The sequence below is a fragment of the Chlorocebus sabaeus genome, chromosome 11 (assembly GCF_047675955.1).
Source record: "Chlorocebus sabaeus isolate Y175 chromosome 11, mChlSab1.0.hap1, whole genome shotgun sequence".
In the NCBI taxonomy this organism is placed as follows: domain Eukaryota; kingdom Metazoa; phylum Chordata; class Mammalia; order Primates; family Cercopithecidae; genus Chlorocebus; species Chlorocebus sabaeus.
In genome coordinates, this window is record NC_132914.1 from 124,022,308 (window position 1) to 124,094,396 (window position 72,089).

The following is a 72,089-nucleotide window of genomic DNA, read 5'->3' on the forward strand; positions in this document are numbered from 1 at the left end:
TCATCCCTAAAATGGGATGAGGAAGGTTGTTGTTGTTAAATAAGAATGAGAGGTTGTGGTAGTTTAAAAAGATGATGAAAGTACGACTCTTAAAGCAGCGCTGAGCACAGAGTTGGTGCTTAGTCAGTTGAGCCAATATGGATGTCTCTCTCTTAAAAGTCTGCCCTGTAAACCATTATCGAGCACTTTTGACCCTGTGAACATTTTGCAGGGAGATAGAGGAAAGAAGAAAAGGGAGGGGAAGGGAGGGGAAAGGAGGGAAGGGAGGGGAGTGGAGGGGAGGGAAGGGAAGGGAAGAGAGGAAGAAGGAAGGAAAATTTCTTTAGAACACTTTGCAAACTCTATAGAGGATTAGAAAGCTAGATCATAACCTTTCAAAGAGAAAATTGATGCAAATCCTAGAAACATCCTGTCATGTGTGAACCCAATACTATTCCCCACTGGGAGCACAGTCATTGCTCTGATCTGGCTGGCTTTAGAATGAGAACCTCCTCTCTGCTATATGAAGAGGGAACAACTTGTGCGAACTCTAACAGAGGAAAGGAAGCCCATTTGCGACCACAAATCAGAAGCCACGTCTATTGCCTGGTCCTCCTTGATGCCAAGCTCTGCACACAAAGCCAGGTGTCTTCTGTTCTATCCTCTCCCTCATTTAGAGAATGATTTAGTCAGTAAGGCAGGACCCATTTAGGGAAAACAACAATAACAGCAACAAATCATTCAGAATGTAAAAAAATAATAATAAATTTCTTCATAGAGGGAATTCATTTCTGTTCCATCAACCTGCCTGTTTCTGTACTAAGACAATAACTATGTTTTTGCTACTTTAACTCTAGTTTTTATTTTGGCATCTCAGGAACAAATCTCCTCAACTCCTACTTCTGTGCTTCTTCCTGAAAATCATGTTGGCTATTCTGGTAGTTTTTCCTCTTCTATTTCAGAGAATCAGACAAAATCAATGAATCACCACTATCTTCCCCTAAGTTCTATCTCACTTATGGCCAAAGTTAGATTGTAGAGTTCAAACTCTCCTGTCCTTGACAAACTGCATAGGTGTGCAGTATGTAGCAGCCTCTCTCCTCGAAATGAGCTGGCCGCCTTGGGTGCATGCTTGCATGTTTGCGCGTGCGCGCGTGTGTGTGTGCGCGCGCTAGAAGATGGATAAGGAAGAGTTTTAATAAAGGGAAACTAAGGAAACTTGAGAAACAAGTTAAGTCAGAAAGTGGCAGTACCTAGACCAAAACCCACTTTTTCTTAATACAAGTTGTCTGTTTTTCTGTATTCACTGATCTGCAATAGACATTAGGAAACTTTCATAGGTTTTGAAGAAGATAACAAAAATGTGTACAATGATGAGTATATTGAGGTTGCTATGATTCTATTCTTGCCTATAAATTTTCTCTATTCTGCTATTTTGTATTTCATATCTTTCATGAGAAAAAAATGTCCTCTGTCACATGAAATTCTGATGACAGTACATAATATTGGATAAATATTTTTGTGTCTATAATTCACAAAATAAAATACAGGTAATATTTTCCAGCACCCTTATTAAGATCAGTAGACAACAGATAGCAAGAGAGAGAGAGAGGATTCCTTTTGTTCAGTTGGCATTAAATATTTTTCTCTTAAAGAAAGAGGATTTTGAATTGGGAATTTATCCCCCAAGAACAGAGAACCCTCATAAAATACAAAGATGGAGTAGTTTCTGGTCCCCATCGTGATAGAATAAATGGGAGAATGTTGTATTGACCTGACTTCTGACTCTAGTGTTAGCCTTATCTGAAACCCCTGAAAACGTTCAGCTATTGTGTGTTCTCTTTTTTTGGGGGGGGGACAGAGTTTCACTCTTGTTATCAAGGCTGGAGTGCAGTGGCATGATCTCGGCTCACTATAACCTCTGCCTCCTGGGTTCAAGAGATTCTCCTGCCTTAGCCTTCTGAGTAGCTGGGATTACAGGTGCCCACCACCATACCCAGCTAATTTTTTGTATTTTCAGTAGAGATGTGGTTTCACTATGTTGGCCAGGCTGGTCTCGATCTTCTGACCTCGTGATACACCCACCTTGGTCTCCTAAAGCGCTGGGATTACAGGTGTGAGCCACTGCACCTGGCCTTCTTTTTTGTAAAATCTCTTTTCTACTATCAGTGCTGATTATTTTTAGTGACTGTGTTAGTCCATTCTCACATTGCTATAAAGATATACCTGAAACTGAGTAATTTACAAAGAAAAGAGGTTTAATCAGCTCATAGTTCTGGGGGTTGTACAGGCTTCTGCTTCTGGGGAGGCCCCAGGAAACTAACAATTGTGGCAGAAGGCCAAGGGGAAGCAAGCACGTCTTCACATGGCCAGCAGGAGAGAGAGAGCAAAGAGAGAGGTGCTACACACTTTCAAACAACCGAATCTTATGAGAACTCTATCATAAGATAGCACTAGGGGGATGGTGATAAACTGTTAGAAACAATCATTATGATCCAATTACCTTCCACCAGGCCCCACCTCCAACACTCGGGCTCACAATTCAACCTGAGATTTGGGTGGGGTGGGGAGGCAGAGTCAAACCATATCAGTGACTAATTTCTGTGGTCTGCAAGCAGATGTCTTATGAGGGTCCCTGGGCTCTTCTCTTGAGAGCAACAGACACAGAGCCCTGTTAATCACTGCCCTCCAGGTATTTGAAGATGCTCAGCTGCTCATTCCAGTGACATTCGTCATGCTGTGATATGAATTAATATTTTTTGCTTCCTTTTTAACCTGTGGTGGTTCCTTGGCCTTCAATAGATCATTTAGAAAGTCAAAATAAATATTTAAATTGGTGTTACAATAATATGTTTTATCTTATTGGCCTTGCCTTTATTGGGTGATAATGATGGTAATGATAATGGTGATGATGATGGTGGTAATGATGATGGTGATGGTGATGATGATGATGGTGATGATGTGATGATGACGATAGTAACAAAGATGGCAATGATGCTGGTGATGATGATCGTGATAATGGTTATGATGGTAGTGATAATGATGATGGTGGTGATGATGATGATGGTGATGATGATCATGATCATGATGATGATATTGATGATGGTCATGATGATGATAGCTAATATTTTTGACCACTTACTATATTCTAGCCATTATGCTAAGCATTGTATATACATGATCTACTGAATCCCCACAATCATTTTGTGAGATATGCATTTTTAATATTTCCATTTTAAAGATGAGAAAGGGAAGGATTAGAGGGACTAAATCCTTATAGAAGAAAATAAATCAATATGCAAAGAGAAACAAAATTTGTAGATGGGGGAAGAGAACAACCAAGACAGAGAAGTGATCATTTGATTTGACTCCTAGATGAAACAATACCTGAAGCTATCATCATCCCCAAACCTCAGTTTTATGAGCCAATAAATTCTTTTTTCCTTAGAATATTTAAGAGTCTTAATAGTATAACTACAACTATCCTTGATGGTTTTTACATGATAGCTCAGCAGATACACCCATTACAAGCTAAATAGAGGTATTCACTTAAAAAGCTATATGTTCCCCCACTGCCCAGTGTCAATACACAGGAGTAATGCCAATCACTTTTTCTCCCCCAGGTCTCAACACACAGCAGTAGCAGCAGAATCAATTCCCTGTGCCTCCTGTAATTGCCTGTGTCTCCCTTTCTCAAAAGGCCAGCTTTCTCACAAGGATAGCCTGAAACATACAGAAGTGGGAGTGATGTTCCGTTCTCAGGTGAAGTGTTTGTGCACATGTATGTGTCAGGGGGAGAGGGAGGTAAGCAAAACTGGTTGTTCTCAGATGACTTGAAGCACCTGAGCATGTCCTTTATTTTATCTTTTTTTTAAAAAAAATTACTTAATAGTATTTTCACTTCCTCGTTTCTCCATCATGTTGAAGTTGAATAGTCTTTGGTAGGTTCTGTCTTGCTTTTCAAGAACATTATTTGAATTCCGCAAAAAGATAGCTACATGAAAAGCTATCATTTTATTGTTACAAAAATATGTGACACACTTACCTTAGGTTATTAAAGGGTGAATGCTATCCTCCATATATCCTTTAAACAGGCTTCACAAGAAGAGGATGGTCCCATTTCTGAACATTGCCTTGTCAATGGAAGAAGAGCTTTGCACTCAGTCAACCTGGTTAAGCTGGAATCATATTTCCCTGAATCTCTTATCCTGTTTGTTTCCTGGTGATGACTGGCCAACCAAATAAATTTAGATGTGATTTGGATAGTAAAAATGAAAGCACAGTCACTGATCACTGAAGTTCATTGTGGGTACAGGTGGCAGCTAAGAGCTAGCAAGGTACCAGTGGGTTTTACAAGTCTTTTCTTTAATCTTTATCCTGCTCTTCTTGTCCATTGCCAGATTTCTTGACCAACAAAGGGCCAATCCGACTGCCACAAGTCTGACTGCAGACCTGCAGAAGCAGCAGCAACTCGAAAGGACAGCGTTCTACAGGCTTTCCCTGCACTGCCCTTCACAGCCCACTCTGAAGCTAGACCTGCCTACTCCCCATACACCCTGAAAGCTCCTACTCATCCACTCAACCTCAGCTTGCTCCAGTGTTCCAGGAAGACTGAGTTGGTTTTCCTCGGGCCTTCCAACACTTGCCCTTCTCCCCCAAATATTACAAGCACTCATTCTAAATATATCCCTGATTTCATAATGTGAATAGAAGTGCTGCTTCTCTGATTAAACCCTGACTGACACATGGGGTGTTTTATTACCATTTAATAAACATCATGTCAAACCTAGTGATTTATGGTCAACATGAATTACAGAGGGAAGGTGAGCAAAAGAATCTCTTTCCTTTTTCCCTCTATGCTGTTCTAGTTTCAGCTGGCCTGAGCTTGCCTCTCTTGGACTCTTCAGTCTAACAGCTAACCCATTTGTGCCACAAAGATCAAAGATCAGATTCTTGAGCTACATTAAGGCTGCTACTTTAAATGACAGCACTATTTATGGACTGTTTATTGAAGACAGATCACCCTTGGAGGCCGCCACAACCTTTACTCATAAATCAGACATCCAGTGCCTCTTGGAGGCTAAATACTGCCTCTCCTGTTGAAGACATGAAGGGGTGTAACATATACTCAATTTGCTGCCACTCCAGGATTTAGAATGTGCTTACTACCTTAACGCAGAACTCAAGGTCCAGACAAGGAAATTTGGTATTTTTTTCTTCCTTTTTCTTTCTCTGCCAGCCACACACACCAGCTGGTGTTCCCAGGACACTGGTAACTGTGTGTAGGCTGAGCTTTAGCTTGGAAGAAATAAATAATCTATAGAAAAAAATACGCCAGAATATTTTCTAATAAAAATCAAGGAATGACCATTGCATCATTCCACGTGCCAACAGAATACACTAATTGAAAATTTTCCTCTGAATCTCAATGTTTTCTAACAAAGATTATTCGTAGAATGTAGAACAGTGTGGTAGGTCTAACTTAGTTGTTTTCAACAGGGGCAATTTTGGCAACGTCTTGGGACTTAATTGTAGGTAATTTGTTTAAATCCTCTATGTCTCAATTTCCTTACCTTTAAAGAAAATAGAAAACATAATAATGCCATAAGGTTGTTGCAAATAATAAATGAGTTGGCCAGGAACAGTGGCTCATGCCTGAAATCCCAGCACTTTGGGAGGCCGAGGCAGGTGGATCACTTGAGGTCAGGAGTCTGAGACCAGCCTGGCCAACATGGTGAAACCCCATCTCTACTAAAAAAACAAAAACTAATTGGACATGGTGGTGCATGCCTGTAATCCCAGCTACCCCGGGAGGCTGAGACCGGAAAATTGCTTGAACCCAGGAGACAGACATTGTAGTAGGCCAAGATTGCACCACTGCACTCCAGCCTGGGCGACAGAGTGAGACTCTGTCTCAAAAATAGACAAATAAAAATGATAACAATAATAAATGAGTTAATACTTGTAAAAAACCACTTGAAACAGTGTCCATTGTTTATAAGTACTTATACGTGCTAGCTCTTATGGTAGGCATACAAATTGAATAAAGAGACTCTCAGGGTGGTGAATGAATTCCCTTTGTAACATAATTTGAGTTCATTCTACTTGTAATCTAACACAAATCTTATTAAGCCATATTAAGCCACAATGCATCTAAATGGACAATTTGCTGACCTTGAAACTGAGAGAATGGGCTAAGAAATTATATTGATGATGATTGCATGATGGTTCATCAAGAGACCAGGACGGAGCCAGGATAAGTGATAAGAATGGGCATTTGGGCATCCATCGTCAAGTTGATCTCACAAGGTAAGAGGCATCTGCATCTCACCTGGGGAGGCTGGGCTCCTGCTACCCTTCCTGGAAGATCGATTTCCACAGAGGCTGGTTTCCTGCAAAGCACTGACCCCAGAACAGCACAGGGGTCTGGGGGCTTTTCTGTCTTGTTAAGTAAAATTTACAAAACATAATTTATCTTAGTTTAAGTAGAAAATTGAAGCGAGTGAAACTTGACTCAAATGTACTAACAAGTGGGAGTCAACAGAGACCAGTGGTGTGTCCTGCAGTCCAGGTAGGAGCCAACTTCCAGAAATACCTGAGCGCCAAGCTGCCTATTGGGGCAGAGGTCACAGGGGATGTGGGTTGAAGGGTAAAAGTCTCCGTTAGGATGAATAGACTCTGGAGCTCTGTTAGACATCATGGTGACTCTAGTTAACCATCGTGGACTGTGTAGGTAAAATTTGCTAAGACAGTAGATCTTAAACGCTACCAAAGGCCTCCCCAATGGTAACTAGGCTAGGAGATGGATATGTTAATTGGCTTGTGTTAATCATTTCACAATGTATACCTCTAGCAAAACATCCTGCTGTATACCATAAATATATATAATTTTTATTTTTCAATTTTACCTCAATAAAGCTGAGGGGGAAAAAATTGTCCAGCCTGGACAACATAGTGAGACCTCATCTCTGCTAAAAATAAAAAATAAAACAGTAGCTAGGCAAGGTGGTGCCCACCCGTAGTTCCAGCTACTTAGAGGGTGGGGTGGGAGGATCGCTTGAGCCCAGGAGATCAGGGCTTCAGTGAGCTATGACTGTGCCACTGCACTCCAGTCTGGGCAATGGAGTGAGGCCTCATCTCAAATAAGTAAGTAAATTAAATAAATAAATAAATCATCTAGTAAATGAGTTCTGAAGCTGGACCATCTGACTTGGAGTCTCGGCTCCATCACCTACCAGCCGTGTGACCTTGAGCAAGTAAGTAACTGGACTTCTTTAAGCATTTGCTTTAAGCATTTGTTTTCTTGTGTGTAAAATTGGTATTATGAGAGTACATCGTTTTAGGGTTTCCATAAAGATTAAATAAGTTACTTCAAGTATTATGCCTAGAAGAGCATCTGCAGGTCTAAAGATACTTCAAATATTGCAAGGTAGATGACTTTAATTTGACATGTCTGCCTCTCGGTGTCTCCATCGTTAAAATGAGGCTAACACCGTATGGCTTCACAGGAGTCATTCAGGCAACAAACGGTCCTGTGATGCACACTGTGCCCGGCCCCGCTGGAGAGACTGTGAAAGCACTGCTCCCTCCAGGAAACTCACACGGGGGCCGGGCCGGGGGACCTGAGAGATAGATAATCGGCAAATATCGCTTCTCGGCCTTTCGGCTAAGATCAAGTGATAATCAGCAAGTAAATGCAGACGAGTGAGAGCTGGGGAACTCTGGGCACAACTTTACAGCTTCGTGGTTCATATTCTAGAAGGAAGGAAGGTTGGATGAGGCCCCAGTGCATCGGTTGGAAATAATGGACTATGTTTTATTTCTCAGTGGACTGAGGAGGAGAGCAATATTTAAGTGTGTGTGTGTGTTTGTGTGTGTGTGTCAGAGAAAGGGAGGGAAGGAGAGAGACAGAATAACATATTTCTGCTGCTTTAGGAAGATCAGACAGTCTCCAGTCTCCATCTGCTTTATAACTGCAACTGCTTCCCAAGGTCATGTGTAGGCTACGCAAATCAAAGGAGTCTTGGGAAATTCTCAGCAGTGTGTGTGTGTGTGTGTGTGTGTGTGTGTGTGTGTGTGTGTTTTCTACGCAGAGCTATTGAAAGCCACATTTTGCAATTGCCCTTTTGTTGCCAAAGGGTTCAGGAGAGTTTCTGGATGCTAGTGGGACCCTAGCCCCAGCAGTGTCCAGGTTCTTGACACCATGGAGAGAAAGAATTTGATGACAAATCAGAATAAAGCAAAAGACAAGAAGCTTTTACTGTAAAGTAAAAGTACACATGTAAGAGAGAAGTGCAGGCGTGCTCGGGAGAGTGAGAAGTACGCAGCAGAATTTGTATGTTTAATTTTACAGGCTCTTCTAATTAGGCAGTGGAATAATCATGATATTTTCTAGGAAAAAAAAGGTAGGGATTCTTAGAATTGGAGTGCCACCCATTTTTATATTAAATATATCATGGTGCTCGTGGTTCTGTGATTTTGTATGGTAACGAGTGTACAATTAGGTCTGGGGTAGGGCATAAGTCAAGTCCATCACCATGTCAGATCCAGCTGGTCTTAACCAGCTTGGCCCCCCACCTTGTTTGTTGGGGTCTTATCAGCCCAGGCTTGTCTTTGTCCTTGTCACTAATTCTAACAGCTCCTTTCCTGCAGTTATGTGAAATTGCTGCTTCATATTTTCCGGGTTCTCCTTACCGTATGATGGTTCTCCACCCAGCATTCCCATTTAATTGGTGTTTCTTTAATTAGGAGGTTGAACAATCATTAGGTGTTCCAGAAAAAGAGAATGATATGGTTTGGCCGTGTCCCCACCCAAATCTCACCTTGAATGGTAACAATCCCCGCATGTCAAGGGCGGGGTCAGGTGGACATAATTGAATCATGGAGGTGGTTTAAATGGTAGTGAATAAGTCTCATGAGATCTGATGGTTTTATAAGGGGAGTCCCCTGTACACGCTCTCTTGCCTGCCACCATGTAAGACATGGCTTTGCTCCTCCTTGCCTTTCGCCATGATTGTGAGGCCTCCCCAGCCATGTGGAACTGTGAGTCCATTAAACATCTTTCCTTTATAAATTTCCCAGCTTCAGGAATGTCTTTATTAGCAGTATGAGATCAGACTAATACAGAGGGGATGTCAGGGACTCCCCAAGAATGCCTCGTTTCTCCCTTAACTGGGTTTGCCTGGAAGAGTCGTGAGCCCGTCACCCTGACTGGGTTTTGGCTGGTTTTGTTCCATATTTTGGGTTTTCAGTTATCCTGGGTTTCTTTGTGTAGTTCTTGTTTCAGCTGTTGTTTTGGTTTTTCCACCCTGTGACTCCCCAATGCTATTCCTATCCCACCCTGGCCTGGCTGAGATGTTACCACAGCTGCCTTCTCCCCACTGCAGGCAAATGGAACTAACTTAGAAAACCAGTGAGCTGGCTTCAAGCTCATCCTGGGATGAGAACTTTCCAATATGCTGTATCAGGGGCATACTCCCAGGATGAGTGGGTTGTCCAAGCCCAATCCTCCTCTCTCAGCCCTGTTGAGGGTTATCTTCATGTGCCCAATTTTGGAGACAAAAATTGATTCTTCATTGCTAGCATCTATCTCTTTCATTGTTATTTAATCACAGGAGTTTTTCTTTATTCTATTTTCTTTTGAAATGCCTTCCTGGCTCAGGACTCCCTGCGGTGCTCCACTGATGGAGACTGCTGTGACACTGTGGGCAAGCACACTTCCTTTCCAATGTTGCACTGGGCCAGCCCTAGGTGTGTGTGGGGGGACTGGGCCTTGCCTCCAGGGTCTGCAGACAAAGAGGGTGCTGCCCTGGGGATTGGGGAGGGGACGAGGCTGGTGTCTGAAAGCTGTTCATTCACTAGAGGCAGGGTCAGGAGAGGGGTCAGACTCCGACTCACACCCCCTGCAGATCAAGCCAGAACAGAAATCATCTGGTTGCGCCGCGGCAGAGGCAACTTCCATGAAAGAAGAGATAGCGCACTGCGTGCAAATCGGCGGGAAAGGCTGGGGGAAGACCGAAAGTTTGGATTTCTCCTGCCCCATGGTGCAAAGCCCAAACCAAACCAACTAAAAACCTGCTGTTGCAGGGACAATGCTGTGGGAAAAGGGAGGAACTTTCACCTAAATAGTTAGCACAGGCTTACTGTGTTAAAAACTCAATGAGTCAATAAGGGTGAAGAGTGAGCGATTACCCTTTCTCTGGTGTGTTTCCGCATGTTTGAGTGTTTTCCCCTACACATTTATAAATGCAGGTACACGTCCATTTATACAAACACGTGTACATCCCTTGTTCACACGGTCGTGCACGCTGCTCTTTTTCCTCTCAGTGTATCTGGAAGATGGTTCCGAATCAACTGGATGGGATTTTTAATTTCGAAGGCACGAGCTCTCCTGGCATCCGCCAATGTGACCCGCAATTTTGAGAGGAAGAGGAGCGCAGACCTCCTGCCCGGAGTGACGGTCAGGAGGGAGGTGGGGGAGGGCTGGGCCCCTCTTGGTGTCCCGGGTTCCCGGCAGAAGTCTCCAGGACTGCGGGAGTCTGCAGACGCGGAGTTTCCGCGCCAAAGGAGCGGGTCGACGCGGACAGGCAGTTCCAGCCCCGGGTAAGAGCGGCCCCATCTCCTCCCCGTCCCCGGCGCCGCCAGCAGCAGCCCTGGAGCGATTTCCCCTCCCCGCCGCCCGCGCTCTCTCCTCCTGCGCCCAGGCCGGTCTCTGGCTCCGGATCCGGGCAGCGACGGTGTAGATGGGGGCGCACAGGGGACGGTCCTGGAGCCCAGGAAGGGTGCGAGCTGGAGGCGGCGGTTCAGAAAAGTTGTCAGGTCTCCAGTGCGGGCAGCGGCGGGAGCTGGAGCCGCGGTCAAGAGGACCCCAGGGGACGTAGCCCGCCTGGCACAAACGGCCACGGGTGCGAGGGACTCGACGAGCTGGGAGGACGCGGTCACCGCTGGTGCGGCGCACTGGGCCCGGTGATTGGCGCCTTCCCCTGCACAGGTGAGGCTGGGCAGAGAGGGCATCCGTGGCGTGGCCTCTCTGGGTGCGGGATGAGGGGACACACTGAACGTGGGGTTAATCTTGGGGATCGGGCTGGGGCGCTGGATAGGTAGACACTGTGGGGCTCCGCGGACCCTATCGCCTACCTGGACCTCCCGCGGATCACTTGCAGATCCAGCGCCAGGAGGCGTGTGGCGGACGGGTCCTGTCCCTTGCTTTCCCCCTCCCCAGGACTTGGCGGGACTATGAGGATGGAGAGCCCGGGTCTTTGCGTTCCTTTTTCCCCAACCACGGAGCTCCATGCCTCCTTCACTTCAGTTAAATTCAGACGGGGAGGGTCCCAGGGACGAGCCAGTCTCCCTTCACCTGTTTCCCTTCCATCCTGTGGTCCTGAGAGCCAGGCTGTGCCCCCCGAGGAGCAGGCGTTCACAGCGAAGCTCGCAGGGGGTCCCAGGTTGGCAGACATGCGGGATCATCTCGACAGACACCCGAGATCCGGTCCGATGTGGTTTGAGGATTGCTAGGAGGGGCTGGGGGTCTCTGGTGGATGGCTACAAGAATGTAGAACAGAACTGGGCTCTCCAGAAGGCCTTTCACCCCACTCCTCCATCTCTGCAGCGCGGATTACCTCATCTCAGAGGGAATTTAGTGGGTACGTTAGGCACACAGCACAGCGCCTGAAGCGCATTAAAAGCTTAGCAGCTGCTAACCACTGCCGTTATTATCATGCACACGTTGGGCCCAGGTAGAATCAAGCCGACCCACATGAGTAGCGGAGGGGGAGGCTTCCAGGTCCGGGAGAGCCACCTACGCGCCTTTCTGCGCCGGTTACCTGCACGCATGGTTGCGTGGATGGCGAGCAAAGTCTCACCTCGGGCTGGGAAGGTGGCTGCGCCTCTGTCCAGGGTTCCCGGGCTCCTGAGAGCAGGAGCGCTAGGAGAATGTCGTTTGCCTGCTTCCCGCGCGCCCGAGCTGTGTCCACAGGGCTGGGCTCTGAGCGCAGCAGCGAGACCACCTGTTGGTTAAACTTACCGTGCAGTGTGTGGTCTTCTTAGGTCTCTGCTCTCAATGCGGAGAGCTCTACCTTAGCCTGCTTGCAGACAGATCTTCTAAGCACTTTTTCTACAGCTGCCTCCTGCCTAAAGCTCTTTCAGCTCAGCTGGAAAATCAATAGGAAGGACATACTGCCAATTTCAGTGAGGAAAAAAAAATGTTTTTGCTTTTCAGAAGCCATGTGCAGCCTGAAATTCTGGGATATCCACTCTTCTTGAGCCTGCAGGTTTCCTCGGGAGCTAGACTGAACTTTTAAATTATGTTTTTAAAATATTGCCATTTTCCTTCAAGGCTTCCAGTTAAGCAGAGATGAGGGTGGGGTAGCAGATACCTTCTCTTTTTTCCTTTTATTTAAATTGCAAAACAGATCTCCAGTATCAGGGTGCAGAATAAAACTAGGTGAGGAGACAGAGTGAGAGGGTGCAGAATAAAACTAGGTGAGGAGACAGACCACTATTGGCGGTGGAGTGGGCAGAGAAATTTCCCCAAGGAGGTTTACTGGGGAGCAAATATTTGAGTGAAGTGAGGGAAGAGGCCAGAGAACATCTGGGGAGGAACTGTCCAGACAAGGGAACAGCTAGTGCAAAAGCCCAGAGGCTGGAATTAGCTGGGTGCGTGGAAGGAAGAACAAGGGCGAGATGGCCATGTGCCTGGGGGAGAGTGAGGATGGGAAAGGGGTCCTGAAGGGAGGTGGGCAGAGTCCTGAAGCTCATCATGTGGTCCAGGCAAGCTACGTGTGTCTCAGATTAGAGCTGGGTCCGGTATCCACTCTCCTTTCTCTTCCTCAGGAGCAAACTCCTGATGTTTTCCTGGGCACTTGATTACCCAGAATAAGGACTGCCTTTGCCAGCCTCTTCTGCAGCAGGGTGTGGCTCTGTGCCTGGGTCCTAAGATTTTTTTTTTTTTTTTTTTTTTGAGACGGAGTCTTGCTCTGTCGCCCAGGCTGGAGTTCAGTGGCGCCATCTTGCTTCACTCAAGCTCCACCTCCCGGGTTCCCACCATTCTCCTGCCTCAGCCTCCAGAGTAGCTGGGACTACAGGTGCCGCCACAGCGCCCGGCTAATTTTTTTTTTTTTTTTTTGTATTTTTATTAGAAACGATATTTCACCGTGTTAGCCAGGATGGTCTCGATCTCCTGACCTCATGATCCACCCACCTCATCCTCCTAAAGTGCTGAGATTACAGGTGCGCACCACCATGCCCAGCTAGGTTCTAAGATTTAGTATATAAAAGGGGGTGGCACCTGTAAACTCCAGGAAGTGAACTTCAGGGGAGGAAGTCGCCTTTCTTTGTCCCTATGTCATGGCTGGAAAACGAACCATTAGTAACGACAGGAGCTCTAGCAGCCGTTTTAGACCATGAGGTGTTCTTTGGAAACGGAAACTGTACAGTGGAACAGTAAGAGAAGTGAAGCCTGGATCTCCACTGCAGCTACACTACCCCTCAGCCTTGGCTGATGGCTTCTGGACTTTATGAACACAAGAGAAAAATTAACTTGTATTTTGTTTAACATATATGTGTGTGTGTGTGATATATATATATATATATGTATGTATATGATTTTTTTTTCCTGTGACTTACAGGTGAACCTAAATTTACATGGAACCCCATGGTAAGAACCTACATTTTATTCTAACCCATCAGGAAACTATTGGAGACTTTTGGGCCAGGAAGTGACAGAAATTGTTTCACTTTTTAGTAGACTCATTCTGCTGCTGTGAGGGAGGAGACTGGGCCCAAAGGAACAAGAATGGACACACGAAAGGTCTGCTGAGGTTACGGCAAGTATCCAGGTGCATGAAGATGGCAGTTTGGACCAGGTGGCCATGGTGGAGGGAACAGGAAATGATCATCTTTAATATGAACTAGGATGAGTGTGATTAATACAGGTGATGAGAAAAGCCACAAACACATATATTATACATTTGACTTAGAGACATAGATCTGATTTTCCCATATAATATTTTCTTAAAACAGGTCATTTCATAGTTCCCATCTCCTTAGTTCATCTCCCCATGTTTCTAGTAGTTTACTAAACAGCACCACAACTGTTTGTATAGAATCCATCAGAAAGCAAGAATTAGGAAGACTTTTTAAAATTCTCATATTTATAATGAGAATAAATGAGGCAGAAGAAAGTGGTGCAACTTTCTATAATTCATCCCAGCGAATAAGTTTGATACCTGGTATTAAAAGATCTGAAAATATTGAAGCTTCAGTGAAAAGCAGATTGCTCCCAAGCAATTGTTAGACTTCTTAAGGAAAGAAAAAGTCAGCATTGCATTTACATGTGTTATTTTATATAAGTATATCCCTCTGTTTCTCTAATTCCAACATATGCTTTAGCTCATGGTTGGCATCTGAAATAGCATTTGATAATACCCATGGAGACATAGAGAAATAGATGTAAGAAATGTAAAATAAGGCCAAAACAATTGAAAGGAGATCAAATCCAGGGGAAATGTTGGACTGGGGTATACAGATTATGACTCTTTGATGGTTCCTGAGAGGGAAGTAAAGCTTTAACTCAGGATTTCCTAGCAAAAAGGAAACACAATTTATTACATGTTTCTCATTGTCCATGAGAAGAAAACATACCAGCCATAAAGAGGCCATGAAGGTGTTCCTGCCATTGAGATCTGAAAGAAAACTATCATGAACAGTTTTAGAGCAGAAATAATTACCCTGTAGGCTGAGACTTCTGCAGTTCACTGATAAGCATTATGGAGTCCATTTTCTCTTATTTTTTTTCTGAAATGTTGTGGTTGTTTGCATTTTTTCCTCTGAATGGGCTCCATAGTTTTAATTATATTTCCAAAAGGGTGAAAAGCTCTGAAACTGTTAAGCATCATTTATATAGAAAATAATGCAGTAGGCAGCATTCTCCAGGCCATAAAAGTTGCAATAAATGTGGCAGCAGGCTTCCTAAAGCTTTCCATGTATACAGGTTTCTTAGCAAAGTTGAGGGTCTGACAATTTTATTTTTATTCCTTACTCTATTTACTTTCCTCCTTTGTTGTCTTTATTATCAGCATGTGCTTCCTTCAAATGATGTCATTATCACGATGTTTGTTTCAGTATAGTTATTAAAAGCATGGGCCCTAGGGCCAGAAAGACCACCTGTAAATTCTGCCTTCACCACTCCCTCACTGTGTGCTGTGGGATGGGTAGCTTCAGGCTTCTGTGTCTCATTTTTCTTGCCTGTAAAATGGGGCTAGTAATAGATAACGCGACAGCATTGTGGTGAGATTCACATGAAGTAAGAAACGGAAAGCACATGTGTCCACGTCGGGCATATCGCACATGCTCAGGAAGTTGAGTCCTTTATCATTCTTGATGTTGCCTTCACAATCGTTGTTATCATGGACTTTCCTTTTGACATGCCAGAAGGCATCTCCCACATCAGGTTACTTAAAATGTCGGGCATTCTAATATTTTTGTTCAAATATTTATAGCGAACAAATAGAGAAATTTACAATTATCCTCACCTCCACATAACTGATCTTGATTTAGGACTGTGCACATTTAGCATTCACAGTCAGTGTGTATGTGTCCATCCCAGAACAGGAGACACGATAGTGTACAATGGGGAAAACACAGATGCCTCAACCCATCTGTCCACTCAATGTGTCCCTGCCCAGCAAGAGGCCATGTGAGTCTCAGAGCCCCTCTGTTGATTCCTTTCTTTGAGATTCTTGTCATTCTTGTCTTTAGAGACAGGATTCTCTGTGTGTGCTGTGTGTGTGTGTGTGTGTGTGTGTGTGTGTGTGTGTGTGTGTATAGTTGCTTAACTGTTTTACAACTTAGTGCTTTGCTGTGTGTGTGTGTGTGTGTGTAGTTGCTTAACTGTTTTACAACTTGGTGTTTTAAACTCTAGATCTTCGACTGGGGCTCAGCAGAAACAGCAGCACTCTGTCGTAATGCTGAACGAAAAGCCATCTGTGCTAAATATATTGCAATACAGAACTTTGCCGTCTTTATGGCAGGTTTTGGTTTAAAGAGACTTTTTAGGAATAATCTGATGCTATGTGCATTCTGCTTCCATGTAGACTTTAGAGATTGAGCCCTTTTTATATGCCGCTTCACTGAACACTCAAACTGAAGTCAGAGATTCCCTGAGGGGAATGGCAATGGCTGAGTTTCAAGTAAGAGGCAACTCTGTGTGACTGGGTAGTTTAGCCAGTTCTACCTCTGCCCATCCTCACCCCAAACATACCTTTTTCCCAGAGAGATCAGAACCATAATCACCAAAGTCAGATGAAAATACACCTTCAATCTGCAGCTCTGGCGAGTCATTCCGTTCCACAATCTCTCTCTGAAAAAAAATGTCAGAGTAAAAAATATTCTGAATTGTGTTAATTTCTCTCTCTCAAAATTATAGTTCTAATTCTCCTTGTCAATCTATCTGCACACACACACATACACACTCACACGTGTGTGTGTATATATTTCATACATACAATTTCTATTATTCATAGCAGTTTTATTCCAATGAATTAATACCTACTGAACCATTGCTCCTAGGGAAACTGCAGAGATAGGTTTCTCTTAGTCTTTGTTTACACAACTGATCAATAGATAATTTTATGTGTACTTCTGTATAAAGACACCTTATTTAATATAGATGATTGATTCATTTTCATTGAATTCACAGCTGACAGCACTACATACCTCATGCCTGAGCAAAGTTTATCTAACACACATATTTTCTCCACGAGGCACACGACAACTTCCTCGTGCTTAGGAACTAACTACATGGCACTTCAACCCTACAGTTGGGGACTGTTTTAAACAGCAAAGTTCCTCTCAAAATGAACCAAAATAGGAAGAGCATGGAACTGAGTAGACCACAGAAGGACCGTTGCTCACAGAGCTGGGCAGGAAGGGAGGGCACTGCCTGTTTGACCTCAGGTTGGATGATTCACATTTTTTGCTGCTCCGCCCATGTACAAAAATGACTTCAGATGTTCCACAAGTATTGATATGGGGGTTAAAAATAAGGGCTAGTGAGGAGGCAAATTTGCAAATACAGAATGTCAATAATGAAAATTGACTTTGTGTGTGTGTGTGTGCGCGCGGGTGCGCATGTGTGTGTGTGCGTGTGTGTGCAGGTGCGTGTGTGTGTGCACGTGTGTGTGTGCATGTGTGTGTGTGTGTGTACATGCATATATAGGAGTGACAAGTGGCTGGCCCAATTCAAATTTATATTGATTAGATTGGAGTTACTTGTAGCCTTTATATGGTCCCGTAAGATGCATTCTTATTATAGCTGAGGAAGTGTAACTATTTTCTGCCGTAAAGCTTGTTGTAGTCATCTGCAATAAGGAAGTGGAATAATGTAATAAGGATTGTCCCTGTCCTTGAAAGAGACAGCTCTTATTAGTTTTGTCTTAGCTTTTGGGGTAGGAGAGCGTGTAGGACAGATTCTGTTGAGGATTTTCATGGAAAACTCAGCTAGGAAAAGGAACAGGTTTGGTTACTGTTTCAAATTAATGAGCCAGGTTCTTTCATTTCCGTCTTTGAGGTACAGGAAGGAATTCAGAGTGGTGTTACTGAGTGGATTCAGGATCTCTGACAAAATTGGAGAAGTTATCATTTATGTTTCAAAATATTTATCCATATAAAAAGTATGAACTGAATGGAAAGACTACTGGTGTAACCCCTTTTGTCACTGGAAAGTTATTGATTAGATATTTCAGTCTTTATAGAAGAATTCCAGAAAGATAGATGCCTTCATTATCTTGTCTGTAGTTGGACAATTTTTATAAAATAAGAATGTGTTCGTCACTTTTCTTCTTCCCTTTTTCTCTTGTTTATAAGGATTTGATATTCTATGGTTTATCCTTCCCTCTCTTAAGGTAGAAGCTTCTTTTTTAAAAACCTAAGACATGAGACTTCATGGGCCTCCATGGACTGTTTTTCCACATGCCCCATGTAATGGGAGCTGTGTAGGTACAGGAATGTCCTTTCACAGTGGTTCCCAGGGTGCTGCTTTCCTCTCCCAGCTTCAGAAAAGGACACCTGGGACCTCTGAGTTCCTCACTGGTGGTGGCAGCAGGGCTTCAACGTCCCCAGTTCTTATATCCTCACATAATCCTGTGAGTGTAAGAAATAATCTTCTGGTAGCTCCTGCACACGTTCTGAAGGCCACGCTTTCTTGCATCGTCCTGTAACACTTGGCGATAAACTGTGTGGCAGAGTCCCCAAAACTACCCCCAGATTCACTTATTCTCTGTAAGAACTCAAGGGATTCAGCACACAGGCTTACCTGCCGCTGTGAATTATCACAACAAAAGATGTAAAGCAGAATCGGCAAAGACAAAAGGCTCACAGAGCAAAGTCTATAGGTCGCCGGCACAAGCTTCCAGGAATCCCCTCCCACTGCAGTCGTCCAGGGGGTGCCAGCTTTTGCATCCTATGGTAACAGCATTGTGAAATGTGGATCAGGGAAGCTCATGAGAAACGCAGCACCCAAGGTCTTTGCTGAGTCCTGGTTGCCTGGGTACTTTCTGCCTATCATGTACCTGAATCCAAAACTCTAAGGAAGAAAGCAGGTGTTCAGTATAGACTGTCCTTTGTGTGAAGAGTTTTATCACAATGCACCACTCTTCTTAGTTAGTGAAAGCTGGAAACTCTCACAAAATCCAAGTTTCCAGAGAGCAGTCAAAGGACAACCTTATAAGCAGATCTTTCTAAGGACAGCAGTCTCAGGCCTTCTACATCCTTTTCTGCACATGTAACCACCCTCAGCCTAGTCAAAGATTAAGTCCAAAGGGCAATACAGAGAACGTTAATTTCCTTAAGCAAATCAGGATTCACTAAGATGTTTCCTTGTGTTTTGGACTTTGGTTCGGCAAATCCCATTTAAGATTCTGCAGAAGAGACCCCCTGCCCTCCTTATTGACCTGTTAACAACAAAAGGCTGAAAACAGAGCACAGGCTGACATACCGTTGCCATGACTACCTGTGTGGCAAACATCTTAATGGCATTTCACTGAGATGCTTCAGGTATTGGGCTTTGGAAAGGGATGACTGAATAGAACTAAAGACCTCGTGGCCCTCAGCTCCCAGTGGTACAGGAAATATCCAGTTAATGCCCTCAGTGGTAGTCATTCCCTTTTTACCAAGGGTAGTAGAAGATGAAATGGGTTCATGCTACCATGAGTTGGTTTGGATACTCATGGAAAGAATGGTCTCTTCAGGCATTATTCAACTTCCACAGCTCCTGCTCACTCTCAGTCATGGTGCTGTGTCTCTTGGCTTGTGGTATAACAAATCTTCTATTTTTTTTGTTGTTGAGTTCTTTTTTTTCTTGAGTTCTTCTTTATAGGTTTTATTCCACAGACATTTCCTTAAACATGGTTAATTAAAACAATGATGAGGCCTGCTTTGGGTACTTAACAGGACTGCCTACTGGGGGACACAAGCACCATGACACGGAACGGCTCTCACTAAGTAAGTCAAGTCCATTGCTAAATTCGATGGTTGCTTCTGACTGGTTAGTTCCCTTGAGGCCTCAGTAACGTTTGACATTAATACTGATGTCCTTTATTAAGCTCTCTATGGCTGTGCTTCTCACACTTTGATCACAGGATCTGTTTATCCTTACATTGTTGAGAACCACCCCACCAAAAAAGCCATTTTGCTTGTAAACATTGCTATTTATTAGAAATTAAAATGGAGAAAGTTCATGATGTTGTTTCTCCAGTTGGTTGCAATATCACCTTTCCAGTAGCCTCTGGAAACCTCCATTCTGCATTCATGTGCTCATGAGAACAAACCAACAAATAACACCTTAGTATCCATATAGAGATATTTTGGCTTGTGTGGACCTCCTACAAGGGTCGTGGGAGCCCCGAGAGTTCCTGGACCTCACTTTGAGAATCACTGTTCTACACAATTCCTTTGACTGTTTTTAACACCATGGGCTTCTGTCTTCCTCCTACCTTCCTGGCTCCTCCTCCTTGTTAGGTTTCCAAGGCAAAGTGAGGGTTAAAGACACACATAGAACAAGAGAGCGGCTCAACAGCAAATGCAGGCATTTAGGTCCAGCTTAAACCGGCTGAGGTGGAGCACCAGTTTAATGCCAGTGCCCACCACTGCTTACAGGCTGGGATACTTACAGGTATGGGTGGGAGGGGTCTGGGCAGTATGGCTTGCTGCCAGGGAATATGTTAATAAGATGTACCCGTGATGAAGCAGTTGGGGCCTTGTTTCCCGCAGAATGTGATAGTGATGTGCCTTGGACTGTTTCTCAGCAGAATGTGATAAAGTCAGGCGGTTGGGCAGGCAGGTTCTCATGGCCCGAACCCTCGTGGAATGTTTCACTTTGACCAAGGTCTGCATAATGGCAGGGAGTTTACAAAATAGTGTATTTTGGATTAACAGGTCTCAGTCTTGGGCTCCTTGTTGTCTGACAGATCCTAAATGTTGGCCCCTGCTGTTCCAGGTTCTCTGCTCATTATGCATGTTCTCTGGGTAATTTCATCCACTCCTAAGGCTTAAATCATCATCCCTCTGCTGAAGGCTTCTAAATCTCTTTCCCTAGCTCAGAGCCCTTTTCTGAGATGCAGATTCTTGTGTAGTTTGATCTAGTGGGCACTGGTACTTTTGTATTCCACAGGTATTTTTGGCAACTATCTACTTCTTTCTATCTTCAGGGCTATTCTTGCAGGGTCACTCTAGCAGTCCCTAGCAGGGTTTACTGTGCTTGTCCCCGCCTGCTTTTGGTCCATTCTCCATCATTGTAGAGAGATATATTTAATCAAATCTTCTCATTTGTGCTTAGGTCATATCAGTGCCTTTCCATTACTCTTTGGATAAAGGCTAAGCATTTTAAAATGCTTAATGGATTTTTGTGATATGACTCTTACCTAAACCTCTCCAGCTTGTGTTTTGCAGTTTGTTCCTTCTATTGAACTTCATCTTTCAGTGACACCTAACTTTCAGGTTCTTCGAATGGCTACATGTTCTCATCCTCTGGGCATTTACCTCTGTTGTTCCAGGAAATGGTCTTCAACATCTTCAGATACCTAGAAGCTTTGCCCCTCAGTGGGAAGAAAGCTTTCAACTCACAGCAGTTCCAGCGGAAGTTCTGGAGCTGGAGAGCTGATCCTGAGTTACCTGTGATCACGTGCCACACCTGAAGGCATCACTCTATCCAGGCTCCAGGTGCATAGAACGTTGTGAGGTCATGACTGCCGGCATTATGACCAGTCTTGGAACTAGGGTTGGGGTGGGGTTCATCCCAACCAGACCACAGGGACCGAAAATGAGAAAGGATGTTTTTCAGAGAGAAGTGTTTGTGCTGGACAGGAAGAACCACAGATGCCAGATACGGATACTGTTGTCACTCTGTTCTCCATAAAACGTAATTTGCTTTTGCTTGATGCTAATCTTTTCGCCCTCATAGTCTTGCACATGGAGTTTATCTATCCACCTCCAACAGACACTCATGCGCCTCCCAGTCACTTCTTCTTATCCCTCAAAACCAGCTCCAGAGAAAGGATTGAATTTCTTCCCTCCTAGGCTGACTTTCATATGCAAAGTTCACATGTATACACTGCAATGCATTACACACAGCATTTGATTTGTGGGTTTGTCTTCTCCACTACATGAACTGAACAGAAGTCATGCCTTGGACGTTTCCACATCCTCAACAAGTAGTTAAGACATGGCACAGAGTAAGTAGCGCTTAATTAGGTTTGGGGAATAAGGGATACAGGTTTTTTTTGTTGTTGTTTGTTTGTTTTTTGAGATGGTGTTTTGCTCTTGTTTCCCAGGCTGGAGTGCAATGGAGCGATCTTGGCTCACTGCAACCTCTGCCTCCTGGGTTCAAGCGATTCTCCTGTTTTTGTCTCCCAGTTTCCTCCAAGGCTCTTGTTCAAACTATTCTTATTGTGACTTTGGGTTGGAGATTTCTAAGGCTTGTGGTATAAAAAATCTTCTATTTTTTTTTTCTTGAGTTCTTCTTCATAGGTTTTATTCCACAGACATTTCCTTAAACATTGTTACTTCAAACAATGATGAGGCCTGCTTTGGGTACTTAACAGGACTGCCTACTGGGGGACACAAGAGAAGGACATGACAGAGCCTGTGACTTTTACCAGCCATCAGTTCAAAGGGAAACTTGCACACAACCTGCAGCTGGTTAAAGGATCAGGAAGGAAATAGTTCCTCTAAGCACAGCCTCTGGAGCCTGAGTTCAAACCCTAACTCACCCCTTGCTAGTTTTTTGCCAGCGGGCAAACTTCTTAACCTAATATGACTTAGTAGATGCAAAGTACTTAACTCATGCTTGATGTATAGTTAACAATTAATAGTTAAGATTAATTTCATTACCTCTTTGTGATTATTTCAGACTCATTGATTTCTTCTTTTTCTAAACTCTGACAATAGTTGAAACTGTATTGAGCACTTTTAGTCTTGCATTATGTATTCTCATTTATGCATCAGTATTTATTGTGGGCATACATCTTCTCTTCCCAACTAAATTATTTGTTCCCAGGGATAAAACTGTGTTTTCTGCCTTGGATATGTATTGGCTATGTCATATGTGTAACAGGGGCCTTTACATAATTAGTTCTGATAGAAATGATACATCTGTTTTTTGTATCATAAGTTAAACATAATATAATGGTAATATAATACCATGAAAAAGATGGCAGGAGTGACAGTTAAGCTCCTGAGCCAACACTGTTTCAACTCTTGAGAAGCACCCATTAATACATCAAGTGTTATGGCCATTTTTAAGCAGTCTTAATTTCCTTAAGGTAGTTGCATTAGTCTTCTGGCACTGCCATAAAATACCATAGGCTGGGTGGCTTAAATTTTATTTTCTCACAGTTCTGGAGACTGGAAGCCCAAGAGCAAAGTACCTGCTGATTAGTTCCAGGGCTTTCTTCCCAGCTTGCAGACAACCACCTTCTCACAGTGTCTTCACATGGCAGAGAGAAACAGTGAGCATCCAGCTCTCTCTCCTTAGAAGGGTCCTTTCAGACCAGGGCTCCATCATTACCACCTACTTTAACCTTAATTAATTCCTTACTCCAAATTCAGCCAGATTGGATGCTAGGGCTTCAACATATGAATTTTGGGGGACACAGTTCAGTCCATAGCAGAGGTCTTTCCACAAGAAAAAACCAACATGATTGTTCTGTCCCTCTAGTTTTGGTGAGCCAGCCCGTATAAGAAACTGCCTTCCCCAAGTTATCCTGGATGACTTGTATTTTACCTTTTTTATAAAAAAATTAAACTACTATATTGATGAGGAGTCAATGCCTAGGTCAGGGTTGTAAACTCACCCTTGGTCCTGGTATTCAAATGTGTCATCGGGATTCTGTCTCCATCTCCAGTGCTGCTTTCCCCAATGTTGGCCTCGTTCTCACACAGTTCCCTGAAGGGGTGACAGGAAGGCCAGGCAGGGGACACAAATGAGGCAAGTCTGGGCATGGGGCAGGAGGGAATGGTGGGGACTGAGGCAAACCTTAGGACAGAGGCCCCATGTAAAGTGCTCAGCAGCCACTGAGGGCCATCTGACTAGTGCCAGAAGGAATGTATGTCCCACTTTCCAGATCTTTTTTTTATTTTCAAAGAAAAGCTAGAGATCTGGATTTTTTATGTTGATTTTCTATGTTAATTTCATTTTTTAAAGATTGACAACTAATTCGATGTTAAAAATTGTGTTAAATTAGAAGAAAAATGTCATCAAGCAGGCAATCCATTTTGGATCTCTAACCTAAGCTTTTGGAGGAAATTAATAAAAGTGGCAAGATCACCTTGGTGGGGGATTAACTTGCATATACATCCAATTTTGTCATTGCCTATTGAGCTTATTACTGAAGACTCAGTGTCATAAAGTATATCTGTTAGTTCATTCGTGGCACTGGGTTCAGATGGTCTGTGGGAAAAAAAAAAAAAAAGAGTCAATTCCAACAGTAACTTTTTTCTCCAGAATAATTGCTTAAATATCTGGTACACTCTGAGGGCACTCTTGGTTTCTCTTTTTTTTCTTTTTTTCTTTTTTTTTTTTAACAAGATTACTAAGTTGAATAAGTCAGATTATATTATTATTATTTGACTATTTTGTTTGGGTTTGGGAATGAATAATTGTTGATGTTTTTCTTCTTAGCATTCCTTTGCCCTTCCTGTCCTAACGGTATCTAAGAATGCTATGGAAAAGCACCACCGGTCCCCTACCTTCCAGCTTTGTACTTCAGGAAAAACTGACTTTTTTTTTTAGGGCTCGGGAGGGGGCCTCCTGGCATAGGCTGGGCTACTCAATACATTCTCCCCGCAGGCCACAGTGATAGGGTTAAGGATGACACATGCCCCACTAGAGACGATGACATGCAGCGTGGCTTCTTCCTTCTTCTACTGTGACTTGTGGAAAAGGAACCCTAACCAGTTCTTGATGGACTGAACAATGTTTGGGAGATGGTGTTCTTGTTACCATGTGGAGCTTAAGCAAAAAGCCACACCATGGAAAGCAAAACTGAGAGATGAATGAAAAAGCATGTTGGTGCCACTGTTGGCACCTGAATCCATCTGAGTCCGAAGCCAGTCTACTCCTCGTGACTGTGTGTTTTATAGATTTCTTTAAAAAGAATCCTTACTGATATACATAATGGCCAAAGGAGAGGAAGATCAGTCTCAATTAGTGAGAAGTCCAAAGCAAATGGACTCGTGCATGGTCCCATCAAAATGAAGTCACAGGTTAAGGGCACATTTAAATTGTCTCATGGTGTGTTTTTGATGGGTGGATAGACTACAAAATCCCATTTAATACAGAGAAAACAAATCACTTATGTGGTTTCTCTCAGTGCCTACAGTGGGCTCATGCAGTCCTGGGACTCCAGCTCAGGTGTCTCAGCTTCTCAGGACATCAGCTGCCTCCTATTCAGGTAGTGACAGAGCTACTAGGATTGCTCAGTGAACATCCGTATACCAGCTCCTAGATTCAAGTTAATATTTTACAGTGTTTGCTCATCACATATCTATCCATGTGGTCCACTGTCCACTCTTCAATCCATCTTATTTCATGTTTTAATTGGAGGCCATCTTTCTTGATGCACTAATGTTTATTCATTTGACAAAGATGTAATACCTCCCACTAGGCACTTGGGATGCCACAGTGAGCTAAATACCAAAATGTTTCCTCTCAGGAAACTGGACATTTTTGGGGGGTTGATGGATGATAGAAGAGTAAAAAAAAATACACACAGGACACTTTTAGGTAGCAATAAATGCTCTTAAGGAAACAAAATAGGATGAAATGACTGAATCTCTAAGACACAATCCAGCTAGGAAAACAAAAAACCTTCTAGGTATTTTAACAGAGGGATTTAGTATAGGGGTTATTTACCTACGCATGGAAAAGCTTAAAAAAGGCTTAATATTTCTTGAGAAAATAAAGCAGAGGTTAAGAGTTGCAAGAAACTGTTACCACTCCTATGGTTGGAGGAACAGAGGGAAGGGATGATATTGCTAGTGCCCAAGTACGGGGACTGTTTGGTGGAAGTTAGAACCACAGCCGTAGTTGTCCTGGATGATGTTGCTGGGGGATCTGAGAAGATGGTAAGGGGAGCTCTCAAGGAGCTGGAACCACAGAGGAGACAAAGCCATTAGCAGAAAATGCTGCAAGAAGCAGGAAGAAAAACACATACTGAAGTTCTTCCTCCTTCTTCTCCTCCAGCCTTGCACCAGTGCCTCCAAATTGGCTGAACCTGCTGAGTCGGCGGGAGAGAGCCTGGGAAATGTATTTCTGAGGCATACACAACAGAAGAAGGTGTTTGGGGGCCCAGGACAAACCGGCAGTTGACAGCCACGTAGGGGCTTTTCAGAAACAAGTCTTGTCGGAAATGTGACTTTTTCTGGGGAAAATTTGACTAGAAGCGAGAACAAGAAGAACTGTTTACTGGGAATTCCCTCTATGGGAAAGTCATGGGGGTATCAACTGTAGATTGACAGACGACAGAGGGCCTCTTTGAGGGGGTGACAGATAGCTGAGGATGCCTGACCAGGGGCTGACATCTCTGCACACATCCTGGTAGAGAGGTTTCCAGGCTGAGCAAGGAGCCAGTGAGAGCCATGAAGACAGCACGGAGGAAGGTGTGTCAATAAATCAGAAACCAATATTTCAGACAAGGCTGGTTAGAAGAGTATGAGGAACCTTTGGCCCTTTCCTTCACCGTAAGCAGTGACATCAACACCACCACCCCGGATGAATATCAGTTTACTTACTAAAGCTCCTTCAAGCTCTTGGCAGGCAAGACCATGGACCCAGGAGGGTATGTAACTGTGTATTGTCAGCGACACCGCATGGCTACATTTCGGTATTTAATGAGGCATTGATCTTGCTGGAGATTTTTGAAAGTCTGGTCAGGTGGCCCATTGGAAGGAGACCTGAGCTTGGTTCTCTGTGCCTGAGTCGTCAGCTGTCTATGCTACAGGAACAGCCTCAGCTGTGGAAATGCCATGAGTTCTTTCCCCGTTGGCCATGCAGCGGGTAATTAGCTTTATAGAGATGTGGGGAGGATATGGCAGGCTTTCAAGTCTGCAGGTTGTATCAGGGACCTTGTCACACTGCCGGAGTGTTTGCATTCAGGGCTTCCTCAATCCTGACAGAGGCACCTTTCCAGAGATGATGTATGTGTTCCAAGCACAGCTACAAATGAGGCAGTTAAGTCCGTGGAAGCGCTGTGGGCCACAGTCTCCTGCCAGGGTTCCCAAGACCCTGGGAGTGGCTTCCTTCCAATGGGCCATTAGCTTTCCCCTGAAGCTCTTTGAGGCTTCTCTGGAGCCAGCTTCTCTTGGCACTGCTGGGCTGGAGGAAGCTTCTCTCATGGCGCTTGTCTGGCAAGCCTCACAAATTCACTGTGTCTTTCTCTGAACCTCTATGCTTGATTATCTCTGTAGCTCATAACCAGGCCAGTAATGAGAGGCCCTGTAGAGCTGGGCCTCATTAAGACTTTCTTCTTCTCTCTTCCCAGGATATACTTTATTCAGCTGGGTGCTGAAAAACAATCTTGGAAATTAGGAAACTGAATGAGGCCTCATTTCACACTCAGAATGTGGGTTGCAATAGTCACTTCCTCTGCTGCTGGGAAAGAAAGAATTATACTACCTTTTGAATTTTGGATTAAAAAGAGAGGTGTTGGCTTGTCAAACTACTGTGTATTCCTCAAGACATATTTTTGTAGCTTTATAAAAATTCAATATATATTTCTAAATTTAAATATATTTTGTTGCAACCTGGCCCTTGGACAAAATGAGGCATTGGCAGCTGATGTGTATGGCTTTCCATAGAACCTTCCAGATAAAATTTACACAGCATTTTACTGCAGCTATTTCACATAAAGCAGAGGATTTTGCCACAAAACTGAAAGAAAAAAGAAACTGCATTCCTAAATTTTTTATAAATCAAAAGGTATCAAAATATCCACCTAAAAGATAAAGGAGATGAGAAACCCATCCGTGATGGCAAGAAAGCCTATTTCAGCTTTGCCTTTTCTTTAAGTTCTTTGTTCCATATCTGGAATGCAATCGGAATTTTAATCTTTCCTGGGGTTCCTCCTGGATTTGGGGAGAAGATAAAAGCTGAAAATCTCAAATCTGCCTGTGTTGGGCTGCATGTCTTCCGACACCAGCGGAAGGATCACACTGCACTGAGTGCTGTGCTGGCAGAAGCCCCGGTTCTCAACCTCCATCGCTTTATGAATTAATTCACTGGAAATGTAACTGGCCATTTGTACAAGGGGAAATAAACCAGCTAAACGTGACACTGGATTGTTCCCAGATTCTTTATTAATGATGCTTCTGTATCGCTTTACCTTGTCAAATACAAGTTACGGCAGATATTCTTCTGAAAATGATCTCCTAAGCCGTGACTTCCTCTTTTCATCTTTATCTGGACCCTGCCCCATCTATAGGGTCGCATTTCTGATTAGAAATGTTGCTGAAGATCCCCTTAAAATAACAAATATGTGTGACATAATTATATATGTTTTATATATTTTACATATACACATGTACACTTGTGTAAGAAACTTATTAGTTTTGGTTAAATAGTATTTTATAAATGCTGTTTCATATGACACATTGCAAATGCTTCCCGTGATACTGTATTATCTTCAAGTCATGGTTCTGATGGTGATTTGATATCCTATTTATAGCATGTCTGAACCATATTTATTTAATCCCTTTAATGAGGGAGATTCAGGTTGCTTTCAAAGGTTTCTTGCTGTCATAAATAATGGTTACCACGAACATCTTGGCACATATATCTCTTTCCAAAATGGTTATTTCCATAGACGAAGTTCTTAGATGATGAATTATAAATACACACTTTTTTTTTTTTTTTTTTTTTTTTTGAGATGGAGTCTCGTGCTGTCGCCCAGGCTGGAGTGCAGTGGCCGGATCTCAGCTCACTGCAAGCTCTGCCTCCCGGGTTCCCGCCATTCTCCTGCCTCAGCCTCCCCGGTAGCTGGGACTACAGGCGCCGCCACCACGCCTGGCTGATTTTTTGTATTTTTTAGTAGAGACGGGGTTTCACCGTGTTAGCCAGGATGGTCTCGATCTCCTGACCTCGTGATCCGCCCACCTCGGCCTCCCAAAGTGCTGGGATTACAGACGTGAGCCACCGCGCCCGACGAAATACACACTTTAAAAAGCATATCCTGATTTATTTATGCAGTCCCTTGTTAATTAGCATTTAATGCTGATTATTAATAAAGACAATCGCAAGGGGATATTTATTAGTTAAACATGCCGGTAACTCTTCTAAGTGTTTTAGCCTAGGAACTTGTATGATGCTCACAATCACCCAGTGAGGTCGAATCTATTATCATCCCATGTCCTATGTAAGGAACCGTGAATCGTAGGAAGACGAAGTAGCTTGCCCAGGATTGTTCCGCTTGTAAATATCAGATTCCAATTCACGGACACGGCTGCAGCATATTTGCTGTTTATTTGGTTTGATGTTATAAGTGATATTGCAGTTAATAGGCTTGAGTTTCAATCTTTAGTCCCCCTCAGTAGCATCTATGAGGCATGACTTTTAATTTTTATAGAAAGGAAGATTATAGAAGTGTAAATGTTCTCCCACAGCATTATTCTCATTTTAATGGAAATGATGGAGATATTTGAATGTTTCCTTAACAGGCTTCCCAAGTAGATGCAACATAAAGGGACGATGGAAATAAGCAAAAGTTCTCAAGTATCAGCATGCGGCCTTCCACAGGCGGGATGTCAAAAATAGTTCTGGCTGATGGGCAGCTTACTATTCATAAGGTTTGCAACCAATTGATATTGATTCCTGTTTTTCTTTCCTTTAAGAAAAGGAGGAATCAACACTTTCAGAGATGGAGACTGTTGAGTCACAGTTTCAACTAGTCAATGCTGAATCCGACTTCTCCCTTTCTACATTGCCTGATAGAAGTCATTGGGGAATACTCTGTATGTGAATTTTCACTGTTGGGGAAAGCAATTTTTGGAAGTGATGGGTAGACCTCAGTCTGTCTGCATTGTGTTAATTACTGTTTCTTTGCTTTTCCTTTTTTGTGCAGTTGCAGGGAGTCAAGGGATTGGATTGCGGATTGCATTAGTGGCTTTCCTCAGTTTCCTCATCTTCTTCACAAGTTTCTACGTATCAAATGCAGAGCAGCCCTTCTTCAAAGGACCTCCTACAGAACCTGCTAAGGAACTCAGTCTGTAGCTCTGTGTGGAGCCATGTGTAAACCCTGAAACGAGACCTGCCACCTCCTACTACCTAATGGCCCCTTCTCATCTGAGAAGATCATTCCCTAGAAACAAACGCATGCTGACTTCCATGTTTTTTTTTTTGGATTAGATATATGGAGAATTTTCCTTTCCCTTAGAATTAAAATCCTGCTTTCTAGTTTTTAGCAAGCTTTTTTATTTTGGAATAATTTTAAATTTAAAGAGAAGTTGCAAAGATAGTATAGAATGTTTCCTTATACCGCTCATCTATTTTCCCCTTTTATTACCATTTTACATGACCATGGTATACTTTTTAAAACTAATATACCAACACCGAGGCATTATAATCAACTACACTCCAGATTGTACTTGGATGTTGCCAGTTTTTCTATGAATGTTTTCTTTCTGTTCCTTGATTCCCCTTTTTTGTTCTATTAGTTAAATAGTTAATAGAATATACAGTTAGCTATTAAATTAATAGAAACCATAAATAGTTGACTAATTAATAGAAACCAGGACACCCAATTGCTTAAGTATCATATTTGCTTAGTCTTCTCTGGACTGTTGCAATTTCTCAGTCTCTCCTTGTTTCAAATGATCTTGATGGTTTTGAGAAATAGTGGTCAGATTTTGCAGAATGTTTCTTCTTTGGTGTTTGTCTAATGTTTTCCTCATCATTAGACTAGTCTTAGGGTTATTTTTGTAAGAAAGCTACAGACAATATGCAGGAAAATGATTATGGACATTTTACTATAAAACTCTACTTATAGGCACTGAGATGTAAACTTGCTGTACTTGTCACACCACACAATATTCTGTTCATTTTTATTATCATTAAAACATGTAAAAAAACAAAAACAAACTCTCTTAATTCACCAAACAAAATTAAGAGGTTCTGATTTGGCCCATGCAGCATTTCGCTGACCATTGGTATAGAGTAATACCATCTTACTTTTTACCGTAAAAATAATTGAATAGACATGAAGAAATTAATAAGACTCAGGTATGCGGATGCTATTTATGGGGGTGAGGAAGCAGCTTGTTGTATACTAAGTGGCTAAACCATTATTGTGTTATTGTCTTGCCTATTAATTTTAAGGAGTATATATCACAGTCTATAATGGGCTTTGAGGGTTCTAATGCATGCATGTGCGTGTCTGTATGTGCATGTGTGTTTGTGTGTGTGCCTGTGTGTGTGCGTATTTTCACAGGAAACTGAGCGGAAACTCCATGGCAGACATGGTCCCTACTGGCTGGTCCACAGGGAATGTGCAGCCACTGTTGATAGAAATACACACCAGGTACAGCAGTTCGTATGGCCTCTGGGTACAGGTGATGATTGATGAATGCCATCTGGTACAGCCGTTTGTATGGCCTCTGGGTACAGGTGATGACTGATGAATGCCATCTGGTGTCAATGCCGGGTCTGCTGAATCTGACCAGCTCTTCTTGGTGTGACCCTGATGCCTATGTGATGTGTCCTGGGGCTGCCTGTGCGTATCCAAGGCTTTCCAACCTATCCTGTCCTTCTCAAACCCAGTCAATTTCCTTCCTATACTTTTTTTTGTTTCTCATAGGACAACCAGAATGGCTTTCTGTTGCTTGAGAGAATCAAAGAAAAATAACAGTGTTCTCCCTTGAGTGTTGGACTTACATGGATATAATTGTGTAATTCTGTTTATTTTCATTGTATCGTTTTATCAATAGCTTCATTCTCCTAAAATACTGAAGAAAAATGTGATGTAATTCATGTTTGCTTCTAAGGCAAACGTTCATTTTCAGTAACCTAAGTTTAACTTCTCTCTAACTTGTGGTTGAGATCACCTGTTTATATCTGTTTTTATTTAGAGCGATGTTCCCAGGAGGCATGATAATGCAGCAATGGACAAGGACAGGAACAAGAGACAGTTTTACCATCTTCCTACAATTTGTAGATGGGACAGTGGAAAGAGAAGCCACATTGGGGTTGGGCATGCAGAGATTTGGTCCTAAATCGATGGGAATTTTGCCAAGTGCTTTTGCCTCACAGAGCTGTAGGTTCTTATCTGACAAACAGGAACCAGACCATCAGATCCATAGAGATTTAACCAATGGAGCCTTTGAAAACTTCACACGGCCTGTGTCAATGCGAGGTTGCTGGATGGTTATGACAAGAAATCACATTAAATTCACGGTGGTAACATTGTTCATGAAACGGGATAATGTGTTTCAGCGATGAACCGCCCACGGTCTTACGACAGACATATTTCCACTTTGAAAAGGTGTGTGCGTGTATGTGTCTGTGTGTGAGACAGCGATTGGAAAGTATAAATGTGTGCGTTTTCATTTTACACATCTTACATTTTCCTTTAATTTGTTGGAAAGCCTGTTTTGTTTGTGACTTCCATTCCTGGAGGTCCCATGAGTTGTTAGTGGTGAAGATGGAACAGATGGAGACTCCTGCCCTCAGGGACTGACCGCTGCAAACATCCCTCTCTCATTTGATTCCACTGTTTCTTCCACGTGTACACATCATGAGAAATATTGTTCAATCAATATATTTCTTTAAATCAACTCACATGCTTATTTACATGAATTTACCTAAAACAGAAACTTGATATCACTTCTGTAAATGAAAAAATTAAACTTTCTGGCTATAAATAAAGTGTAACAATAATAAGCATGCCAAAAATACCCCTCCAGTGTTATGAAGTTCAAGTTAGGGGTATAGATTCCTGAAGGCCCTGGTCTTAAGTCATAGTTGTTCCTGTTTAAAGGGGAGACAGACAAGCGTTCAAAAGAGTCCCCTCAATTGAGACTTCCTTCCGAAATTCATCAGAAATTTTAAAAGAGAGTTTTTCCTCATTTTGTTAATTACTTTCACATATTTTAACATATATTAACATTTTATATGGTAATATGTTTTTGACATTCCCCTCTAAAATGTTCTTAGGGGCTGGCAGTGGTTATTTTCTTACATTATGGGAGCCCTGCTCTTTACTGAATTTTGTCATTCTGTCATAGGGTAAAACTTTTTCGCCTCTACAGAGCTCTCTCCTTTCCAAGTGCACACCCACAGATTGGTTGGCTTGTGGAATCCTCGCATATTGGAAATGAAGGAAACTCAGAAATTGTTTTCATCAAACACCTCATATACAGAAGGCAAAATGAAGGTTCAGAGCAGAAACGATTTGTCTAAGGATGCAACACTCGTCTGCAGCAAAGGGAAGCTGAGCTCTGCAGACCCACCGAGCACTGCAGAAGCTGCCCTCCAGGACAAGGCTTCATAAAAAAGTGACTTTATCAGTTGGTGGCTTCATTTAAAAAAGATACAGATTGAGAAATTGTTTAAACAGTGATCTCTACTCTATATGATTACTATTTTCTTTTAATGTAAAAGTATGGGCCGGGAGCGGTGGCTCACGCCTGTAATCTCAGCACTTTGGGAGGCCAAGGTGAGCGGATCACCTGAGGTCAGGAGTTCGAGACCAACCTGACCAACATGGAGAAACCCCTCTTCACTAAAAATACAAAATTAGCCAGGCGTGGTGGTGCATGCCTGCAATCCCAGCTAGTAGGGAGGCTGAGGCAGGAGAATCACTTGAACCCGGGAAGCAGAGGTTACGGTGAGCCGAGATCGCGCCATTGCACTCCAGCCTGGGCAACAAGAGCGAAACTCCGTCTCAAAATAAATAAATAAATAAATAAATAAATAAATAAATAAATAAGTATTCCTTCCCCAATCTTTTGATGTGTGGAGCCAAGGTTTTTATTTGCAGAAGTCTGTGGGGCTGGTGTGACCTCTTTCACTCATAAATCATAACCTTCCTAACGGGCCATCTGCAATATCCAGTTGTGTTTCCTCGAATGCGGGGAAATGACTTAAAGACACTTCAGAATAAATCGGAGGAAGGGACCTTTCCAGAGCTTAGATAATTTTCCGTTGTGTTTTAGAGTTCTGTTGCCCATACCTAATTTGTCAGAAATGGTTTTAGTCACGTAGTTCTGTAGAATCTTTCCACAGCATGAATGCTCCTTTTCATAGAAGCGGCTCAATCTGCTCACGGATTTATATGATATAAATGAAATGAGGGCAGTGTAATAATGACATAACAGAGGCTGGTACTACTCTTGCAGCACCCCTGACAAGAGCAGAAATGCCCAGGCAGCTGGAGAGAGAACCAGCACCTGGAGCGAGCGCCCCCTGCTGGCCACGGCGGGGAATGGAGGGTATGGGATCACCTGGCAAGCAGGTGAAGTGGAGGTTGTTTCAAAAACTTCTTCTCTAATCTTTCGGGATACTACAGCTGATTTACATGAAACTCAATCGGATGCTTTAGTAGACCAATGAGATCAAAATTAACAAATAGATCCTAGAAATTGTACCATGTTTAATATTTGTGAAGTACCTGCTCAGCCAGGTGTTGATGGAGGACAGAGGATTAAGAGGAAGCCTTGAGTTACAGGCACCCAAGCAGCCGCTGTGTGGATGCAGGTCTGGACGATACGGCCCCAGGGCTTGTTCTTCCAGCGTTTCTATTATTCTCTCTCTCTGTCTTATAGGCAAATTAGATTATGTTTCCGGGTTAATACATGGAGGGATTAACTGGGATAAAGAAACATGGTTTTAGGGTGTACATCTCCCAAATGTCTATGGTTCAAATGTGGGATCTCACATGATGGTCTTGGACAAAGAGAATGTCGTTGATTCTCAAGATTTAAACACAGGAGAGCCTCTCACTCCTCCCAAAGCTAGGGAGGGAGGGGATGGAGATGGCCCAGAGACATTCGAATTGGAACTCAAGATCAGTATTGGAGACCCCACCCTGTGACACAGACATCATGGACAAGTTCCTTGAATGTTGGAGCTTTATTTTCGTATTTGATAAAATGAGAATTATAGCTTCTGTGGAGGGCACGGGGGTGATCTGTGAGGATCACAGGAGATCATGCATATCGAAATGCTTCAAAAAGCATCAAGTACTGAAAAATGTCCAGCTTAGCTATTAGCAATAGTGACTGTGCTGGGAGTCTGGACTTTCTTCTATCCAGCTAGAAACACTTTTATTGTGTTATTTTTAGTGTTACACCTGCACATGCTTGTTTGAGCAGGTATTAACGGTATAAAGATGCCAGGCTCAGGCCCGCAGTGGACCAGTTGATGTAAATTGTTCTATAATAGCCTAACTTGACAACAGCTAAATGCCATAAAATGAATTGAGGGTGGGATGTGGGGGTGAAGACACTGCCTAACTCCTCCCCACTGTTGGGGAATGACATCCAGCCTGTCACCCGCTGATGGCAGGTTATGTAGGAGAAGCAAATCCATTAAAATAGAAGCACAGCTGCATGCCCGTGATTACTTCTCTAACGTTATTGTCTAGCTCTGTGCTTGATCCTCCTCTGATAATACTCAAGAAATAGAACAGCAAAGTTTGCTTGTTTTAAATCTGGTAATTAATGTCTGTTTTGCTTACATTAATGGTTTCTCGTGGGAAGGATGCATGCATTATTAAATGTTGCTTAAGGAAAAAAAAGTATTGTGTTGGTTAACAATTTTTGACTACAAATAATAGAAAACGATACAAAGGCTGGCTAAGTAGAAAAGTAATTTAATACTTCCTATAAATAATAAGCCAGGGGTAGCATGGCCAATTTATCCAGTAGTCTCAACAGCCACCATGCCTGAGGCCCGTTGTACTATTAAAAGGTTCATGAAAATATTTTTATTTTAATTTATTTTAAAATTAGAAGAAAAATCACTATAATAATCTTTTAATAGGGTGGGAATCCACAGAGTAAAAGCTTCTGAAGCACCCAAAGTCATAACATAGCCCTGAGGGGTAGGCCTGCCTTCAGCCTTCATTTGCTATTAAGAACACACCAAACTCCTTTGACTTCCCCCTGCTCTCCCTTCTTTTTTATGTTGACACTTAAAAATAGGCTTTTCCTTCGCCTCCTACCATCATTTACTCTGTTCACCCCACTCTAGCTCCCTACTCTCTTATTTCCCCATACTCCAAGGCTGTGTCTGCAGCAGGATCTCTGCCCTGGGTCTTCTCTGTCTGAAGTACGTTTCTTTCAGGAAACTTTCTAATTTCACTTGCTCCAGTTTTCTCGGCTTCTCAGAGAAACTTTCTTTTATATGTAAAAAGGATAATGAGGCCAGGCCCGGTGGCTCACACCTGTAATCCCAGCACTTTGGGAGGCCGAGATGGGCAGATCACTTGAGGTCAGGAGGTCAGGAGTTCAAGACCAGCCTGACCAACACAGTGAAACCCTGTCTATACAAAAAATATATGTATAAAAAACTAGCCAAGCATGGTGGCAGGCACCTGTAGTCCCAGCTACTCAGGAGGCTGAGGCAGGAGAATTGCTTAAACCCAGGAAGCGGAGGTTGCAGTGAGCCAAGATCATACCACTGTACTCCAGCCTGGTGACAGAGCGAGACTCGGTGTAAAAAAAAAAGAGAGAGAGAGAAAGAAAGAAAAGATAATGAATGAATCAGTGAAAGATAGATGCACCAGCCCAGACTTCAAAACACAAGGTCAGGAAATCAAGACCATCCTGGCTAATACAGTGAAATTCCGTCTCTACCAAAAAATACAAAAAAAATTAGCCAGGTGTAGTGGCGGGCGCCTGTAGTCCCAGCTACTTGGGAGGCTGAGACAGGAGAATGGCATGAACCTGGGAGGCAGAGGTTGCAGTGAGCCGAGATCACGCCATTGCACTCCAGCCTGCCTAGGCAACAAAGCAAGACTCTTTCTCAAAAAAAAAAAAAAAAAAAAAGTGCTATTGGTAAACTGTCCAGCATTGTGCCATAGGAACAAAAGAGTAGATTTAAAAATAGAAACAGAGGTAGGTATTTTTAAAAAGGTATGTACTGAATTAAGAAAGAAGCAGAATGAGTATATTATTTACCCCAAATAGCAATATATATTGTGACAGAACACGTAGACATCTCCATGACCGTAAAAAAATACATGTTATTTTACGTGAGTGGCTGGTGATAAAGAAATGAAAATGATAGTAGAATGTAGGGTTTATTGTTTGTTTGTTTAGATGGAGTTTCACTCTTGTTGCCCAGGCTAGAGTGCAGTGGCAAGATCTCGGCTCACTGCAACCTCCGCCTCCCAGGTTCAAGTGATTCTCGTCCCTTAGCCTCCTGAGTAGCTGGGATTACAGGCGCCTACCACCACGCCCGGTTAATTTTTGTATTTTTAGTAGAGATGGGGTTTCACCATGTTGGTCAGGCTGATCTTGAACTCCTGATCTCAGGTGGTCCACCTGCCTTGGCCTCCCAAAGTGCTGGGATTACCACACAGTGCAGGAGTGAGCCACTGCACCCAGCCTGGATGTGGGTTTAATAAGGAATAACTGCTAGGCGAGCCAGTTGAAATCATTAATATTTGATTACTTTTTTATCTTACAAAAGTGGTAATTGTACATAGTTCAACATAATGAGTGAACAAAAAAGGATTCTTTCACAGATCAATAATAATAACAACATGCCCTGAAAGATAAATGAGGTGAGGTTGACCCTTCGCATCTGCGTTGAATGAAACAAAACTAAACTCTAGATTCTTCTGTAAAAAATATATTTCCCAGACTTGGTTTCATCTTCCAATTCTATCCCACTGAATACATGGACTTGGTTTCATTTTGCAATTTTCCTCCACTATTTCTAAATGTTGTTGTAGAATGATCCACGTAACAGAAAGTCCTGCCTGCTGTCAGAGAGAAAGCCACTCCTGTCTGGAAAATGCCATCTGAAAAAAAATGACTAAGTGATTTTCTCTTGGTGACTTCAAGCCCACCAAGTTAAATACAGAAAGGTAGAGACGGTTATAAGAGTAATGCTCTATTCCAGCAACTGATGGATTGCAGCGGCATTTATTCATTTTGCATTTTAAGAGAAAGGCAGTTTTCTTCTGCTTTTATTAGTGTGCTTACAGATGTGGCAGGGAACCAAAGGAAGACAAACGAAGCATGAAGCTTTCTGTTGCTCCATGGGTCTGTCTCTCCTCAGTGTCTCCTCACCACCCTCCGAGCAGTCACTGGGAACTCTCATTTCATAGAGATCTTGAAACACGAGAAAAGTGCCTAGATAGGTCATGTGGGGTCTGTGTCCTGTCTGTTAAGGAACAGTGATTAGGAAGCAGGAAGACATAGAGGAAAGGATGCAGGGACAGATTAGGAGCCCTTGGTCTGAATCCTTATATGTAAGTAGCTTCATGCACGTGATTTTGGCAACTTTCTTCCCGATTAGACCTTAGTTTTATTGTTTAAAAATTAGTAGGCTGGAGTGAATGAAACCCCAAATCTATACTATGCTAAAGCTTTATGTGTTTATTTGACACGTTAAGGAGGGTTTTTTGTTTTGTTTTGTTTTAGTTTTTGTTTTATTTTTTGAAGAGCCTGGGTCTCGCTCTGTCTCCCAGGCAGAAGTGCAGTGGTGTGATCATAGCTCACTGAAGCCTCAAACTCCTGGATTCAAGTGATCCTCACACCTCAGCCTCCCAAGAAAATGGGATTACAGGTGCATACCACCATACCCAGTCAATTTTTTTTTTTTCCCCCTGTGGAGATGGGGTCACATTATGTTGCCCAGGATGATCTTGAACTCCTGGCCTCAAGTGATTCTCCCTGCCTCAGCCTCCCAAAATGATGCTTGTATTACAGGCATGAGCCACGCATCCAGATCTTTTCTATGTCTGTAAGTATAATGAATGCAAAGAAGATCATTGAAGAGAAGCGACTGATGGATCATAGCTTGACAAGCTTCTAACCACTCCCTAGATCCAATTGCCTTTACATGGGCCCAAGGTCCCATCTCTCAATTGCTGGAGCCAGTGGCAGCTTCCCAGATTCTGTTTCTTCATCTGTGAAATGGGATTTTCACCCGTATTTATCTCATGTGTTTTCACATGGTACAGTGTCTGGTATTCTATAAACTGCCGAAACAACAGCTATTTTCATGTTGAAAATATTTTCCCTCCAGTTAACATAGTTTAAAATCACATTCCTTTAGCCAGTGGTAAGTTGAGGCACCTTCTACAAACATTCTATTTTCCATTTTCATTTTGTCTTCAGTAAATTATCTCTTTATATTTGTTACACATTTTGTTTTTCCTATTTGGTTGTTTAGTTTTTCCTATGATTTAGTATATTATGATGTTAAGCTTTGTTTTTCCTAGTGCATGTGTAGAAGACTAAAACGGACTGCAAGTGATGTGTAAAGATTGTTATCAGGAAGTGCAGTGTAATTTTCTATCCTTGTAATGTAAGCTGTCCTCGAGGTGTGCTTTGGCCAATGGAATATGGCAGAAGAGTCACTGGACCACTTCTGGGCCTGGGCTTCAAGAACCCTTGCCACTTCAGTTTATTCCTTCTTAGAATGTCTAAACCCTGGGGAAGGGTGTGGGAAGGGGTGGGGGAAACCCTATATTTACTCTCTAGAGGTTGAGAAGCCACATGGAGAGAGAGACCTGGCCAGCATCAACTTCCCAACTGGGCTACCAGATGACTACAGCCATACGAGTGACCCAGGCTAATCCAGGTAGAAGAACCAGTATGCTAAGCACAGCTCAAAGTGTAACTCCAGATTCAGAGCAATAAAATGGCCATTTCAGCCACTATGATTTTGGGTATCAGTTATGCAGCAGTAGATGACTGATCACACACACACACACACACACACACAAACACAAACACACACACACACACACGAAATCCTTCTGTGCCTGTACATACACATTTAGCATTATCACAGGAGAGGGAGACTATTACTGATATTTTTGGGGACAAAAATTTTAACCCCTATTTTGTATATTTTCTTATTGCTTGAGTTTTTACAATAAGCAAGCATAATTTTTTACATTAAAAAAACAGTTTTCTAAAAGATAATGGTCTGGCTCTGCCAACTGGAAACATGTCTTCTTCAGGACAATGATTTTTGTTTCTCTGACTTTTTTTTTTATCTCAAAATGTTATCTATGTGATGAGCTTCCAAAATCTGATTTAAAGGTTTTAGAAATACAAGAATTTATATATGATCATCTGCATTTTGGCTGGATCCTTCTTGACTTGAGCAGAAGATGTCATGGTCTAGTTTTAATACGTGTAAAAGGGAAATCTTAAGAATGAAAAGCTCAGTGATTAATTGAGGAAAATGTTCCACTGTATGTACAATATAGTACAATTAATGAAAGGGATTATACTATCAACACAGTTTTGAGTTTGCTGTTTTCACTTCAAAATATTTGTAGACATCTTTCCATGTTGACCCATTCTACTACATCAATTCTATATAGATTCTATAATCTATATAACATAGCATTGTATAACCGTGCCATAACCTATCAACCAGTTTCTTGTTGATGCACATCAGGGTTTGCAGGTAGAATTTCTGAATGCAAACCATGCTTCAGTGAACATCATCGCACACATCTTTTGCAATAGGTCCTTAAGGTCCTTCTGCCAGGGCAGAAGTTGAATGTCTATATTGCGATATTGTTTTTAGGCTTTTACTCCGATGGACAGGACCTGTTTTCTCATTCCCCTGTGAAATTTGGTAGGGGTTACAGGAGACAAATGTGTAAAGGGAATGCAGAATGAAACCAGAGACCCCTGAATACCAGGTGTGCTGCTTATTCTCTGTTTGTTTCCACCCCATCCACTTGCAACTGCTCTTCAGCACACCTTGTGCCCAGGGACTGACTCCTGCAGACCTCATCACCCAGCTCCTCTATCAGCCGTGATAAAGGACTGTGGTCAGCGTTGGCTAGTGGGAGGCACCCGAAGGAGTTTGGAAGGTAGAAAGAAAAAGACCAGAGGCTTTCTTTCCACTTGTTTTCTGCTTTGGCAACATGGTTTCTGGCAATGGCTGCGTCCATTCAGAGACACAGCCCCTCTCACACAGCCCCTCTCACATAGCCCCTCTCACATAGCCCCTCTCACATAGCCCCTCTCACATAGCCCCTCTGCCATGGAAGTAGCTTTCAAGGGGCTCCAGCAACACTGTATCTCCTCTTGGTCCTTCAGATCCAAGGATGATAACAGCTTTCTGATGATACCAGTTTCTGGGTTCCTCAATACCCTTCTTACTCTTCTTAACCCTGTAAATATTCCCTTCAAACCCCCGACTACTTTCTTTATGAAATTCTATCCCATAAACCCATTTGAGAGGATCTTACTTCCTGCTAGGGCCACTACTGATTCACCCGGCTTGAGTGCTTGAATTTCATTCTGTGGGCAGTAGGCACAAATAAGGAAGGCCAGGATTTGGTCTTCACTGCTCGGCACTATCTCCCTGCGGGAGCCACTGGGAGAACGGATAGGGCAGCTCCTACCACATCACACACATGGGGGCTTTGGAACATTTTAAATTGTGTTGGATCTGGAAGAACATGAGTATTCCTTCAGTGGCAGTTCATGAAGAGGTCTGGGTCTTTTAGTAAAAAGGCCTTTTGTTCATTTAATACTCCAGTACCGTTGCTTTGAGGAATTTCTATGAACATTCAATGTGCAATATTGTTGAAAGGTTGTTAAGGGAGTTTAATTCATTGAGATGTATTTAAGTTGCAACAGAACTTGACATCCCATATCCTCCTGAATTATATCGCCTTCTCTACTACAAATTTCTCACCGGATTGAGCAGCAGCGAATGGCCAACCTTTAGCTCCAATTTTTAAAGCAGAAATAGTTGGAAAATGGACCCTGAGACTATGTTGGTTTGATTTAGCAAACGCATAGAACTGGGTAGAACAGAATGAGATTTGGTGTTAGTAATTTAGCCATTTCAGGGAATTGTTGTGAGATGTCAACTTCCTAGAAGGATTAGGTGTTCCAGGAAAGAAGTAATAAACTTCAAGAAAATAGACTAACCTCGATTTTGAAGGTAATTTACACTTTTCTACTGCACCTTTTGCTTATTCCTTGAAATACAGTTAAATATCCATTGAAATTATAAGGCAAATCGAACGGCTAGTGTACAGAGAAACATGGGGGCGCTGCCTCATTAAGAATGCTCTGCTGTCATTTGGTAGTACTAATTTCCAATTGCTGCTATAACAAATTATCACAAAATTAGTGGCTCAAAACACTAGAAATGCATTATCTTACAATTCTGAAGGTCAGAGGTTTACATTAGATTTTGATGAACCGAAGTCTTCAGGGAAGAATGGTTTCTTTATCCAGTTTGGAGAAGTTGCCCATGTGCTCTGTTCTGTGACTTTCTCAGTCATCAAAGACAGTAGCATAGCATTTGAATTTCCCTCTGACTTTCATGGCCTGTCTCACTCTTTCACTTATAAGAACCTTTATGATAATATGGAGCCTGCTATATTATCCAGAATCTTCTCCCCAGCTCAAGATTCTTAATGTAATCATGCCTTTAAAGTGACTTTTGATACGGAAGGCAACATATTTACAGGTTCTGTGGATTTGAACACGGACCTCTTTAGGGACCCATTATTCTGTGTATCACATGTAGCATATAACATTTTCTACTGCAAACAACAGAGCTTCAGATTATCCTAAGGAAGGGATGAATTGACTCATGAATTGGAAAGGGGGCTTCAATAAGTGAATCTGGAGATACCTATACGTGGATTTTTATGTCTGTACTCTATCTGTATCTCTATCTATCCATCTATCTTGAAATACTAACTGATCAGAATCAATTTGTTTATCATTCCACTGCTTTCTACATTTTGTGTGCAACTCATATGTGTTCAGTGCTCACTATATCTTAGGCTTTTGTGAATTAGACGTGGTCATTTCTTGAGATACTTACAGCATAATGGGGAAATGAACCTGTCTGTTTTGTGACACACATACTCAAAGGGAGCATGACAGGGGAGCACTACCTGCAGCAGATGGGACATTAGTTACAGCAGCTTGCTCTTACATCTTCCCAAGGTTCTTGATGGACATATCCCTTATAGCACTTGCCACATTCTGTTTCAATAATGAGCCTATTTCTCCAGCTTTTCTGTGACTTCTACAAAGATGGAGAGAGTCGGGCATCTGTTTCTTTGTATTCATAATTCCCAGCACAGTGCCTGGCATGTACTTAGTACCATATATTATTTATCCAATGCAGGTTATCTCACGGGGCTAAGTAGTTGTTGCACCTGTCCCTGCAGGCAATAGACTGGGACATGCATGAGTAATGGGAGCTGGAAGGGACAGAAGGCCACTGCCCCATCCAGAGGGAGGATCAGGGCCTCAGCACAAGGCAATCCTTGCCATATTGGAATGTGTGCTCAGTGCAGCTGGATCTTCCTGTAATCTCAGAATATTGGAAACATTTTCATGTTGTATGAAATCCAGATTTGTTTTCTGTTGGTAACTAATATTCATTGCTTTAAGATGCAGATAAGGCTGGGGAAAAATTTTTTTAAAAATGCAGCCCTCTCTCTTCCAGTATTTGATCTTTGATTAAAAGCTTGTGGACATTTTTCACCTTCTAGGCTGGTGAGGGGGAAGGGGCAGGGGGTGGAGGGGAGCTGCTGCATAGGTCTGGATAAAAACGTGACTTAGTGGGGCAAAGGGGCCTGCAAGTGTTGAGTGTCCATGCCCTCTCTGACGTGGAAACCTCATGCTAGAAAATGCAAACACTGGCACCCTATGGCACTGCTGCTCCCGGGCCTTTGGGGACATTTTGCCTCCTTCCGCTCTTCTTTGCTAGGCTCTCCTTTGAAACTTATGTAGAAATCAGTTATCCAAACTGGGGAGTGGAATTCCAAGATACCCACTGGTGGTTGAAGCTCACTTTTCCCTCATTCAGCTGCTATTCACAACTTAGCAAAGTTGCAAAAATTTCAGATGGATCAAGAAAAGGAGAATGCTACAGAAATCTTCTAGAGTTGATTGACTGAGTACAGGAATTATCTCTATCATAACATGTCTTTTAATTAAACTACATTGTGTATTAATTTTCTCAATGCCAATCTTACTACCCTAAACAGACTCTAAGCCTCAAGTAGTCAGAAAATTTTCATCCCCTAAATTGCCCAGCATAGAGGGTAGTTGATAACAGATATTTTTAACATACTGAATGTTTACATGAGATCAAATCAAATGTGACTTAGCTTATGATTTCATTAGACATTTTGAAAATGTTGATAAAGGGGTGTGGTGAAACGTTAGGATTACTATGTATCTTTCTTTACATTCTCATTACAATTAGGCCTAAACATTTTAGATGTTTATAAACAATGTTAAAACAAGGACGTTTATTTGATAAGATCTGGTATCCATAAGAATGTAACATTTATGTCTGTCTTAAGATAAAAAGTTTAAGAAAATTTTTTTTGACAGAAAGAAAAATTGCTTGAACTCTAGAGATCTAGAAAGATTTTGAATTCAAGTGAATGATGCTCTTTAAAATACCATTCTAACATGGTTAGAAATATATTTCCACTAAATGATTACAGAGATGGACAATCAGCCGTGTTTAGTGGAATGCTTAGCTGGGCTGGGATGATCATGGTTCAAGATTTGGCTTTCCAGAGCACAGCACAGCAAAACAAAACAAACAAAACAACAAACAAACAAAACATTATCTTTAAGGAAGCCTGACACTGTTTTAATTAGTATAACAGCCATTTCCACTACCTTCTCCTTTGCCCCCTCCCACTAAAATACCTGCAAAGCCAGGCACTCACTTTACCAAACTTACTTCTAACAAGAGGTGGCCCTGTGACCCAGTGCTGGCCGATGAGGTCTTAGACGGTTATTTGAGATTTCTGGGAAAACTCTTGCCTCCTTAACAAAAGGAAAAATATGATAGGAACTTTCTCCTCTTCTTTGTGCTGTGAAAAGGCTGTGACGGCTAAAGCTGTGCAGCCATCTTGTGAACATGAGTTGCTAAGCAGGAAAATGGAAAATCAACACTGGAGGGTGGCAGACATGAATTGTACAAAGAGCTCATGTTTTTGGTTTAATTGCTAAACCAATGCATCAATCTGGAATCACCTACTCACAGTTTTCTCCACTACCCCTAGTGCCTTGACTGTATGAGTCATTATTTTCGCAATTTAGGTGCTTGACTGTATATATGGTGTATATATACTTAGGTATATATACTTAGGTGCCTTGACTGTATAAGCCATTATTTTAGCAATTTCTGTTACTTATACACAGAAATGTTAGAACTGTTATAGCACCGAATATTTGGAAAGTTACTCACTAGACCCCTGAGAGGTACATGATAGGGATATGGTACCAGCGACTTACTTTCTGAGTAGACAATGAGACATATATGAGTAAAACAGAAAAGTGATAGAAGAGAATACACAGTGGCCACATCTGTCCAGCTCATGTGTTCAACTGTCTACACAAATTATCCCCAGAGCACTGAATCTGGAAACTTTAATTTCTACTTTAACCATTTAAAATTTCCCCATATGTTAGATGTGGAAACTGATCATTAGGGAGTTAAAGTAACTTTCTCAAGATCACCAGATGAATAAAATGCAGAGCTGGATTTCTTTTTCTTTCTTCCTTTTTTTTTTTTTTTTTATTACAAAGTAAACTTTAATGTCGAAAATGCAAACTTGGAGAGGGCAGAAAGATCACCCACAAGGCTGTCACTTCACACTTGGAGGTTTGCACAGCCGGGCAGAGGCGCTCCTCACTCCCCAGACAATGCCGGGGGCGGGGCCAGGCAGAGGTGTGAAGCTGAATTTTTGTTTGTTTGTTTGTTTGGTTTGTTTGTTTGTTTTTTGAGATGGAGTCTCGCTCTGTCGCCCAGGCTGGAGTGCAGTGGCCAGATCTCAGCTCACTGTAAGCTCTGCCTCCCGGGTTTATGCCATTCTCCTGCCTCAGCCTCCCAGTAGCTGGGACTACAGGTGCCTGCCACCTCGCCCGGCTAGTTTTTTGTATTTTTAGTAGAGATGGGGTTTCACCGTGTTAGCCAGGATGGTCTCGATCTCCTGACCTTGTGATCTGCCTGCCTTGGCCTCCCAAAGTGGGAACTGGACTTCTAAACAGGTTAATTGCTATCAATTAACCTAATCAATACTTAGTGTCTAAGTTACTTAATGGCTTCAATTTTATTTCTTATTTTCTATGTCAGGAACAAGCCAGAATACAGCATTTATTTTTTCATTCATATTACCATTCTTTTATCCAATCTTCTTTGAAAGTTTACCACATAGTTACTATTTTTTGTTGATCTTACTGGTGAGAACATTGAGGCTCAGAAATTTAATGATTGCCCCAGGGTCACTCAGTCCATAAGTAGCATAGCAGGAATTTGAATGCTGTTCACCTGTGAAACTGTCCCTGTAAATTCTAGAAAATGAATCAGGGAAGGAGTGGGGAGAAAGGGAACTGAACCCAACTTGCAGCATGCTCAGCATCCACCATGAGGGAAACCTGCTCTCTGACCTGCTTCCTCGTAGCTGTTTGGTGCTGATTGCCTCAGAATCACATAGACCCTGTTCCAAGATTACAGTTCCACTTAACTGCTCTGTAATTAACAACTTGAACCTTAGAAAACATTGCCCACTTGGGATACTGTACTAGTCCATTTTCATGCTGCTGATGAAGACATACCTGAAACTGAGTAATTTATACAGGAAAAAGGGGGTTTAATGGACTTACAGTTCCATGTGGCTGGGGAGGCCTCACAATCATGGCCGAAGATAAGGAGGAGCAAGTCACTTCTCCCATGGATGGAAGCAGACAAAGAGAGAACTTGTGCAGGGAAACTTCCCTTTATAAAACCATCAGATCTCATGAGACTTATTCACAGTCATGAAAACAGCATGGGAAAGACCTGCTCCCATGATTCAATTACCTCCTATTGGGTCCCTCCCACAACACGTGGGGATTCAAGATGAGATTTGGGTAGGGACACAGCCAAACCATACTTTTCAGTCTGGTATACCAGTGAACCTACTAACTCAGCTGGTCTGAAGGACCCTGCAAGAAATGGACTCAACAAAGAATGCAGTTTCCATGTCCTGATGGTTTATCCCTCTTATCCTGACCAATCAATGACCCCAATCTTCCAGCCCCTTACCCACCATGAGCAGATCCAGCCCAGAACCCCTTGCAGAGATGGAAAAAAAGAGTCTTCTTCCATCTCCTCACTTGGTGCCCTGCAATTATTAAATTCTTTCTCTGCTGCAAACCCTGCTGTCTCAGTGTACTGATAAGTTACTGTGCTGCAGGCATACACACCTTTTGGTCCTTTATTCTAACTATTTGTTCATCCATGTATTCCATTATTTGTTCATTCATTCATGTTTTTGTTCTTTCATCCAATGTTCTTTGAGAGTTTACCAGATGGTACTATTTTTCTCGATTTACTGGTGACAAAATTGAGACTCAGAGAGGTCAAATAACTGTCTTAGGGTTACACAGCCCATGAGCAGCAGAGCAGAAATTCAAACTCTCAACTGTTTGCCTGGATAGTCACAGCCTCTCTGTTTTACTGCCTTGCCTCACCTGCAGGTGCAGTGGGCATGGCACCCTGCTGTGTTCCTCTCCAGGTCCCAGGAACAGCTCTGCAGTGGGGTTATGCTGGTTGCCTGTGTATTCAAAGACGAAATGTTTCATGAAGGTGTTGGGCTTACCTGGGGTTACACAGGAAGTCACTATCCAAAGAATGTACATCCTGTGTTAGTCCCAGTGCCCATCAGTCCTTTTCTGATCACGACTCAAACTGGCTTAAGTGAGAAAGGAATTTATTTACTTAATTTGCTGACACTTCCAGGAATACACAAGCTCCAGGTGTAGCTGGAACCAGTAGCTAAAGTATTTTTCTCAGGACCTACTTTCTCTGTCTCTCTGCTCTGCTTTCACTTGTGCTGGCTTTTCTTTCAGGCAGACTCTCTTCAATTGGTAACCCCTGACAGACACATGCTCTTGTCCTCGCAGAAGGTAGAAGATGTCCCTTCTCTACTCTTGCCAGCAGTTTCAGTGAAAGTCCTGAACCTGGCTTCCTGCCCAAATAGAGCCTTGCATCCATCTAATATGGTTTGAATAATTGTCCCCTCTAAGTCTCATGTTCAAATGTGACTTCTGCCTTGTGGAAGGCATTTGGGTCATGGGAGCAGGTGTCTCATGAATAGGTTTGTGTCTTCCCCATGGTAATGAGTGGTAATGAGTTCACATGATAACTGGTTATTTAAAAGAGTGTGGCACCCCCTCTCTGTCTCTTGCTCCTGCTCTTGCCATCTGATATGCCAGCACCCTCTTTGCCTTGCATCATGATTCTAAGCTTCTGGAAGCCCCACCAGGAGCAGATGCTAGCACCAGGCTTCTCATAGAGCCTGCAGAAACGTGAGCCAAACTAAACCTCTCTTCTTTATAAATAACCTAGTCTCAAGTATTTCTTAATAGCAACGCAAGAACCGACTAACACACCATCCCTGAATCAGTCACCGTGGCCAGAAAATGGAATGTTTTGATTGGTCAGGCCTGGATTATGTGCCCTTCCTGAGCACGTGGTAGAATCTGAAAGGACTGTGAGTGCAGCTATGATAGGAGTAGAATAAAAATGGCTCCAAGTCAGCAAAACAGCAAACATCCTCTGTGTCAATGCAGGTGCACCACACACAGTTCATAAATGAGCATTCTTCAGGAAGAGAGCCATAGGTGAGGACCCTGTAACTATGCTGGACACACAGCAAATGCTCGGAAGCTGTCTGCTAAATGCAGTGCATTTAAACAAAAGAGGGCTCTGTTAATACTGTATCTGGAAAAACTTTATTTAAAAAGAAGACAATGCCTTGGAAAGCAAACTTTCTAATCATGCTGGACGTTTCAAGGATGTATTTGCACTTTAAAAATGTGGTTGAGAAGATATGTTTGCAACCTTGAAACTTACTTTCATAGTACAGTTAAGGAGAAAAGTTGTTCACTAGACACTTGTTGATAAAGGGAAGGTGTATTTTATTCAAGGATATTGCAATAAGGGAGAGAGACTGAACTCAATTCTGAATACAACAAGGACAAGGGAGGATGTTTAGCAAACTAGCTGAATAAGGAGATCAATGGATGGAAAAATAGGCATCGAGTGGAAAGGGGTGTTTGATAAACTGGCCTAGAAAGATTCTTGCTAAGGGCAGACCAAAGATTTAGATGTCAAGGGTAGAAAAAGAAACACTTTATGATAAATAAAAGTGATGGGTGGTTCTCAATAAGCTGACTTAGTAGGCTGAAGACATGAAGGTCTTCAAGGTCAAAGCCTAGTCAAGGACAAAGATCAAAGAAATCAAACTAAAGTGTGGTCAAGAAAGCAGTCTTTGTCAGTAAACAACAGAATCCCGGCCTTAGCAGAAAGTCTTTTCCTGGTTCCTCTACCCTCATGATTTTGAGTTTTTAAGGGTTAGCGTATTTTCTTTTCTTATTCTTTTATATTTTTCTTTTGTAGAGATGGGGGTCTTTCCATGTTGCCCAGCCTCATCTTAAACTCCTGGGCTCAAGTGATCAACCTGCCTCGGCCTCCCAGGGTGCTAGGATTACAGGCATGAGCCACCGCACCCAGCCAGGGCAAGTATATTTTCAACTAGTGCAGGAACAGCACTTCCCTTGTGGTGTAGAAAAGCTTCCTGGCCATAAAGTTGGGAAAACAATTAGAAAAACATTTAAGTGATGATTTAATACAAATAAGAATAATACAAGTTGAGGGCTTGATATTCCCCTATTAAGCATTATTAGTCAGAAATTGCATTGAATATATGTGCAATCTATTTTACTGAAGAAAAATATATGTAGACTATAGACTTGTGAGTATAATTAAAAGCATCCTTCTGGTGAATTTTAAAGCATCCAATTTACTCAGATTGTAGTTTTCATCTCCCTATACTTGCTAATCAGTCTGTCAAGCATAATAGCCATTTTGGGATGGAAGTATTTAATCTTGTGTGAATGGGCTTATCAGTATGCCTTAGGAAGACAATATATGACTTCCTGGCAAAGAAATGGCTGCAATTAGGCTGTGATTATGAAGTGTACTTGTTATTATGGTTTTAAAAATCATACCAGGCTAATTGTGGTAGAGGAACTCAGAAGGTACAACCGAAGGTTCAAAATATGATTACATTTGGTGATTGGGAGCATTCTTGACTCTTGACTCAAAGGTCTGGTTCTGAAATCTGAGTCCATCCCTGATGCAAAAAGATCAGCTTTAGCATCTGGCTCAATGGATACAGGGGAAATGTGTAACTAACATGGGACCCAAAGTCTTGGGGAGGGTCATGCCACCGTTAGCTTTACAACCCATTTGTGAGTGTGCTGATGTTGGAAACTTGAATCTCCTCATTATTTGGGGACCTAACTTCTTGTATCCCACATCACTGTAACAGTGAGAGAAATCTAACACAGCTAAATCAATCTTGTTTCTAACCTCACAAGCTAACTGTCCTTGCTCACTGCTACATGTAGAACAAGCTAATGATGGGAGGAAATTAGTTTATAATTTAAAGCAAGGATGATAATAGCCACTTCCAAAAACTCACCCCTGAGGAGATAAAGAGGGCCATACACATAAATAACCATAGTATGTTAAATGTTTATAGGAGCATTGTGACCTGACCAAGGGCAAAGAAAGCTTCACAACCCCCTCAGGCTCCTGCCAATGCTTCAATGTCTGTGGTCACCTATTACCCTCTGATCTCAAGCCCCTCCTTGATTCCCCTTCCCCAAAATAAAAAGAGGCTTGGAAGTCATGCGTTTTAAGATGGTCCTTCAGGACATTAGTATGCCAGCTTCTCAGTTTGCTGTCTGTCTGAAATAAACTAGCTTTTCTAGCCCCAACAATAGAGGCAGGGGATAGAGAAATGCTAAGCAGACAAGAGTGGGTCCCACCTTCAAGCAAAAGACAGTTTAAAGCCTGAACACCAAGCTACAAATCAAATCCATGCACCGGGTTCAGAACCTGTCTTCCCATTTGACACACTTTCCTTTAATTCCCACCCTTCACCTATTTTACATATACCTACCCTTCCCTAATTGCTTTTACACTGTGCCCACCTTTGAGTGCTACCTTTGTTTTAATCTTTTTTGCATATTCACAAATCAGTCAGCATGTACTCCCTTATCCTGCGCCTATTAAAGCCCCAGACTCAGCCACACTGAGATCACCTGACTTCAGGAAAGAGAGGACCCCACCTTCCCATTCCCTCTCTGCTGAGAGCTGTTTTATTGCCCAGTAAAACTCTCTGCTCTCATCACCCTTCAATTGTCAGCATGACCTCATTCTTCTTGGACACAGGACAAGAGCCTGGGAGCCATCAAAGGCAGATATCCAGGAAGGATGTAACACTGGCCCTCTTCCCTTGCTGGCACCAGTGGAGGGCAGCCACCCCACATGACAGAAGCAGCAGCAAGGCCAAGCCAGCCCCAGAGCCACGCCAGTCCCAGAGTCATGGGCCAGAGTGGGGCAAGAGGCTGGCTGAGCTGATAACACACTGCTGCCCATTGGACTGTGGATGATGGAACTAAAAGAGTTAATTAGTACACTGTCTGGGGCTTCAGGATCACGGACATCCCTACTTGGGTCCTGCAGCATTCCCCTTGGGGGTGACATGCCTGGTCTGGCTGCAGGCCCCACACAGAGTTTGCTCCTGTGTTAGCCTTCAAAGGGGTTGATCAGGCCCTGCACTTACTCGCACACGTGCTCCCTCCTGCCAGGGGCTGAGTGTGGCAGGCAGAGTAGACAGGGTGCCCCCTGCTGTGAATCCAGCAAAGGGGCCGAGAACAATTCTGTGTCATCAACACTTTGTCTCTCAACTTACTGACTATTGTACAGCAAGCAGTGTGAGCTTTGGATCCAACAATATGAGTAAAGGCAAATGTATTCAGAATAGGATTAAGTCACCAGACTTAAAACTGAAGTTCAGACTTCAGTTTTTTCTCTCCCTAATTATATCTTTATTTTTTCTTTTTGTCTTTTTTTTGTGAGATGGAGTTTCACATTTTTTATTTATTGTTTGTTTGGTTGTGTTTTTTTTGTTGTTGTTGTTATTTTTGTTGTTGTTGTTGAGAGAGTCTTGCTCTTGTCTCCCAGGCTGGAGTGCAACGGCATGATCTCTGCTCACTGCAAACTCTGCCTCCTGGGTTCAAGTGATTCTCCTGCCTCAGCCTCCCAATGCACCAACATACCTGGCTAATTTTTATATTTTTAGTAGAGACAGGGTTTCACCATGTTGGCCAGGCTGGTCTCAAACTCCTGACCTCAAGTGATCTGCTCACCTCAGCCTCCCAAAGTTCTGGGATTACAGGTGTGAGTCACATAATCCCAGAATCCTGGCCTCTCTTCTCTCCCTAATTATTAAGAAGCCATAAATACTATTAATTTTGCATAGGAGCAGAATGTCTGGAGCTCCTGATCTCCCTATAAATGTAAAATCTATTTTGCCCTGAATTTGGAAACTCTCTGTCAGAATTATCCTGTGACTCAGAATCACATGACAGATACAATGGACATGATTTTTTTGAGTTAGAGTTTAATGGTCTGGGGGAAAATGTCAAAGTCAAAATATTATGGACTATTTTAGGGCTCCTTGAATCTGAAAAACAATCTTCAAAACCTGAATCTTCATTTTTAACCTGAACCTGGAAATCTGAGTTTAGCCTAACCTGGAGAATTATAAGACCTGAAATGCCATTCTGTTCCCAAGAGGAAACAGCAGTAATTTTGAGACTCTAGAATGAGGAAGAAAATTGTTTTCATCCACTTTTGATTGGTAGGTGGTTTCATGCTGAGAACAGTTTTAACAAATGGGAAATGTGTCAGATTGCTTGGTGATATCAGCCATATATGAGATGCATGTGTTTTGTGTTAATTCCCACCACTTCAGGGCAGTGAGAAAATGCAAATGATGGAATCCCAACCGAGTCAGCCTCTGCTGATTCTGCTGATTCTTTTTTTTTTTTTTTTTTTTTTTTGAGACAGACTCTCGCTTCATCACCCAGGCTGGAGTGCAGTGGCACAATCTCAGCTCACTGCAAACTCCACCTCCTAGGTTCAAGTGATTCTCCTGCCTCAGCCTTCTGAGTAGCTGGTATTACAGGCGTGCACCACCATGCCAGGCTTGTTTTTGTATTCTCAGTAGAGACTGGGTTTCACCATGTTGGCCAGGCTGGTCTCAAACTCCTCACTTCAAGTGATTCACCTGCCTTGGCCTCCCAAAGTGCTGGGGTTATAGGTGTGAGCCACCGCACCCGGCTGATTCTCTATTCTTCCGTGAAAGCAAAAATTCCGATCTGGCTATTTTTCAGAGGCATCATGGCTTAATGAAATGTACATCAACTTCGGTGTCATAGCTGGTGGTTAATCCTGGTTCTGCTACTCAACTAACTGTGAGAACTTGGGCGAGTTACTTAACATTTCAGAGCCCAGTTTATCATAGGAACTTGGGCAATACTCATGTCTCTTTTAGAGAGTTGCAGCTGTGTTGAAATGAATCACACTGTCAAGGGACCAGGTTGGCATCAAGTAAATTACTCAAAACAGTACTACTTTAAAAACACAATCTTGACAGGGGAAATAGCTCCTAGTCTTATATTTAAATAAGTGATAGGGATTAATTTTATTTAATTTATGCAAGTAGCTTATGAAGTATAATTTTCTAAATCATAAAATTATGACTCTAAAAATATATAAAATTAAACCTGTATAAATTTCTTTTTAATTACTACTTAGAGAACCAGTAACATGGTATGACTGGTTTAAAGAACATTTTTGAAGCCTAGTATATAAAAGTAACATTAACATATGATGTATGAGTTGCATACAAAAACTGACTAATATTCAATATGACATATTTTGGGGGGTGTTATCTGTTCTACCAAACAGAAGTAATTTGTATCTCTACCAGGACAAAAACAATCTTACTAAGTCTGGGATGCTTATTCAACAGTATCAATGAGTTCACTTCCTAGTTGATTTTGCACATGGAATTTGGCAGGAGGGTTCAGTTCTTCACTGGCTTTTGATAGGAGTGTGTATTTGTGTTTTTTGTTCGTTTTGTTTTGTCTACATGGGCTTGAGTGTCTTGCTGAAATACAGCTAGATTTTCCCAGAGTAAGTGATGAGAGAGAACAATGCCTTCTATTTTCATGACTTAGCCTAAAAGCCATATGTATTAGTTTGTTTTCATACTGCTAATAAAGACATACCTGAGACCAGGTAATTTACAAAAGAAAGAAGTTTAATTGGACTTACAGTTCCACATAGCTGGGGAAGCCTTGCAATCATGGCGGAAGGCAAAGAGGAGCAAGTCATGTCTTACGTGGATGGCAGCAGGCAAAGAGAAAGAGAGCTTGTTCAGGGGAACTCCTCTTTATAAAACAATCAGATCTCGTGACACTTATTCACTATTAGTAGAACAGCATGGGAAAAACCTCCCCCCCATGATTCAATTATCTCCCACTGGTCTCTCCCACAACACATGGGAATTCCAGATGAGATATGGGTGGGAACACAGCCAAACCATATCACCATATATTATTACTTCTGTTTGTGAATTACCTCTGTGAATAACTCATTTGGACTCTCACTCACTGAGAGGGGAAACAGACTTAACATGATAAGGGAGAGTTTGTTAAAGAAAAATTTGTGGACATATTTTAAAGGCATGTACCTAACAAACAACCTCAGAACCTCTGTGGTTTGAAACAATAAGGTTTATTTCTTACTCATACTATAGGTTCTTCAGCGATCAGTAGAGAGGTTCTGTTCATTGTGATCGGATGCACAGGATAAATGAAAACCATCATATTGAATCCTATAGATCACTCTGGAAGAAGGAAAACAAGCTTTCAGAGTCATCATCCAGCAGTTAAAGATCCCATCTAAATACCACACTATTAGAATAAATAATGAAAATCACATTATCGTCTCAGTATACCCAGAAAAAGCATTTAACAAAATCCAACACCTTTTCATATATATTTAAAAAAACACTCAATAAATTGGAAATAGAAGGTAAAGGACATCTACAAAAAACTCCACAGCTGTCATTATAGTTAATAGTAAAAGACTGAGTGATTTTCTCTTAAGAGCAGGAATAAAACATAAATGTCTACTCCTATAACTTCCATTCAAAATTTTCCTGAAATTATCCAAGAAAATTAGGCTAGAAAAATAAATAAATAGCATCCAGTTTGGAAACAAAGAAGCAAGTCTATTTATATTCAAACATGATATGACCTTGTGTATGGAACATGTTAAGAAATCCACTTAAAACCTATTATAACTAATAATTAGTTGGACAAAGTTTCAAGATACAAGATCAATATACAAAAATAAATTGAAATTCTATATGCTAAAAGTGAACAATCCAAAAATGATCTTAAGAAAATACGTAATTCCATTTATAATAGCACTCAGAAATAATATGATATTTAGGAATAAATCTTTAAAAGGAAGTGCAAAACCTATGCATGTAGCACCAGAAAACATTATTGAAAAGAATTAAAGAAGATTTAAATACATGGAAAAAAAATCCATGTTTGTGGATTGGAAGACTTAATATTGTTCAGATGGCAGTACTCCTCAGATTGATCTATAGGATTCAATGTGGTCCCTATCAAAATTCCAGCTGGATTTGTTGTATAAATTGAGAAGACTATCATAAAATTCATATTGAAACACAGGGGTCTTAGAACATCCAAAACAGTTGTGAAAAATAACACCTTTACAGGACTCACACTTTCCAATGTCAGACATTACCCGGGCACAATAATTAAGGAGTGTGGTATTGGTATAAAAAAAGACATACAGACCAATGGAATAGAATTGAGAGCCATAAAATGTACCCTTACATTTATAGTCAATTGATATTCAAGAAAAATGCCAGACAGTTGAATGAGGAAAAAAATAGGAAAAATAGTCTTTTCCACAACTGGTGCTGACAAGTATGTTTTGGATCCCTTCCTCACACCACACACAAAAATTAACTCCAAATGATCAACAGACCTAAATTAAAGAGTTAAAGCTATAATACTCTTAGATGAAAGTATAGAATTAAGTTTTTGTTGCCTGGGTCAGGCAAAGCTGTCTTAGAGACAACACTAAAAGTACAAGCAACAGAATATTTTGTTACTACCTGTCTTCCTGATGTGCCTCTAGTCTAGGTTGTTTTTCTTGTTCTTGCTACTGAGAGGAGAAGTCATCTTCTGATCAAAGGTTTTTCTCAGTTCAAGGGTTCGTAGTCTCATGGGCTTCAAGGAATGAAGCCGTGGACCGAAGCAGCAAGTGTTACAGCTGGATTAGAGAGTGTGCAGCAGCAAGATTTATTAAAGCGAAAGTGAAAGTAAAGCTTCCTCATGGTGGAAGGGGACCTGGAAGGGTTGCTGTTTCTGGCTTGGGTGTCTTATGCTTATATCCCCCTTATGACCCCTCCCCTCTTCCTTTTTCTGTCCTAAAGAATTAGCTTATTTCTACCTGCTTGTGGGTTGATGGGCCTAGTTGGTTAAAAACATCAGGCTGCAGTTAGAACTTAAACTCCCTGTATGATTGGTTCAAGTTTCAATCCCTTAGCTCGCAGCTATGAGTCACTTTGGCTTAGGGGAAAGTCCCCTTAGGCAAGTGCCTATTGACCCATGAAGTCTAGTCAACTTAGCCACTTAGTCCCTCATTACAACTCTTCCCATTTAACTCCTTTTAAAAAAAATCACCAATTTTTTTTTTTTTTTCTTAGAGACGGAGTCTTACTCTGTCACCCAGGCTGGAGTGCAGTGGCACGACCTTGGCTCACTGCAAGCTCTGCCTCCTGGGTTCATGCCATTCACCTGCCTCAGCCTCCTGAGTAGCTGGGACTACAGGCGCCCGCCACCACAGCTGGCTAATTTTTGTGTTTTTAGTAGAGGTGGGGTTTCACCGTGTTGGTCAGGCTGATCTCAACCTCCTGACCTCGTGATCCACCCACCTCGGCCTCCCAAAGTGCTGGAATTACAGACGTGAGCCACCGTACCTGGCCTGAAAATCACCACATATTTTTTAAGTGCTATTTGTCTCAGGACATTGTGGGATTTCAGTGACGAACTGGATTTAGCTTTTAAGTTGAACAGGAAACATCAATAGACTTTTCAGTTTTCAAGTCAGTGTAGATCTCCCAAAATAAAAATAAATGTGGCATTGGCTCTAAGGGCAGGGCCTGGCTCTTTCCCATACACTAGTCCAGGCTATTCTGTAAATGGTTAACACAGCTCCAGGAGTAGATTGCCGATCCAGAAACACCAATTCTGTTAAATACAGAAAGCAGATCTCACACTTGGGTTTTTGAGATCCCATAGAGTATGGCTTTGCCATTCTAATCTCCTGGGGAGTGGGGAGATGTGGCAGGAAGAGACAGCTGCACAAAAGACTCATAGGCTAACAACGATGTGTGAAGATGACCTGCAGATGAATATGCAAAAGAGTGTGTGTGGAGACCACCAGCAGAGGACTAAATTAGGACAAGCAATCCGGAAGGGTGCAGGCACTGGTTTGGCTGCCATGAATCTGAAGTCCATACAGGAATTCAGAGGACAGATACACGTTGCTAGAGAGACCAATTCAGGGATAGAGGGAGGCAGAAGTGAATCTTCAAAGACAAGAGCTAAATTTTCAGCTGTAAGAAAGGAAAGAGATATTATACTGAGGTGCCTTGACTCTGATGGTCATAGGTAAGTCATTAATTCATTACTTCATTCATTCATCTGTTCATTCATGCAGATTGTAGTGGTGGCACACAGGAGTTTAGTTGCAGACATATTAATTTAGAGATGCATATTAGATGTCTAACGGGAGACAGTGTATTGGTAGTTGGATGAAGGAATCTTGAAGTAGGAAGAAATATTAAGGCTGAAGATATAAACTCTGTGATTTTTATTCTCATGCTTTTAAACTATTAATATATACGTTTTTCTGAAATCAGTGAATTTCCCCAAGCAACTCTGGAGAGATGTCTTTGGCCTCTTTTATTTATTGGTTTCATAAATCTGAGGCCTCTTTGATTTAGCATTATGCAGCCAACTCATCCCAGGCCTGATCTTTGCCATGCTGATCATGAACTAAGCCCCTGCCATGTAATTGTGTGTCCACTCTTCTGCCTCTAGGAATTGTAAGTACAGTGTTGTTCTTTATGCTTCAAGATGTTATTGCTGAGATGTCAGTCATGCAATTGCCAGGAGGAGGGTCTCTGAACCCAGCTGCAACTTCTCCATTGAAGACTAGCATGCCCTAAAGGGGGTTCAGAATAAAGGGAACCTGTTGACCCCCCGTAAGAGCCCAGCCAACCAGCATCCCCAATGCATGCATACATGGCCATGACCTCAGTAGTGACTGTTCTCTCTTGGGTAGGCCAGTTTGTCTTCTAGAAAATGAAAATGCCTCAGTTAAAAAGGCTAATGAAGTGCAAACTTGTGAAGACAATAGTGGGGAATGTTTCACACTCTGATGATCTGTTTTGGAAAGTAATTTGAGGGTCGGTATATAACTCTGCTTTTTAAATTTTCCCATTGGATGTGCAACTATGTATGTCATACACCAGGCCGGGGACACTGAATGGATGAATGGAAAGTCAGTGAATAAACGACTGGGTTCTACATAGACTCTGCCCCACTTGGGATCCAGTGTCACACTGAGCAGTTGGTGACACCTGATGCCTCCACTTCATACCTCTGTGACCTACCTACTCCTAGAGGTAGACATGATAAACTTGCACTTGCTGGCCTTGTTAATTCCAGAGATGGCCTTGTGACTAGATCTGGCCAATGGGTTGCTAGCAAAAGTCAACTTTCCTTCTTCTGGACTTGAGCATTTAAATCCCAGTGTCAAAACTTCCAGAGCTCTTCTTTCCCTTCAAGTCCAAAACCAAATAGTCTAAATTTAGAATGGCATGTATAGTATGTATTACTTATGTAAAAATGGGGCAAAAAAGGGCACATGACTATGTAATTGCTGGTAGATATATAGGATATTCAAAGGATAATCAATAATAAATAGTAACATCTCGATCAAAATATCCCAACTCCAATCCCAGATAAACCCATAAACATCCACCTCTATAGCCCCAAAGAATAGTTTACCAGATGTGACTGCCTGCCCACTGTATATACTGACAGAGGTTGTTGCAGTATTTTTTTTTTTTTTTCTGAGATGGAGTCTTGCTCTGCTGCCCAGGCTGGAGTGCAGAGGTGCGATCTCGGTTCACTGCAACCTCCGCCTCCTGGGCTCAAGTAATTCTCCTGCCTCAGCCTCCCAAGTAACTGGGATTACAGGCACGTGCCACCATGCCCAGCTAATTATTCTTGTATTTTTAGTAGAGATGGGGGTTTCACCACCATGTTGGCCAAGCTGGTCTTGAACTCCTGACCTTGTGATCTGCCCTCCTTGGCATCCCAAAGTGCCAGGTCGCAGTATTTCTTAAGTCAACTAGAATGAGCTCATCAGTATTTTATAGAGACAAATAGAAATAACCTGCACTTACGATGTATCCACTTGATTCTACGTAAGAGTTTTCATCGAGGGTGGTAGGTAATAAGGTAATAAACAGAGATAGACTATTCTTAAAAGTTGTATTGGCTAGGCGTGGTGGCTCACACCTGTAATCCCAGCACTTTGGGAGGCCAAGGCAGGCGCAATCATGAGGTCAAGAGATCAAGACCATCCTGGCACATGGTGAAACCCCGTCTCTGCTAAAAATACAAAAATTAGCCGCACATGGTGGCAGATGCCTGCAGTCTCAGCTACTTGGGAGGCTGAGGCAGGGGAATTGCTTGAACTCAGGAGGCAGAGGTTGCAGTGAGCTGAGATCATGCCACTGCACTCCAGCCTGGGTGACAGAGCGAGATTCCACCTCAAAAAAAAAAAAGTTGTATTTAAGGAACAGTGTAAGAAGACGTGTGTGCTGTCCTATCCTGGAGACAATCCTGGGATGTTTTCAGACAGGGCGAAAAACAAACTAAAAAAAAAAATGTTTGGCAAGTATTTAGTGTCTCTGGCTGTGACATAATAATGTTGATGAAATCGAATAAGCTGCACATGAGGAAGAGTTGCTTTTGTGAGGAACTGTTGTAGATTTGGCAACTGAGGAAGTGCAGGTGCTGAAAGCATCTGCTCATTTTCAATCAATATTATTGTTCACTCCCAGATACGCTAACTACGTAAAAATGTAAAGTCACTTCTACCAGTCGTAAGAAAGATCCTATCGATAGAGACAGGAGACAGCCAAATATGGCCCATGTCATTGTGCACAGGGAGCTTGCCTAAAGACGCCCACAGTGAAAAATTTCATACCTTAACACACGCACAGTAAGGGAATAAAATAATGTGGAGTGGCTGAGACTAAGGCCCCCCTGCCCACTGGGAGAAGCGGGTGGAGCCACCATAAATTCACGCCTTATGCAGTGGGAGGAGCTTGGCCTCTGCAGCTCATGTGTGGTGGCCTGGTATTCAATCTGTGAGGTGGGAGCTTGTTGGCAGGGACCCCCTTTTTTTTTGCTGAGAACTTTCTTTTAAAATATTTTGCTTTCCTCACATTTCAATGTGTCCACATGCCTCATTTTCCTGGTCATGAGACAAGAACTCAGGTTTTAGCTGTGCTAAGGAGCAAAAAATCCTGCATCACTATTTTAAAAATGAATCCACAATGACTGAGGTTGAAAGACGGGATTGTATGCACACACACACACACACACACACACACAATTGTTTGCATGCTTTCAAACTTCATGTAAATAGTGCAACTTGCTTTTGTTTTCTTGGTCATATAGTTTCAGATTTATTTGTGTTGAAAGATGTAGTTCTAGTGACTCCATTTTCAAGTAGTTATTTGGTATTTTATTTATTGATATATTACACTGTTTTATCCATTATCTGGTTGGTAGACAGTTTTTTTTCATGTTTCTGGGATCATAGATGATGCTGTTAAATGTTCTCATATCTATCTCCTTGTGCACATATACAGACACACCCACATACATGCCTATGTGTATATAATACACATGTATTATATAAAATACTTTATGTGTATATACATATGCATATACACATCACACACATGTATATACACATGCATACACACAAACATCTGTATATTTAAAAATTACATATATACCCAAGAATGGAATTGCTGCTTGCTATTGCATATATATCTTCAATTTTACTGGATATTGTGGAATTGATTTTCCAAAGTTCTTGCACTAAGATACATTCCCATAAACAATGTATGAACATTCTGGTCTCCTTATATCTTCTCCATAATGGTTGGCACCCTCAGGTGTCTAAATTGTTTGCCCGTATTTTGGATGCTTAGTGGTAGTTCATTAGCTTTAATGTGCATCCATGGAATTGATAGTGAAAATGAACCACAATCTATATATGTCTTTTGCCTATTTGAAATTCTTCTCTAAAACACCCCTTTCACTGATTTTTCTATTAGGTTGTTTGTATTTTACTTACTACTTTGTTAAAATTCCTTATCTATTCTGGATACTGCTCTCTTGTGTTTTGTGAGTTATGAATATCTTTTTATATTTTGTAATTTGCATTTTTTATTTTTTGTCTTTTATTTTATAGAGTGATATATTTGGCTGTTTAGTTGTGGTTTGCAAGAGTTTTTTAAACATAAGAATAATTGCCACTATGTATCCAACAATTAGTAAGCTCTAATCTTTGATATATTATCTATTTTAGTGCTCACATCAACCTAATGAACAAAGCAATGTCATTATCTCCACGTTACCAATGAAGACTCTGAGATCAGAAAGTCAAGTCAATCTCTTAGGGTGAAACAGTCAGTATGGTGCTGAACTTAATCCAGCTAGTTATGTCCTCAAGTGTATGTCTTTAGAAATTTCAATAAATAAGTGATATGTTGGCCTAGTTGTTCAGGAAGTGGGGAACAGATTGGCACATGTGCTATAGTGTGGGTGGGGACACAGTGGTATTTAGGAGTCATTCATTCATTCATTCTGTGTGCATCTGTCCATTCCCTTCATCCATTCAGTCATCAAACTTTTACTGGGTGTCTACCATGTTCCAAGTACTCCACTGAAAACAGATGTAACCAAAAGAGTAAGAGAAAACCTGTGCTCAAAGTAACCAGTGTATGTACAAAGGGTTTTGTTCCATGGTACCAATAAAGGAAGTAAAAAGGGTAATGAAATTTAAACTCATAACATACATAAATAAATTATAGTGAAGATGAGAGCAAAAACAACAATGATATTTATAATAGATAACAAATAGAAAACATGAATGAAAACAATAGCTACTGCTTTGAAAAGACTGACACTGATAAACCTATAGCTTAAGTGAACACTAATAAAAAACATACATTACCAGTATCAGAAATAGACTAGGTAACATCCCTAACATACTACAGATGCTAATATAATAATAATGAGATACTATGAACAACTTTGTATCCATGTATTTGATAACTTAGGTGAGATTGACAAATTCCTTGAAAGACACAAACTATGATAGCTTATTGGGGGCAACCCCACACCCGATATTTATCATGGGTTCTTTTCTATTTCCCTAAGCGTCTTGGCTGGTCTGAGAAATAAAGGGAAAGAGTACAAGAGAGAGAAATTTTAAAGCTGGGTGTCCAGGGCAGACATCACACATCGGCAGGTTCTGTGATGCTCCCTGAGCCATAAAACCAGCAAGTTTTTATTAGTGGTTTTCAAAAGGGGAGGGAGTGCATGAATAGGGTGTGGGTCACAGGGATCACATACTTCACAGGATAATAAAATATCACAAAGCAAGTGGAGGCAGGACGAGATCACAGGACCACAGAATGGGGCGAAATTAAAATTGCTAATGAAGTTTCAGGCATGCATTGTCATAGGTAACATCTTATGAGGAGACAGGGTTTGAGAGTAGACAACCTGTCTGACCAAAATTTATTAGGCGGGAATCTCCTCATCTTAATAAGCCTGGGAGCGCTACAGGAGACTGGGGCTTTTTTCATCCCTTTGACTTCGACCGTAAAAGGCAGCCACCTCAAGGGGGCCGTCTATATGCATCTATATGTGTCTATATGTGCCTCAGGGCGCATTCTCTTTCTCAGGGATGTTCCTTGATGAGAAAAAGAATTCGGTGATATTTCTGCTATTTGCTTTTGAAAGAAGAGAAATATGGCTCTCTTCCGCCTGGCTCACCGGCAGTCAGAGTCCAAGGCCATCTCCCTTGTTCCCTGAACATTGCTGTTATCCTGTTCCTTTTATCAAGGTGCCCAGATTTCATATTGTTAAAACACACATGCTCTACAAACAATTTGTGCAGTTAACACAATCATCACAGGGTCCTGAGGCGACATACATCCTCCTCAGTTTAGGAAGATGATGGGATTAAGAGATTAAAGTAAAGACAGGCATAGGAAATCACAAGGGTATTGATTGGGGAAGTGATAAGTGTCCATGAAATCTTCACAATTTATGTTCAGAGACTGCAGTAAAGACAGGCATAAGAAATTACAAAAGTATTAATTTGGGGAACTAATAAATATCCATGAAACCTTCACAATTTATGTTCTTCTGCCACAGCTTCAGCTGGTCCCTCTGTTCGGGATCCCTGACTTCCCGCAACAAAATCTCATTCAGAAGAAATAAAGTAAATAGTCTTACTTATTTTAATTTAATTTAGAGTTTCAAACCTTCCAAACAAAGAAAAACTCAAATCCAGGTAGCTCCACTAGTGAATTCTATCATACATTTAAAAAAATAATAATAATCCTACATAAACTCTTTAGATAACAGAAAAGAATGCTTCAGAGCTCATTTGATAAGACCAGATTGTCCCGATACCAACATCAGACAAATGCAGAAATTACAAAACCAGAAAACTATAGACCAATTAATTGCTTATGAAGATAAATAAAAATTATCAACAAACTATTAGCAAATCAAATCCAGTAGTAAAATAAACAAACAAAAATAACATGCCCAAACCACACAGGGCTAATTCCAGGACTATAAGTCTAGTTTGACATAAATTAATCGATTAATGTAATTCAAAATACTAGCAGATTAAAGAAGAAAAGTCATCTGATCCTTTCAATTGATGCTGTAAAAGTATTTGACAAAGTCCAACATCAACTTATGGCAAAAAATCTTAGCAAACTAGGAATATAGCTATTTTACCTTAATAAATAGCATCCATAAAAATCTTATGTTTAACATCATATTAAGGGCTGAAATAATTAAAGTTTTCCCTGAAAGAACAGAAACAAGGCAAGGATGTCCATCTCACCCATCTTATTCAACATCATACTGAAATTCCTAGCCCATGAATAGGGGAAGAAAAAGAAATGAAAAAAAAAGGCATGTGGATTAGAAAGGGAGAAAGAAACCCTCCTCTATTCATAAGCAACGAAATTGTCTTACAGAAAATCAAACACATTTTGAAAAAAAAAAAAGGTAAAAGTAATTAGTGATTTATCAAGAGTATAGTGTAAAATGTCAATATATCAAAAACTCAATTGTATTTCTATATAGTATCAATGAAGAAATCGAAATGGAAACATAAAAGTGCTATTACAATAATACCAAAAACTATGAATCATTTAAGTATATGTCTAGTAATATATATGTAGGACCTATATACTGAAAACTATAAAACACTGATAAAATAAGTTAGATAATAATACTCATGTTCATGTATTAAAAGACTCAAGATTTTTAGTATGTGATTTCTCTCCAGACAGATCTATAGTTTTAACATAATTTTCATCTAAATCCCAGAAGATTTTTGCTGGTATTGGCGAACTGACTCTAAAACATTTGTAGAAATGCAAAGGATCTTGAACAGCCCAGACAATTTTTAAGAACAACAAAACTGGAGGTCCTAAGTCTTAAACTATCCAAATTAACACCTTAGTATAAAGGTGTAAAACTTCAGTAATCAAGCCAGTCTGACATTAGTGAAAGAATGGACACATAGTAAATCAATGATTGAAAGGAAGAGTAATCCACAATGGACACACAGGTATACAGTTAATTGGCTTTCAACATAGGTGGAAGTTAATTCCATGGACAATGGATAGTATTTGTAACAAATGGTGTTAGAACAATTATGAATTCAAAATATGCCACAAATAACCCTTGATATCTGCCCCATGCAGTCTTTACATAAGTTAACTCAAACTGAATTTCAGACCTAAAGGCAAACACCAAACTACAAAAATTCTACAAGAAAACATAGAAGAAACTAATTATGGCCTCAAATTAGACAAATAATAATTCTTAGATATTGTACCCAAAACATGATCCATAACAAGGAAAATTGATAAATTTAGCTTTTAAAGAATTAAAAACTTCTACTCTGCCAAAGACATTGTTAAGAGAATGAAAAGGCAATCTATAGAATGCAAGAACATGCTTGCAAAGCTTACATCTGACACTGAACGAATGTCCAGAATAAGAAAAATAAGAAACCTCTCAAAATTGAAGTTAGACATTGGTCATTCTGAGCTCTTAAAATACTGTTGAATGCACAGAGGTGCCTTGGGAATAGCAGCTGGGATTGAGGAGAAAGTTCTGTAGACAGAGATCCAGCCTCCCCTCGAACCAGTTGTATCTGTTCTGCAGTGGTTCTATAGCTTAATGGCAGTGGGGTAATCAGGCACCTCTGACGATGGTCCACGAGCAGTCAAGAGTTCCCATGAGACTTTTAGAAAGACACAGGTTGGAGACAGACACTTCATCTTTCAAAAAGTCAACACAGCCCGCTTTCCCTCTGAGTTTGGGACAGTTGTTGAATTAATGCAAGTACCGGACTTGAGCTTGGGCATCATATTCCAACACACACACACACACACCCTTCAAACAGTAGTCACAGTAGTGCCATGAGACCCTCACATTATGAGAAACATTTGAAAACGGAACCTGCTATTAAGGAAATAGAAGACCCTCATGTTTATCTCCTACTAATTCCAGGACACAGACATTTTTCCTGGAATTGTTGTTAAATTTCCTACACTACTTAGATTATCGTTACATCCTCTTTCTTCTTCCCCTCCTCTTGCTTTCCTTCCTCTTTCCCTCTTTCTTCACCTTCTTTCTCTCTTCTTCTGTTCAGTATAAATATATATGATGCTCAGAGTAAACCTGTGTGTGCTTTTCAGCACAAATGTTATACGACGTTCAGTGTTGATGTGTATGTGATGTTCAGGGTAAATGTGTACGTACTATATACACATTTTCTTGTAAGACTTTCTTGTAAGGCTTCATTTGAAGAAAGGGTTCTGCAGGTTAACAATAGTTGAAAGTCACTGTTATAGTGTGTACCATTGTGTACCATAAATGAGGAAAATTGAATCACTTGAAGCCAAGTATCTTCTTTGCATACTGAAGCAAATCAATGAGCGAGGAGGACTAGGAATCAGGCTCCTTGAACTTCAGTTCAGTGCTCTTGTTCTTTGACACAAGTTCTTTCTATTTTGAGGAACTCATAAATTAACGACCAGAGAAAATAATCTTATAGGGAAATCAGACGTTCAGGATGCAGAGGCAACCTCCCTTTCCCGTGGTCTCCCAAAACACATTTCCTCTAAGTGGGCAAAGCTTGGCTATACCTCTCTCAGTGCTCTCTGTCTCCCTCTCTCTTTCCTCCTGGAAGACAATCATTATTGTCAACAGGAATTCTGTACTGAGAATTCTGGGCAGGTCCAGCAGTTCAGGCACGCTCTCCCTCTCCACCCCTCCTTCCTTCTTGCTGCTGTATCTGAGCAGCCAGGCTGGGCAGCTGGTGTTTCCTGAAGGGCCCTGCACTGAGGTTGTCATGACTCAGGGGATGGGAAGAGGTACAGTGTTTACCAAAGATACGATTTTCATGGAAGTGGGCCTTGGGAAAGCAAAATGTTTTTGAAAACAAACTCTACTTTAGTTTGAGGACAGAACTGGGGAGCTAACCTGTGTCACCACTTCCTACTGCAAGTGTCAGCTGTACCAAAACACACAGGCATGTATGCGTACACACACACACACACACACACACTTCACTACTCCAAAGGAAATAGATCTGTGGCTGAGATAACATTCTAGACTCGTCAGAGGGTACTGGTAGTTCCTCGATTGTGAACATCATGGAGCACTCTTTTGAATTCAAAAGACTTATCAAAAATAGATCAGCAGCAGATAAAATTAATATTTATGAACTCAATTATATAGAAATGGACTTTTAGCAAGCATGCCAGCTGTCAACATTTATACGGTCTCTTTTCTATGGCTCCTGGAATATAACTTTAAAAATACATAAAAGTAATTCCAGCTTAATTGGATTGTCCTTCTACACGATGCTTTGGCAGAGTTCCTACAGTTGGTTTAGCTTAAAAGTCAGAGAGGAGGAGGAAGAGCCTGCAGTGTGGGTTCAGCAGGATTAAATGGCCAATGTCAAAAAAAGTTATGCTCTACTTCTTCTCTTGCTGGATTTTTCAAAATCTACTGCTGAATGGCTGTTTTTCTTTTTTTCTTTTTGATACCTATCTCTCTTCATTGTCATCACCCATCAATGTCAAAGTCAGTCATCAATCTACAAGTCGTGTCTGTGATAAGCAGTTTCCCATAATGAAATGTATGCTTTCATACACTTTTTCCCAGATTGGAAAGTATTGCTTATAGGTGCTCACTGTGTATGCTCTCCATTCTCCCCTTCCATAAGCACTGTACTCCCTTCTCAAAGCTGGAAAAGATTAAAGGTTGAGACAAGTTGACTAATGGTTTTGCACATTACCGACAAGCTCGTTTCAGGCTAATGAAATTAAAAAAAAATTCAATAGTGATAGTTTCTTTGCAGAGTTCCTTGTAGCTTCTAATGTTTCTAATGTCCTTTCTCATACTCTATTTCCTATTGTGTTACCAAAGATTGTATGAGGTTATCACTGCCATCCCCAAATTCTAAAATGCAGGTGGTCAAATCATTAATCCGTGCCATGTACTAGTTAGAAGTAGCATAACCACATTCCAAAATACACCTGAAAACTCAAGGGATGGCAACACTCCGTAACGTAGCATGAGGGCACGTGTGGTTCTTGAGTGTTAGTACACATGTGTTTTGGGAACAGGGAGGAGAGCTGTACATTGTGACTCCAACACGAAATGTTGTGCAAATCCCTCATTTAATAGAGCAGAGTCTATTTTCCACAAAACTAGGAACTAAATAGCTCACCCCAAAGGAGTAACCCATGAAGTAGGATTTAGTTACATTCTTCTGCACTTTGTTGATAATTATTCTTGTTAGAATGCAGCAATGTGGAAATGCATTTCATGTTGTTTCATCTCGAGTTTTAAATTGCCTCTTTAACAGGTTCGTGTTTGTGTCTTGAAGAACCACGTTCACGTCACAGGCCTAAGACCACCTTCAGAAAGCCTTGTTTGCAAGGTAAACCTTTGGAATCGTCTGGAAACTTGGATTTTAAGAGGGTTCCCTAACTGGGAAGAGAGGTTTTCTGTGCCTAGATGTCTGTACAGTGTTGATTATGCTGAAAACCAGCTTTCCTTCTGGGAGTCTGGAATTTTGGTGCATTCAAGGCGGATGATGTGACCAGAATGCAATGCAACCAGTGAGCTCGCTTTGAGTCTCTAATGGGCTTCCCTGGGCAGAACTATTATGTGCATATTTCAGCACTTTGGTTTCTAGGAAACAATGTTTCTATGTGACCCTTATGGGAGAAGGAGCGTAGGAAGCCTTCACATGGTTGCCTACAGACTGCATCTTTTTTCCGTATAATCTTGCTGTGCAGCATCCTTCCTACATCTCTGTAATATATCTTAGCTGGGAGAACGACTCTATGTTGGGTCCCATGCATGCTTCCAGGGAATCTCTGAAGATAGTGGTAGCCTCAGGGACCCCTGACATTGTTCTGCAGAGCAATTGGCTCATTCCACGAGCTGGTGCTGGTTGACTTAGGACTTGACAGCAGCAGTGGCTGCATTTGGGCTCAGGAAGTTACCTGGTAGGTGATGGACCTGGGAAGTGAGCTGGTTTTCTAGCATTTTCATCAGGCAGATGACCTGTGGGCACTGTCCTTTTTAAAATGGTAAGAGGTGTTTGCTTTAAAAAGCAGACATTACAACACTTTTTTTTTTCATTTTCACAATTTTTTTCATTTTTTACTGTTAAAAAGAACATTACATTTTAATAGTTTGCTCTTTCCCATGTGCCTAATGCAAGTTGTTTAAACAGGAAAAATACACATCGGTAATGCTCAATTTACTGATTGCATCATGAGAGCTCCCTGGAAACTATTAGGTTCTTCTATTTAATTCCTTCTTTCTTTGTAGGGGTTACTGAACTGGCTCCCCTAGACTCTTTGTTTTCTATGTCTTTAATTTGCCTGTACATGAAGACTGAATTCACCAGTTAGCTAAAAATGGGTTCATAGGAATATATCATGGCATATGGCAGATGCAGCAATTTCCTAAACCGAGCAAACTACTTCTGGGCAATCAGCTTGGCTCTGAGAATCTCCTGACCTCTTGAGGACTGGAAATGCTGAAAATGCAAATACAGTGAAATAGCTTTGTTGGGCACCCACCAGCAGAGGGTGAAAGGGCCCCAGAGTCCATATAACCACGTGTGTTTCTGCTTCATGGGCCTGAAAATGACCAGATTTCTTCCCCTGAGCTTGACTGAAGCTTCATTCACGACCAGAGTTAGGAGCTACATCTGAGAACAGAGTGATGGATCAGGCCCCAGAATCTAAAATGCAAGGTGCTAGTCAGTCACAGGAATGATAAACCCATGGGAGTGTCTCATGCTTAAATTCCTTTCGCCACGCCTAGAAAATGTTCAGATTTCCTCTGTCTTGGCTTGTCTTCCAAAGCTGAAGCTACAGAATGGGGTACAAACCTAAATTACCCTAATGGGATCATTAAGAGTATGTGTTACCCGTTCATAGGATGTTAATGGTAACTCCCCCCAATTCTAATCAATCTGGAAATACAAATATGAATTGTTTGGGAAATAGTTTATTTGCTAATGTAATTAGTTCAGGATCTTGAGATTACATTATTCTGGCTTTAGGATTGTTCCTAAATCCAATGACTGGCACCCTAATAAGAAGAGGAGAGAACACGTAGAGATATACAGAAAAGGCCAGGCGTGGTGGCTCACACCTGTAATCCTAGCACTTTGGGAGGCTGAGGCGGGTGGATCACCTGAGGTCGGGAGTTCAAGACCAGCCTGACTAACATGGAGAAACCCCGTCTCTATTAAAAATACAAAATTAGCTGGGCGTGGTGGCACATGCCTGTAATCCCAGCTACTTGTGAGGCTGAGGTAGGAGAATCACTTGAACCTGGGAGGCGGAGGTTGTGGTGAGCCGAGACCGTGCCATTGCACTCCAGCCTGGGCAACAAGTGTGAAACTCTGGACACAGAAAAAAGAAGTCCAAGTGACAATGGAGGCAGAAATGGGAGTGACGATTCCAGGAGCCAAGGAACACCTGGAACCCCAGCAGCTGGACAAGGCAAGGAAGGACCTTACCTTAGAGGCTTCAGAGGGGGTCCAAGGGTGGAGTTGCAAAAGTGAGATTTACTTAGATTTCTATTTTCCCTTTAATTTGCTCAATTGGGATAACATTTTTCTTTCCTATGGATGAAAATGGGCAGATCCATGACTTTTGATGACAAAACACAGCCTCAATTTAAAAATGATTCACTAATCCCAATTCTGAGCTATAATCAAAGGATAACATTCTTCTCTTCTCCCAACCGAAACTCTTTTGGTAGAAGCAGGCATGGTAAGTCTTTCTTTTTGTTCCTCACCATTGGCCTCAAAGTTTTCTCTCCTGGCTTGGAGACTGAGGGTTCTGAGTTTGCAGAAAAGACACAGAGGACGGGCAAGAGATGTTGGGAGGGACAAGAAAGATGAGGTCACAAACACAGGTGTCAGCTGGCATCTGCGTGCTCCCTGGCCTGGGAGGCACTGGGTGGAGTACTTTCTTTTTTATTTTTATTTATTTATTTATTTAGATGGAGTTTCACTCTTTGTTGCCCAGGCTGGAGAGCAGTGGTGCGATCTTGGCTCACTGAAACCTCTGCCTCCCAGGTTCAAGCGATTCTCCTGTCTCAGCCTCCTGAGTAGCTGGAATTATAGGCACCTGCCACTACGTCCAGCTGATTTTTGTATTTTTAGAAGAGATGGGGTTTCCCTACGTTGACCAGGCTGGTCTCAAACTCCTGACCTCAGTGATCTGTCCGCCTCAGCCTCCCAAAGTGATGGGATTACAGGCGTGAGCCACCATGCCTGGCTTTTTTTTTTTTTTATTATTTTTTAAGGGATGCTTTCATGGGTTCCTTGGCAAAGCTCAATTCCCCTCCCCTGACTGATCTTCCACTCATGTGGCCCCAAAACTGGGTGATCACACCGTCTTCCGTATTTAGCTGCTGGGCACCCCATAGTCTACTTCCAGTATTGTCTCTGTTTAAGGCCACCTCTCTGGGAGTTTTTCACGTGACATCAGCCAGGCTCCCCTGACTTACTCATTGATATTCTAGCCTCTCCATGTGCAGCAGCAACCATTGTCTCTCGGCTCTCAGAGTAGCTGAACTCCTCCTGCCCGGTCAGATCCCCCTGGAGTGAGTCAGGCCCTGGTTCAGTGTGTCTCCCACTGCAGGGAACACATATTGGGGTTTCCAGGTAGTCCTCCTGAAATCCCTTTTTCCTGAGCTGAGGAGAGAGAAGACAAACTTCCCTTTCCCTCCACCCTGGAGCCTGGAATGCACAGGGCACCTGGAATTCTCTGTCGTCCATCCCCTTCCTAAGCTTTCCTCTTAATTTCTAACTCATATCATTTTGTACCCTCAACCAGAGTAGGGGCTCTGCTTGTGGTCCAGCACATCCTTTGGACTTTAGCAGGTGTTGTATATGGGTCCCTTGGCCACAAATGCAGTTTTGCCCTCTGTTTACGCAGGTAAAATTGCCGGGAGAATGTCCAGTATATGGAGAACAGAGTCAGAGGGAGCTATTATTCAGTTAGTATTGAGTATCTGGGGACATGACCCAGGAGAAACTCCTTGTGGAAGAGACCTCTCTCTCAAAGACTCAACCCTCCTGTGATAGTCCTGATATGTTTTTGCAGTGCTGTCCCATAATCTAACTCACAGAGGTGGGCTCTTGTTCAGAGTGAGTTCTTAGTGTTCTGGGGGCTGATGGGGTTGTGGTTCCTAAGAATCGAGTTGCATGGAGGAGGAGGACAGAAGAGGAAACAAAAGTCCTTGCAATCCTCAGGAGACGGAGCGGCCCAGGCACTGTGCTCCAGAACAGGAGGACGCAGCGGCATTTGTGGCAAGGTCAGGATGCCAATCAGTGTGATCGTCTGTGTGTCTACCTGTTGCAGCCAGCATTTTGCAGTCAGGAGCACCTCTGGCCCTCACTCCTTGATGTCCTTAAGTGGCATGTGACCAGC

At 41.9% G+C, this 72,089-nt stretch overlaps 1 long non-coding RNA gene across 1 annotated transcript; it reads right to left on the reverse strand.

The window, feature by feature from the left end:
• Nucleotides 1-14,518: 14,518 nt before the first annotated feature.
• On the reverse strand, nucleotides 14,519-56,130 carry LOC140712890 (uncharacterized). Its single transcript, XR_012094701.1, has 5 exons — nucleotides 55,794-56,130; nucleotides 34,128-34,324; nucleotides 32,414-32,485; nucleotides 16,270-16,334; nucleotides 14,519-14,660 (listed from the first exon to the last, which is right to left on the reverse strand). It is a non-coding gene; the product is annotated as an uncharacterized lncRNA (long non-coding RNA).
• Nucleotides 56,131-72,089: the final 15,959 nt, after the last annotated feature.